Source organism: Pagrus major, chromosome 7, assembly GCF_040436345.1.
Source record: "Pagrus major chromosome 7, Pma_NU_1.0".
NCBI lineage: Eukaryota > Metazoa > Chordata > Actinopteri > Spariformes > Sparidae > Pagrus > Pagrus major.
The window spans coordinates 21,091,510-21,162,653 of NC_133221.1; the positions used below are offsets into that span (position 1 = coordinate 21,091,510).

General features: G+C 40.6%; 6 protein-coding genes across 10 annotated transcripts in view; 4 read left to right on the forward strand and 2 right to left on the reverse strand.

The window, feature by feature from the left end:
- The window catches only part of LOC140999461 (kazrin-like), a 154,517-nt gene extending 152,627 nt beyond the window's left edge, over positions 1-1,890 (forward strand). For all 4 annotated transcript variants that reach the window (XM_073469853.1, XM_073469854.1, XM_073469852.1 and 1 more), the window contains one exon: positions 1-1,890. This exon is cut by the window's left edge and continues 682 nt beyond it. The gene's annotated coding sequence lies outside the window, so the exon portion shown is untranslated.
- A 3,249-nt stretch (positions 1,891-5,139) lies between these two features.
- LOC140999462 (kazrin-A-like) lies at positions 5,140-12,641 on the forward strand. Of its 2 annotated transcripts, none has more exons than XM_073469856.1 (7): positions 5,140-7,999; positions 8,085-8,203; positions 9,098-9,329; positions 9,440-9,541; positions 10,166-10,332; positions 10,870-11,050; positions 11,689-12,641. In XM_073469856.1, exons 1-7 carry the CDS (start codon positions 7,898-7,900, stop codon positions 11,845-11,847), a joined length of 1,062 nt encoding a protein of 353 aa, XP_073325957.1. In that variant the 5' UTR covers positions 5,140-7,897; the 3' UTR covers positions 11,848-12,641. The 2 variants fall into 2 exon arrangements, with proteins under 2 accessions (XP_073325957.1, XP_073325958.1); XM_073469857.1 differs by having other exon boundaries at positions 10,909-11,050.
- A 3,369-nt stretch (positions 12,642-16,010) lies between these two features.
- On the forward strand, positions 16,011-21,474 carry tmem51a (transmembrane protein 51a). Its single transcript, XM_073469482.1, has 3 exons — positions 16,011-16,243; positions 18,529-18,978; positions 19,914-21,474. The coding sequence occupies exons 2-3, from the start codon at positions 18,578-18,580 to the stop codon at positions 20,311-20,313; spliced, it is 801 nt and encodes a 266-aa protein (XP_073325583.1). The 5' UTR covers positions 16,011-16,243; positions 18,529-18,577; the 3' UTR covers positions 20,314-21,474.
- Positions 21,475-26,638: 5,164 nt separating this feature from the next.
- Positions 26,639-31,044, reverse strand: LOC141000287 (chymotrypsin-like elastase family member 2A). The gene is made up of 8 exons (XM_073470971.1): positions 30,972-31,044; positions 30,306-30,394; positions 29,962-30,059; positions 29,113-29,235; positions 28,856-28,992; positions 27,266-27,411; positions 26,862-27,014; positions 26,639-26,755 (listed from the first exon to the last, which is right to left on the reverse strand). The coding sequence occupies exons 1-8, from the start codon at positions 31,009-31,011 to the stop codon at positions 26,738-26,740; spliced, it is 804 nt and encodes a 267-aa protein (XP_073327072.1). The 5' UTR covers positions 31,012-31,044; the 3' UTR covers positions 26,639-26,737.
- Positions 31,045-31,345: 301 nt separating this feature from the next.
- Positions 31,346-34,944, reverse strand: LOC140999161 (chymotrypsin-C-like). The gene is made up of 8 exons (XM_073469438.1): positions 34,873-34,944; positions 34,673-34,764; positions 33,980-34,077; positions 33,552-33,674; positions 33,295-33,431; positions 32,583-32,728; positions 31,662-31,814; positions 31,346-31,469 (listed from the first exon to the last, which is right to left on the reverse strand). Exons 1-8 carry the CDS (start codon positions 34,910-34,912, stop codon positions 31,452-31,454), a joined length of 807 nt encoding a protein of 268 aa, XP_073325539.1. The 5' UTR covers positions 34,913-34,944; the 3' UTR covers positions 31,346-31,451.
- Positions 34,945-36,109: 1,165 nt separating this feature from the next.
- LOC141000026 (chymotrypsin-like elastase family member 2A) lies at positions 36,110-38,884 on the forward strand. The gene is made up of 8 exons (XM_073470640.1): positions 36,110-36,231; positions 36,436-36,524; positions 36,609-36,706; positions 37,541-37,663; positions 37,771-37,907; positions 38,147-38,292; positions 38,399-38,551; positions 38,805-38,884. Exons 1-8 carry the CDS (start codon positions 36,195-36,197, stop codon positions 38,820-38,822), a joined length of 801 nt encoding a protein of 266 aa, XP_073326741.1. The 5' UTR covers positions 36,110-36,194; the 3' UTR covers positions 38,823-38,884.
- The last annotated feature ends 32,260 nt before the right edge of the window (positions 38,885-71,144 follow it).

Genomic DNA, 71,144 nt, shown 5'->3' on the forward strand with positions numbered 1-71,144 from the left:
CTCTCACAACCTTTTAACTTAACTCCTCCCTGTTTATTGTCTTGCCTGGTCCATCCCCCTCCTTCCTTCCACACTGCCATGACGAGAACAGTTTCCTGTGGGCGACATGCAGACTCCTCAAATCCACCTCTAATTCGGTTACACAACACATCCCTCAACCCGCCAAGAAAACCGTGCCCTCCTTGATGTTTGCTCAAATGAGACTTCAAAGACACCGCCAAGCAAGGAATGAACTTTCTATGCAGAACAGTTTGTTCCACGGCAACATGAAGCCAAACAGGAAATGTAAGAAATGTGTTTTCTATCTGTTAAGATAGAAGGTACATGCCTAAAGTACATGTGTGACATGCATGCACGTAGTCCCAGTCCCCAAATGCATGTTGAACAAAACCCTACCAAACAGAAAATGTCTTTCTCTGGGTATGTTGTCGAGGAGGTGATAAAAAAAAAGAGAGGTCAGTTGCTGATTTCATGATGTTTATTCATGATTTCCTCCATTTGTTATTCAGAGAATGTTCTGATTAATGTTCAAGAGCTCAACATAGTCGCAAACTAAACATAGAACGTTTTAATCTGCACCTACAAGGCTCTTTATGTAAATTGTGTTTGAAATCTTAAAGGTCAGCAAAGTCAACAGTCACAAAGAAAACCCAGCACTACACTTAAAGTGATGATATCATTATTCCACTTATTCATGAGGCTTTGTGCCATTTTTCTTCCTGTAGGATCTTACACTAGCTTGTAGCTATCGTTTTATTAGTACTTACAAAGGATGTTGGGAGTAGAATTATTCTGGGAAAAGTCTAAAAAAAGAAAGCTATTATCACAAAATAAGTGATAGCTTAAACATCAATTATACTTACATAGTAGAAATAGACTGATGGTTATTTCACCGTGAAATCAGAGCTTTAATTTAGAGGCCCGAGCACGGAGCAGACACTAAATGAGGCGTTGTAACAATAACGAGTGCCAACTCGGGAGGTCGAAAATCAGATTTAAGCAGGCTAATCAAACTGAAGTAAATGTATACCTTCTTCCATGACCCAGTGAACTCACCAAAAATTCAGATGCAAGGTTCAGGCCACTGCTGAAAAAAGCAATTAACTTGGTACCAAAGGTTAATAGCATTTCTTCAAGCAAAAGAATGACTAGAGACGTTGGATTATTTTCATCCTTTCATTGGACTGAGCCGGAGTCTGCACCGCCACCCCCAGGAAATCTTTTCCCTCCCTGATTTTAAACTAACACTGGGTATTTGTCAGTCTCATCTGAAACACTGTGGAGTCACAGATTACATTGGGAGCTGTATTTAAGCACAGTGCTTGTCAAAAGAGAGCGACTGTGTAAGCAGTGAGGGGGATTATCATTTAACCCTTGGCTCAACCTACATTTGAGCTTGCAGATATTGGATTTAGAGGTGAATCATTAACGATAAGTCATCATGTATTAAATTGTATGTATAAGAACAACAGCTCAAACAGTTTTATTTCATTAAACATTTAATGAAATGTATGAAAATCTAGGCTATTTTTATTTTTTTTTCATTCAACCAACCGTTATGATCCTCCGCTGATGGGAGGAAAAACATATCAATTGTATGAGTTTTATGTTTTGAGCCACGGTCTCTTATTTTTTTTATTGTCCACAAATATTTTACTTTTTGTAAATGAGATAACATTACAGAAATAAAATTAATATTATTATTAAAGAGTTTTATTTAAAGTCAAAGATGTAGGCCTCAGTGGGGGACTTCTGTTGTGAGGTCCTGAGATGTTTAGAAGAAGTGGATAGTAGCGAACTTTTAAAGGCATGGCAACAAAATTACGCTCAAAAGAAGTTAATGAGAAAAAATAAGATTATTTTAAAATAAAATAAATGACGTTGAATTTCCATGTGGCTGTCCTCTCTTTCCCTGTGACAATGTTTGTGTGTGTGTGTGTTCATTTGTTGTGGTATGGCTCTAATCCTGATTCGTCCCTTTATGCTGGGGGGGCTGCCATTTTTAACATATGCGTTAGCCTCCCTCAGCCCTGCAAGTCCATCTGTGAGAGGACTGCATCCCAAAAGCTTCCACATGGCTTGCTTTCCTCTCTTTCCCAATTTAATTCCTTATCCACACCGAAGAGCATTTTCCTCCTCTTCCTCCTGCGATATTGACTACAACAATCAGAAAAAATGGAGGCGAGGGGAAAGGAAGCCATGTCAGATTGTTTGAACTGAACTCATATGTGTCAGCACATGGTGTCAATAATGTTCTGCTATGATATGACCCCTCACCTCTAACACTGACCCCCTCCTGTCTGACCTCCACCGGACTCTCAACACAGTGAAGTGACCCAAGAAGTAATCAATCAGACTCAGTGAGAACAAAGGTACACCAGTCCAATTGCTTTAACAGTGAGCTCTGCTGCTGGGTTGCAAGCTGTGTTTGCAGATGCCTTCTAACTCTCACACACTATCACAAAAAAACCTTGGAATAGACCATATTCACACGGCAGCCATTTTCCTCTGACATGACACTCAGGGTGTGAAGCTCAAATGTTGTACTGCCGTGTGCTGGGTTGCAAGTCATATAACCGCAGGTAATCAGACATGGTTATAATTTCACTGTTTTCCGATTGATTAGAAGCTGTAAAGACAACAGATAGTTTGATCCGGAGGGACATGAGACCATATTTCAAGGTAAAACCACAGGTTTGATTAGCTTCCATGAGACAACAGCATTAGCCAGTCCCTCCAGAAAAATGTGATTATGCAATCGCATAATTCAACGCATAATCAGTCTGCACATTTATGCGGGGGCCGCATTTTTCAAAGACGCCACACTTTGGCTGCATAAATCGCCGATTTCCAGCGCAAAATGCACAAAATATGCAGGGCTTGAATGATTTCATAATCCCCGCATTTTCGTTGCAAAAAAGTCACATATATCTTCGCAGAAAGTTTAAAAATGTTGCGTTTACTTCACACAAGAGCAGAAGAGAACTTAATTATTCCCAGCACTTTCTGTGATGTAGTATGTTTGCTTAGCATAGGAAGTCATTAGAAATGACTCTTTACATTAAGGTAGTAGCCTAGTGAGCCTAGTAACAGTGTTGGGGAATCACTTTTTTTTTCTTATTCATCAAACCGCAGTTTTTGCAAGTTCCCGCAATTTTTGCAAGTTCCTGCAATTTTTGCAAGTTCCCGCAATTTTTGCAAGTTCCCGCAATTTTTGCAAGTTCCCGCAATTTTTGCAAATTCCCGCAATTTCATTGCATAAAATTGCATAAATATCCCACATATTCCATCGCATTTTTTAAGAAAACGTGCCGCATAATCAAGGATTTTTGCCCGCAACAATCACAAAAAAACTCTGGAAGGACTGATTAGCATTCAACCACATTCTAGCTAACATTACTGTGTGATACAATATTGTTTAAATTTGATACAATTTGGAAAGGTGTAATCATTCAGATATATCAACACACATCTTGGAGACATTTATTTAAACACACAGGATGAAATTAAAACATAATGTTAGCTAGGAAGTTGTTGAATCAGCTAACAAGTTATCAAATATGTTGTTTTACCTTGAAATATGGCCGAATGTGCCTCCAGATTTTCACTATCCATCATCTTTTCAGTTCCTGATCAATTGGGACCCTTTAAAATGACAACAATTTGTCAGATTACTTTCATTTAACTTGCAACCTCAAACACAGCAGCATTAGATCATCCCAGCATTCATTCCCACCCTGAGTGTGACGTTGGGGTGAGATGGCTGCAGTGTGAATGAGGTCTGTGATGCACTTCTTCAAGTTCAATCTAATTCTGATGAAAACCATCCAAAAACAATTGAGTGCTACCATGTATTTAATTACAGAAATACATATTTGGGGGCAAGTGTTTTTTTCTTGTGTCTTTATATGACTTTAACAACAACCTCCTGAACTGAAGTCTCTTCATGGAACTTTATATGAATCACTACTATTAGTTCAACCCTTCAGATAGACTTTACCAACAACAGTGATTGTGTGAATTTAGCCGTGATAGGAGTTGTTTTATATTTCGGTAAACAGTACAGACTTATTTCACACTGGACAAAAAAACCCATTAACTCCCACAAACATCTGGCTTTTGTTTTCAGTGAGAAAGTGCACGGTCAGTATTCAGTCCCGGGTCAAACAACTCTGCAGTAGTCAGTTATAATTCAGGGTCATAAATGATCTGGCTTGTAGTTCAAGGTGTCCTGTCAACAATTTTAAAGAAATCTATAATAATATGATGATGCTCTATGGGGAAAATGCTTTTTAGGACACAGGATTTTTTTTTTGCTGCAATACCGCAAGTGGCCACTGGGCAAAATTGGAAGCAAATGGCACACTAGTATCCAGGTCTACAGCCAAAGCTTAGCTTAGCTTAGCAATGACTGGAAACAGGCTGGCTGCAGTATATTTACCATACATGCATCTGAATGGTATCAGTCCTCTCATCCAACTCTTGGTAAGAAAGTGAGTAAGCACAATTCCCAATATTTCAAACTTTTCTTCAAACCTCCTTTACCTATAACTCAAGCCTCAGCCAGCAGCCAGTTAGCATTGACTTAGCATAGACTTGCTGTAGCGTCATATTAACTGTACAGACATGAGAGTGGTGTCAGTTCACACATCCAACTCTTGGCAAGCAAGTGCAGGAGCACATTTCCCAAGATGTCAGACTTTTCTTTTAACTTCCTTGCGCAAAAAATTCAAGCTACAGCCAGCAGTAGATTAGCTTAGCACAACAGCTAGTTGGCTGTAGCTTCATATTTATTATATAGACATGAGAGCAGTAACTATCTTCTAATCTCCCTGCGATGAGCGTGTATCCCAACATATGGAATGGATCTGTTCTTTTAAGCTACTTTACTCTCTAGCTAAACAGCTAGCAGGTGCAGTGTACTCGATACAGCACTGGCTCTCCACCTTGGGTTTAATAATGTACCTTAAATTGTGAATTAATGTCCATCTGGACTCTTGATCATTGAATAGAACATTTTTATTGCAAAATCTGGAAAGTGTCCAATTTCTAACGAATGTGCATCTTGTTACACGACACTACTTCCACCATCAGAAATGCGGCTGTATTGTAGCAATAACATCCATTACACCAGCTATTGAAGGGCACGTCTAACGATTGATTGCTTCAACAAAACAGTCTCTTGTGTCTTATGTGAAGTGTACATACTGCTCTTGTCTCCGTACAAAAGGATTAACGATCCATTGCAGTGTTTACAAAACACTCATGGCCTCAGATGAAGGACACAAAACTCTCGACAGTAATCACAGCCACATAGCTTCTGGATGTTCCTCTGACTCACTCCTCTTGCAGTGGGTTTTTAAAAAAGACATAAGAGGGTCAGCCCCACAGGAGGACCTAACTCTCAGGTCACAGAGAGAGCAGACTCCAACAGTTCGGCCTTCAACTGGATGTCAGACAGTCAATTCTGCAGTTCTTAATGTAACACGTCTTTGTTAGGGGTCTCTCGGGAATGAACAGACCTTGTGTCTGGACAAGAGTGCATTTCTGTCCAAAGAGCAGATTTATTCAGCTAAATATGAATTGCTCTCAGAGGAGCACTTACAGCAGAAGTGCACCTTCAGTTTATACATTGCTCATAGAAGGGCACATAAAAGCATTCAGTGGGAGATGAATCGCTGGAGTTGAGTTTAATAAGAATCTGTTTATTTGGTCCCGACAGTCATTCGTGAATCTCTTTTTGAGTAAACACACAGCGGTACAGTAAAGCCTGACAGAGTAGGGTTTCCATGTGCTGTCTTTGCTGGGAACACACAAAGAGACAGAAGCATGGAGGAAGCAAAGAACCTGTTGACTTATTCGCTGGTCTGTTTCAAAATGAAATTAATCTTTATATTTCCACTAAAAGAATAATAATAAGAAAATGGATGTTTTGGCAAGTAAAGGATGCAACAGGTCATTTTTGTCATTTGACAAAAACGTGAAGTACTGAGGAGACTTTTACATTCCTGATGTTTGATGTGTACGGTTCAGAATTTAAATGTGTCAAAACAAATTTTTATTTTTTTTCCTCCATTTTGTTAATTAGTTTTCAGGATTGAAAAAGAAACATTATTTAGGCAAAAGTTCAGGAAAAAATCTTAATCTTGGAAGCAGGGGTGGTGTGATATGCTGTAATTGACGATAACTGATGTTAAAAAAAGAAATATCACACATATGATAACATCAGGTGACTAATTCAGCACAGATTTAAGGCCTTGTGTTTGCCTTTTCAGCATTCAGTCAGTGTAATTCTACTTGTCGACTTGTTTTTTACAGTTATGGTTACAGACTCACTCTCTGCCTCCCCACACTCACATTTTGAGTGTAATTGTTTTTGCCAAAAATCAGAGACAAAACACACAGTAAACAGAGTTAAAGATAAATTTGACTGATAGCATTTTTTTTCCTAATTTTCTATAGTTACCGTGATGATATTGTTAGCCCTACGTGGAAGTATGCTCTTAGTTTGATTCTCCTAAATTCCCTCTGCCGTAACAGCCATGGTAAACAACTTTTTGATGAAATAAGTGTCTGTGCTTAAGAACGTACAGAACTAATGAAAGAGCTAATTAGCCTACTTACAAAATGATCAAATGGCCGGAGTGAGGTTGTTAAAGGGCCGCGTTCTGCTCACGGGCCGCAGGTTGAACAGGTCTGACGTACTGTAGGGCGAAGATTCTGTCTGACTGAACTCTCAGGTGGATGCTTTTGGTCATGGCTCATTAACCTCCCAGGAGTCCTCAGTTTTAGCACTGATATACAGTCAGTGGGTGAGTGGGGAGTACAGCTATACTCTGGGGACTGAATGAGGAGCTGTCCAGTATTTGTGCTGATGTGGAGGTTTTCAGTGAATATTAGAGGAGACAGGTGACTTTGAGGTCTGTCATTTTTGGTGTCAAATAGAATAAAAAAAAGTTGCTGCATCGGCTGTCAATGAAAAGATGACACAAACCGCACAACACCAGCGGCTGAACGTATTCCACACATGCTTATATTGTGAGCAAGCAGAACAATGATGATATGTTCAATCTTGTAAGCGATTCATGATGCTTTACCAACTGCTGAGCACAAAGCTGGTGCTAGGTTGCCACCCGCTGGTGAAGACACAGTAATGGTGAAACAAAGTGAACTGGCCAATATTTTCTAGGCTTCATTCATCCAGACTTTGAAATCTTCAGAAAAATGTAAACAGGAAACATTTTACCCAACTTAGTAACATCACAGGTAAGCAACATAAGACTATAGGGAATCACTGAAGGAGCATTTATGGGACATATTTCAATCTCAAGGCAGAATTTAGCCGCAGTAAATAATGATAATGAGAGGCAGATTTAATGTGATCATGATGCATCAAAATATCAGGGTTTTTTTTTTCTTTTCACTGAGCTGTAGCTGGAGGCTGATTTTGACAGATGAGTCATGTTCATTCGATAGCTCTAACAGCTGTCCGTTTAATGGACTCCTGAAGTGTGGAGCCTGTTTATAAAAGCTGCAACTTTGTTTACAGCATCACTGGCAAACGCTCGGCTTGTTGTCAGGCAGCCAACGGCTTAGGATGTTGTGAGGAGATGGGTGTTTATTTTGAAGAAATTACTCACCATCTACTTTTGATTTCCCCCCACTAGACTGAATTAACATTTTGTTTTCTCATCGCTCACTATACCCACGACCACCTCTGCCTTCACTCACACCCTCAACCACATCACCCACATGTCACCCCTCCCCCCTCTGCCCCCCACCCGCCCACTCAGACTCGGACAGCCTCTCCAGTCCCACCCGCCACAGCCTCAGCCTGTCAGACGGGGAGGACCAACTGGACCGCCTCCAGCAGGTGGAGCTGGCCAGGACCACACCCATGTCCCTGTGGAGGGCGGGCACCGTGCAGGCCTGGCTTGAGGTTGTCATGGCGATGCCCATGTACATCCGCACCTGCTCAGAAAATGTCAAGAGTGGAAAGGTAGGATAAAATCAGTGGCATGATGCCTGTGGACTCACTTTGCATTTTAGTTGCATTCATAGTTTGCTTCTTCGACATCTTGCAGGTTTTGCTCGGGCTGACAGATGAAGACCTGGAGCTCGGTTTAGGTGTCAGCAGCTTAATGCATCGCCGAAAACTCCGGCTGGCCATTGAGGATTACAGAGATGCTGAGAATGGTAGAGGGTGAGGATGGGAAACAGCGTTCTTGTTTAAACTGCACATAATGCAGTAGTGCAATAGGGCCATCTGTTGGTGATTTATAGTAGCAACATTTACAAAGTGTAGCGTGGGGTCATCTTCCAGAAGTCATAATATTGACTTTAACTAGAGAGATAAATGTTTTGGCATAAAGTTTCAATACATGCAACAGTCTCATTGTCTAAACAACGGGTTTGAAAACTTCCTCTTACAGATTAATGACACGCAGGTCAGTTCAACTAGAAACTCCACCAGTCCAGAAATAATCTGGTGATCTGTCAACACTATCAAATAGAATAGGTTGAACGGTCAATTCACCCAAATCACAAGTAAAACAATCATATTTCCCCACTGACCCTGTGGTATTTAGACATGCAGCTGCTGTAGTTTGGGATTTATGTGCCCACGATTTGAAATATTCAGTTATGCAATGTCGAAGCGTTGGGAAATTTTATTTGAAAAATATCCACAAACGTTACAGTAAACAGTTGTCTTTGGAACTACTTTATAGCAAAGATATAGTCAGCTAGGGACTAGCAATAATTATCTTCTTGACTAGCCATAAAATTGTGAGGCATTCTCATCATAATTTTCATAAATAAATAAATTTTCACAAATGTCAACCTCATGGTGGTGTTCGAGAAAAAGTCAGGGGATCGCCGAAATCTGTGAAATACTCTAGGGACCATCAATATATGTACAAAATCCCATGGCGATCCATCCGATAGATATTGAGATTTTTAAGTCGAAACAGACCAACAGACATTGCCCTCCATAAGGCTGGTCTATGCTCATGGGTGGAGCAAGTAAGAAATAGTGATTCTTCTGTGATTTAAGTGAAGTGACCCTTTAAGAAACGGTTGCTCTGTTTGTCTGCAGGTTGTCCAAAGCTGCAGACATGGACCACCACTGGGTGGCCAAGGCCTGGTTAAGTGATGTGGGCTTGCCTCAGTACTCCCAGGCCTTTCACAACCACTTGGTAGACGGGCGCATGCTGAATTCACTGACACGTCGTGACCTTGAACGTCACCTCAACATCACCAAGAAGTTCCACCAGGTCAGCTTGCTGCTGGGCATCGAACTGCTGCACTTACTCAGTTTCGACAAGGAGGTGAGTGAGAGTCCGCACAGGACAGCAGTGAATATACTTGTGTATCCTCTAGTGGGAGGTGAAAATAGAAGCTATCAGTCTAATAATAGGTTTGTTAAAATGGTTTCCAGGCACTGCAGGCTCGCCGGATACAGTGCGAGCACCAGAACGTGGATCCATTGGTATGGACCTCTCATCGGGTCATCAAATGGATCAAAGATATAGACATGAAGGTGGGAACAGAGAGAAAACACTCACTATGCTAACAATTTATTATCTTCTTAAAACTCACATCTTCTTGAAACAAAAACCGCAGCTGACAAATTGTCAAGCAGAAGTTGTCAGCAAACACTTTGATTAAATATTAATAACCAAGGCACACTGATGTATTGAGCATTATAAGAATGCTATCACGTGGCACTGTGGGTAATCGAGGCTCTTGTGTTTGCTCAGTGCTCCCTATCTCCACAGAGTGATACAAGGCCTTTGTTGTTGTATCTCTAAGCTGCTACTAGTTGATTACAAAGCCTTTCAGATTATGTTGCAATATGAATATCCCCAGTCAACATTGTCTACTGTGTTGGCACAGGAGGAACACATGTTTCCATTATGAGGCATGACCCGATCAGGGTGAGGAGAGATAAGGCCGTCTGGACTGACATCCTGTTAATATCCTCAGGGAGCGTGAATACATGCTGACATTAATAAATCAATATGTTCTTTGTCTCGGAGCTAATTCAACATATTTTTTGGAGACTGTTGATATCAGAGACTCATTTAGTCAGTAATAGCCACAGTGTCACATCAGAGAATTTCAAAATTTCACTCTTTGACCTTCTTCCCACCCACCTGTCCAGGAGTTTGCAGAAAATCTTCTAAACAGTGGAGTTCACGGTGCTGTCATGGTGCTTGACCCCTCGTTTAACACTGACTCCATGGCAACAGCGATGGGGATCCCCAACGGCAAGCACATGGTTCGACGACACCTTGTTGAGGAGATGAAAGCCCTGATTGGCTCGGCCAGGTGAGAGGAGACGATCACATACAGAAACACAGGACAGACCCTACAGTATAAAGAGCAGATTCCATAAAGGGACAGTTCACCCAAAAATCAAAAATACATTTTTCCCTCTTACCTGTGATGCTGTTTATCCATTCAGATTGTTTTTGTGCGGGCTGCTTGGTTTTGGGGATATCGGCTGTAAAGATGTCTGCCCTTAACTCTTATTTAATGTAGATGGCACAGATGTTTGGTGCCATCCAGTGTCAAAATTATACATTTGAAAAACTCAACAGCAAAGTCTCTTTTCAAAAAATCATGATGGTGGCTACTCAAGATTGTTTTGGAAAAGTTTTCTTTCTACCAACACGCCAACCTCCGCTTATATAGTAAATCTGGTTGGGCAGTGAGATAGCTAGCTTATTTCTCCAAAACCAAACAATCCATTTTTTTATATTTTGGGGTGAACTGTCCCTTTAACTTCAGAGGGACAATCTCTAATAATATAGGCTGTATTTTTCTGTAAATGTTGTACGAAGGTATAATCTAGTGTCTTTGCAGCTGTCGTCAACTCTCTGCCCCTTCACATGTGCCCTGCAGGGCGGATACCAAGCAAGACAACGAGCATCTCGGCCAGGGAACACCACCGACCCTCCTCCGCCAGAACTCTGTGGGCAGACCGCCCAGCTCTACGGGACGACACACTGATGACGAAGGCTCGCTGAGAAGGAGGGCTGTCAAGGTGGGGAAAAAGTTACTGTACTGGAAACTGACATGAGTCATTTCTTTGGACTTCAGAGTCAAAATCAGGCTCCGTCACTTTTACTCTGCAATAGGACTTTAACCAATGATGATTTTCAGTATCAATTAATCTGCAGATTATTTTCCAGATTAAGTGATGTAACATTCGATCTAGAAAATTTGAAAAAGTCCAAAGTGATATCTTTAAATGTCTTGTTTTGTCAGTATAAAACCCAAAGATAGTCAGTTTAATGTGATATAGAACAGCAGAAAGCAGGAAATATCCATATTTGAGTGGCTGAAAACAGAATATTCTACCATTTTTTACATTAAAATTTTTTTTAACGATAGATTGGTTATCAAATAGTTCTCAATTTCTGTCCATCGGCTAATCATTGTAGCTCTCGTAGCTTTGTGCGAACGTATTTCAAGGCATTAGAATATTTCCACAACACAGATTTGACACAGCAGGTATACAATATAAACGCCGCAGACAATCTTGTTTGGCAGCAGTCTGAACACAAGAATCACAAAAACTCAAATTATGCTCATAAATAGAAAAAGATGCCTAAATAACACAGCAAAGAAAATATTTCCCCCGTGGAAATAAACAGAAACAAGCTGTGTTTTCTGTTCCAGCCTCCAACAGGGTTCAGCCCCAAAGGCCGCAACGGGCGGGACCTGAGCTGCCACAGCAGCTACGGCTCCCTGCCTCGGGAAGTTCGAGACCAGACTCCTCCCAGAACCGAGGGGAGCCCGATCCGCGGTTACACCAGCATCGAGGTCACCAACGTGTGAGGTCATCAGAGTTGTGACAAACACCAGACATCAGCTTCATCACACCTAAATCGACATGATGGACATTTGTCTTCCATGTGCACCTAAACATGGGATGGTTATTTTTTTTTCTAAAGATGAGCCTTTACAGGACAGATTGCACTTTTTAAACGTGACAGGATTCTTTTTTACAAGTATCCTGGTTTAAGAAAAACCTTGTTGGACTCATTGTGGGCGGGTGCTATTTTGATGTTTCTGAGGGCAGTAATTTGGCCAGAATCAAGAGCTGAAGGATTCAAGCTAAATGATTATTTTTATATTTTTATGTGTGTAAATGGTTCTTTGTGAACCAGGATGTGACATGTTTTTGTTGACTAGTTGCTATTGACAGACAGTCTGTTTCTCTGAGCGAAGTGAGATTTAAAAAAAAAAAAGGCTGTAAAATACAGGGTACTTTATGACAAAAGGAAAAAGTTTCATATCAGTGTAAAATGTTCATGTTTCATTCAGTTCTGCTGTTTGTGATGCCTTGTCAGTGTAGCTGAGGACAATGGACAAAAAAAAAACAACTGAATTTTAAATTCTAGAGTTTATGTTTGATGTCATTTTTCATCTTGCACATCTACACAGTTGTGTCAAAACAAATGTAGCACCCTCTTCTGATGTTTTATACTGTGCGGTAAACATGAAAAAAAAAAATATTTGAACAAAGCCAGAAAAAGATGACTGCAGAGCTGTATGTCCATGGAAGCCTGGAGGCTGGAAAGTGTGAGGATGCATATATATATGAAAATGAAAGAGTTCCTTTTAATGAAATAAAGATGATATCTCATATTTGGTGGTGTTGTGGTTTTGGGATTAGATTCCATTAAAACAAAAACAGAATGTACCAGGACAACCAGATAAACATGACAACAGCGATGATGAGGAGGAGTAATAGGATTGAATGGAGAGCTCCACTTCTCAACAACATCAACAGTAACAGTAAATAAAATTATTACCTGTAATGTTGAAGGGATTGCTCACAATTACAAACTTGCAGAGAATTGTTGTCCAACTCTACGCAGCCCTTTAGCCTATTTTAACTCATTGTTTTGGTTTTACTGATGCATATTTACTGAACTGTTGTGTGCCTCAGCTCAGCCCTGTTTTCAACACCAAAACCTATTGTAGGCTATCTGTTCAGCACCAAACAACAAGGTTAGTACACCAGCCTGCAAACCAGCCTGCGAACTATTGTGAACTGTATGAATAAAGGATGACAACAGGGTGCGGGAATTAGATTGCAGAAATTCACTGAATTAACTGAAGCATTAAATGTTGGAGAAACAATCTTTCTCACTGAGCTCATTTGCAAGGGGTAATGTGTCACTGCTCCCACTGTTATGCAAAAGGGAGTCTAAAACACTAAACACAGATTACATCTGTGTGCTAATACTGACTCTATACACTTGAGTGATTTCTCAACAGTATTTTGGTGAGTCACTCCAGTTCCTCCGATCTTTGCTCGGTGCTGGACATGTTACCTCAAGCGTCTGTTCAAACCTCTACGCAATACGACATGGTGCAACTTCCTCCTCTTACGCACTGTGACACGATAAGGATGACACAGCGCCAGATGAGACAGCTGATCTACCCTCTGGCTACTAGCAACGCTACCTGACTCGAATCCCGTCTGTTACAGTAATCCACCCACGGCTGGTTGAAATAAAGCAGGCGATTCATTGTGTGATGCCCCTTTGTACTCCTGGTTATCAGAGGTATAAGCTGGGAAGGTGTGTCAAGTGAACTGAACTACTCATTAAGGAAGCATTCAATGGAGAAATGTAATTATAAGCTCACGTAGCAGCCATAAAACCAAAATCAATAATTACACTTCAGTGGATGTGACTTAGTTTGCAACAACAAAACCAAGACAGTGGTTATTCAGTTTGAGTTATGTAGGGAAACACACACTGCACAGAATATCCACCAAACAGGTTAATGCCACATATCATATCAAGTTAATATGCTACACTTAGAGGCTATAAGGCCACATACATCAAGTTTATCTAGTGCTACATTTTTGCTTTGTAGCTGCGGACACGTCACGTAATTTGATTACAGGCTGACAGTGATAGGAGATCAAGCCAGACTTCCAGATGTAATCAGGGCTTGTTAACTGTGCCTTTTGTCTATCTTTCCAAATGTATGTGTTGTATATGTGTGTGTGTGTGTGTGTGTGTGTGTGTGTGTGTGTGTGTGTGTGTGTGTTGGTGTTACAACAGAGGAACCAGACAAAAGCTAAGGAGGAAGAAAACCTCCCCAGCGCCCAGAACAGCAGGGCTGTCTCACTCAAACAAAACAATGCAGCGAGTGGCCAGGTTGGGACTGGTTTTGTCATTATTGTAAAACAGCCTAGTACTCGTTCTAGCAGGCCGATACAGAGGAGAACAACAACTGGAGCCCATTCTTACTGTCTTGGGTTACTTCCAACACGTATACAACATGCATACAACAAGCACAAACACACAGACGTCTGTTTTCTGTCGTCTAAATGCATTATGGGAGACTATTTGTGTATTTGAATGCTGATAGGGTGAGTTCTCTGTCCAAAGGGCTTGAAAGGTGGTAAATTTACAAAGAGGAAGTAAAAATCCGATCACATTAAAGTGACACAAAACTGACTGACTTTTTTATAGTATACTGCATGGGGAAGTACTGAGTCAAGAGTGAGTCATTCATTCTGATTAATTGATAACAGTTAACGGTGATCCGTGGGGAAAGACAGAGGGTCACGTCTTTTCTCATCGACATCAAAAACTGAGGCACAAAAAGTGAGATTTATGCAACTTGCACACAGAGTGAAAGTTACTGTTGACCACCCTGTGAAGCCTGTAAATAAATAGAAGGATCGGTCTGATCGTATATGTGTCACACACAATAAACACATCTTACATATTTGAACTGTTCTTTCTATAGCTTAACCCACAATAAAAACACTCCTCTCATATTTACATTCAGTTCATGTCATACCTCTGTTCATAACCAAAAGGTTGCCCTGTATAGGTAAAGCCTCCCTAAAGATGATTGCTACAATCTTTGATGACTACATCATGTGTCACCATAGGAAAAGTTGGGATTGCAGATATTACAAAAAGTGTATGAAGCCCATGACCAACATGGTCATATGGGGATTTTCCACTGGTACTTTTGGCTGTGCCAGTCAAACTGTGCTGTGCTGGTTTGCTTTTCCATTAGTAGTTTCAGTAGTGCAGAGCTGTGACTGAGATGTACCATCTCCAGAGTGGTGCCAGAGCAACCCGCCCCACCTCCGGAGGGCTACAATGACGTCTTGTGACAGCGGCAAACCCCTTTCTCGCCCTGACAGGCGCGTGTTGCGATACTCCACTCGTGTTTGTGCAGGGAGATGTCTGTGTGTTTTCAGTTCTCAGTCATTTTGCACCTTTTACAAGAATCTCTTTAGTTTCCCTCCTGTGTCCCCGTCCTTACTCTCAGTTACTGCTGGCAAAAAAAACAGTATTTCCTGATTTTGCTGCTTCATAATAAAAGCTTTTAAATAACTCAATAAGGGGGGATTTTATTGTGAAGATTTTATTGGAAATGTCCATCACCAAATTAGCAGACCTTTCTCTGACCACCTCTAAAGACAAGTGTGTTGTCAGTTCGAAACGCACCTTCAAGCTGAGCCCCGACACATTCTGTCATTGTATTATAGATTATACATAGATTTATTGTGCAAATAATGACTTCTGCCTCTTGCTTGGGACCCCAAAGAGCCCCTTCAAGGACCACACTTTGAGAACCACTGCTCTACGGTGCCATTCAGTGGAGAAAATGTGATAAACTGCACCCTAGGGTGCCCTTTATCTTTTTCGCCCCTGCCCTTTAGACAAACTGAGTCCGCCACTGAGCTTTACCCACAGTCTTTATGGTCACGAAACATTATAAATCTTGACGCGACTTAAGTGTATTTTCACACAGCAGAACAAGTAAAGGGGCAGCAAGAAGAAAGTTAAACTCATTGCAAATCATCTAGGGTGTCTGAAGACTGAAGAGAAATGGGTTGCCACTAAATGAGGTGAAATACCAAAAATATTTCCCCACATGCTCTCTCTCTCTCGCTCTCTCTCTGCAGCCCGAGCGAGAAAGGGTTAATGAAACTGGAAGTGAAGCACTGAGCCCACTCCCTCCTGCCTGCTGCCTCTCCCTCCCTCTCTTCTCCTGGGCCCATCCGTCTCAGAGGAAAGTCCCTGACCCTTAATCGATATTTGTCACCAAATTATGCCACATAAACTCCTGTCAGCGTCGGCGGGGGTTGTAAAATAAACAGCACGCCTCGCAGCTTCGAGAGGAGGAAGAAGAAGAAGAAGAAGAAGAAGAGCGGGACTACTTGTTGTAGCAGAGCGATGCAGAGGTGAGTGGAGCGCCGACGTGCTGGCTCGCTCAAGTCTTCGCTTGTATCCTTGAATGTTACTTTAAAGTTACACGGTGGCTGAAGTTCGCGGCGCTTTCGGTCCTGTTTGCACGACGTTTTGTAATCCAGCGGTGTGCGACTTTAAAACAAAAACCAAAAACCCGCCTGGTGTGAGAGTGAAGCGGACACTGCAGGGTGTTGGCGAAACAACAATGGAAGTGTAGTTTTGCTTTGAGAGCTGAGTAAAAGCCTCTAATATCACTACTAATATTACCTTCCCACAGTGTGTTAGCTGTGACATTTGAGCCGAGCTGTCTGTATTTCCTGTAGAGAGTCTTTTTGTCAACAGCTGGCTGCAGAGGCACAACTAGTTCCTAACTCCACCTCACACACATGATCACACACACTGCAGTAATTGCATGCTGTACAGGGCTTTGTGGTATGAAGGTTTTTTTTTATGAGCAGGAATGTTAATGTCTTACTTTAGTTTAGAAACTGACCTGTGGTGAAATAACCTATAACCTTTAGGGCTGGACTGCATAACAAAGCCCTCACATGTCCATAATATGTCAGCTCCTCACATAAAAATGTCCCTTTGCACCTCTGGATTGGCCAACTACAACAGGCTTATGAGTGACTTTATGTGTGCACAGGCTAACAGGCCAGTGTGTGTGTGTGTGTGTGTCCAGCTGTCATCATGATCACAATTCAGTCTCATGCCACACATTCCTCAGTGAGAGGTGGTATTCCTACATTGGAGCTGGGTCCTATCAACTTTAGCCTGCCTGTTCCTCTCACTCTCAGCAGGCCTGGGCGTGTTTGCAGACCGCACACTAATGATACTTTGTTGGTGTATGGAAGGAAAAAAAATCTGTGGTATTCATGAAGACGTTCTTGAGCCGTCACAGATGTTATTTATGGATAGTTTGTTGGACGTTTGATTGAGATTATTTATAGCTCCCAGCAGCACTCCTCTACTGTCTGATTTATCAAAGATAGAAAAGGGCTGGTCTTGTGATCAATCAGTTCTAAGTATGCAGTAGACATGCAGTTCATGCTCAGTGCATTTCAGAGAATGATTTTACTGTGTACGACAGTTAAAGGACACATATTATGCTCAGTTTTATTTTAGGTTACTTCCAGAATAGGTTTACATGCTTTAATGCTCGAAAACACATCAGTTTTCTCATTCTGTCCATTGCTGCAGCTCTGTATTCACCCTCTGCCTGAAACACTCCTGTCTCTTTAAGAGACTCCCCCCTCCTGAATACCCAGTCTGCTCTTATTGGTCAGCTCACACACGCCTGTGCCAGCACAGCTAACAACAACAGAGCAGCTGTGCTAAATCAATTATTTCATGCCAAACTAGCTGCGAGGCATAAATTATGCAACTGTGTGACGTCACAAAGTCGCAGAAATAAAGGCGGGACTACTGATGAGGGGTTTCAGGAGCAGTGTTTTCTGTGGGAGAGAGGAGCTTCTGTCTGTTTTGAACTTTTGAAGAACTTTTACATGCACAAGAACCTTTATAGCACACAGAAGGAAAGGACGAAAAACGTAAAAGTATAATATGTCTCCTTTAATTGAATGCTAAACTAACAATGTTTCACTTAGTGCTATGTTTTTTAACACATCAATACAGAAGATAGGCGAAGAAGTAGGAAAGTAATCTAACAGACCTGTTCATTCTACAGCCAAGGTATTGTATTATTTCCTAAGGGCCTTGTTTTACAGTGGCCATAGCTGTGCTTATCTTCCCTCGTAATGTGTTGACATTAGGTAACTAGTGACTTTGCAAGGTGAGTCTGCTGTAACTTTTTACCATGCAACACACCCATTCAGAGAAGCCTCTCCTACCACTAAAAATGGGCATGGACTCTTATAAAAAACAAATCTCTGTGCAGTGGCGGTGACATATTCAGCAGTAGCTTTATTTCTTAACAGGAGAACTGACAGGTGAGAGCCAGAGAAAGAAGGGATATTTGGTGTTTTCTTTTTTGCTTTGTTTTTTTTTTTTTCACCCCTTTCTTTTTAACAGAAAGGCCAGGAGTGACTATTTTGAACATTTTAAGTTCTCTGGATATACATTTTTTATTTTGGTTTGGTTCGGTTTGTTGGTTCTGAAGGTCTTGTGTGTAGGATTTAGGAGGATAATTGCAGGAATGAAATATGATTTTCGCAGTTATGATTTCAATAATGTTTAATCCCCTGAAACTGAAAACAGTTATTTTTTTTTTACCTTTCCCAGTTTGTGTCCAGCCTCACATGTCTCTCTCTCTCCACAGACTTTGACCTCACTGGAGCTGGTGGAACTGACGTTTTTGGACTAACAATATGCATTCCAGTGTGGACAGACCAGCAAACAGAGGACCACCCCTTGGCAGCAACAACAATAACAACAACAGCAGTGAAAACAGCGGAAACTCAGGTTCCCAGTATGCACTATGTGCTCTGGGGGTTGGGCTCGTTGCCCTCGGCATTGTGATGATTGTGTGGAGCGTGGTACCTGCGGACGCATCCGTGAATAGCAGCAGCAGTTCAGGAGGACACGGGGATACAACTAGCAGGAAAAATAAAGCGTCGTCCGTGGCGTTTGTGTTGGTGGGATCAGGTGTCGTCATGCTGCTGCTGTCCGTGTGTCTGGGAATGAGGAACAAACAGCGGGAGCAGATGAGGCTTCAGGAGGCCCAGAACAACGCAGGAGTGGCAGCTAGTGCGCATGATGAAAGAGAAACGTGAGTTCAATCACAGCTTTCTAGTTAAACAACACCTGGGAATAAATAACCAGAGGAGACCATCAGAATGATTACATTTATTTAAGATGACTGCTTTTTGTTGTTGTTATGTGTGTAGGCAGAAAATTGATTTGACCATGCAAATTACCAATCTTGTGGATGTGATAAAAAATTGCTGATGGATTAGTTTATTTATTTATTTATTTATTTATTTTGATGAAAAATGACTAAAAAGATTTGAGCATTATGAAAATCAATGGTGAGATAGATAGTCCATAAACTGTGTCTGACAGTCTTTTTGTCAAAGTTGCATCACTGATGATCAAATCTGAGATTTGTGATTTGACACTTGGTTGACAAACGTTTTAATTCAAGAAGCTAATAAATTATTCAGATGATTTTAGTAAGATTTTATTCAGACCATTTAGTAACTTCCATGCTGGCGGAAGTTTATTTTGATACACTGACATCATAGCTACTCAGGTCCGTGCTGTTTCATGGCAGGCACTCGGGTCTAGATTGGTTCCCAATATAGCCTGCGCATAATTGACAGTAATCACAGAAAGTTATTTGTGGTAAAACATGAAATACACTCATATACGTTTAACATTCATATACGTTTAACAACATTCTATGTCGTTTTGAGGAAGAAACTTTAATCAGAAGAGAAGGATCTTAATTGACTGATTTTTATATGGACAACACAATTACTGTTTTACTGCCACCTCTCTAGCTTCAAACAGTGGGGACCTTATTTTCCTCTGAGAACAGCTTGTTTATTCAGTTTTTACTATTACTTCATTAATATTGTAAATATAAAATTTCTGAAGCAAAGTGCTTAAGTAAAAATACTTTGTTACTTTCCATCACTGAGTGTGCACATAATGCTTCATCTGTCATTCATATCTGTTATCTGTTTCTGTGAATGTCTGCAGTGCTGAGGAACAAGCCCAGCGTTACGCTGTACCCACGTATGAGGAGGCAGTAGGCAGTGGCCAGTACCCTGTCCGTCAGAGCAACCTGCGCCCAAGCACCTCCCAGCTACCTTCCTACGATGACCTGGTCCAAGTCGATGGCGTACAGTATGAATTTGAGGGGTCAGAGGTCACGACTCCTGGATCGCAGCTGGCGCCAGCTTCCACCGCTGCTGCTGCTTCCACATCAAATCGAAGACCTGGGAAAACCAGCCGCAAGCTCCTCCCCATCAAGATCCGCAGGATTAAATCAGAAAAGCTGCACATGAAAAACTTGGATAACTCTCAGCCAGCAGCTGGAATCAGTATAGAACCACTTACCCCACCACCGCAATATGAGGATAAAGTGCCACCGATTTAAAATCCAGCTGATCGTGTTTGAGACATTCTACTGAAACTCGTGAAATAGTCTCTGGCGGGTCACACATCACCTTTTGTGGACCCGGATCTACCTTGTTAAACCAAGACTTGAAGGTGGCTGTTTCTCCAGAACATTCTCAGTGGCACTTTGTTTGAAAATAACAGTATCTGTTTAAATTCATCATTCATGCAACATCGCTCCAAAGCACTGAACAGAGAAACCTTTATGTTTTTTCTAATTTTGGATCTCACTGGATCTCTGAAACAGAATGAAAGTGACGGACATAGTTGCTGGATCCTTCCTTACTGTGACAGATTCTGTCGCACTGTGACACTTTGGGTTAAAAGCACACGCCAAATACAGTTTTCCTTCTTGTCAAAGTATTTTTCTGTTTATGCATTAACTTCATGTAACCCACTACCCAGTGGACTGACTGTACACGTGAGCTGACAGTGGAAAAGATCACAGGACATCAACGAGGATTTGTGTTGAGGGCGCTTGTGCTGTGAAGTAGAGGCTGTTTAGACAGTTCTTTTTTATCTGGGAGGCTCTGGATTGTGACTGCCAGTGATTTACCAAATGTAGGCTCCATTTTGAGTGACTGAGCATTGTGTAAACTCAACTGGACTGACCTGATGTGGTTTTCTACACAGAAACTCTCCTTCATTGTCAACAAAATTGTCTCTCCTGGTCCTCAAGAGCTTTGCAGCAAATTGAAGACAATGTTTATTGGTGTTTGAAAGAGTCTACTGTTTCTGCACAGAGCCCAGCCCCCTCCCCACTTCTATGTTAGCTTCTATTTAGCTTTTGGTTAAAATTGTTTATCTGTCTCCTTGAAAAGCTAAAACATAGGTTTACGTTACATATTGTAAGATGAGGTCTTTGGACCAAACAATTTAAGAATCTCTTATTTTTAACCAAGATAAAACACAGCTTTGTTAGCATTTATCAGCTACAGCTCCCATGACTCTCGGCCATAGGCACTCTGCCAAAAGCTAATAGGGATTGTATTGTTTAATGCTAACAAAATATCACTTGTTTTGTCTTAGTTATAATATCAAGACACTTGAATGTTATGGTTGAGTACAGCAGTATATTTATTTAACAGAAGAGAGAATCCTGGTTTTATGCTTCACATAACAATGAGAAATAAAAGAAACTCGGAAATATTTATCTTCAACTGAGTAAACAAGCTGTTCTCAGAAGATAATATGGTCCTCAGAACAGTTTGTTGCTTAGTCAGTGTATTATTCAGTCATGAAAATGAAGTAGTTTGTTTATTTCGTTTGTTTAGATCTTTCTCTTCTAAATAAAATGTATTCCCCAAAACTACATAGTGCACCTTTAAAGCTGGTGGAACACGAGCTGGCTTGAAAATGGAGTGTGACTTCAGCTGTTCATGATGTGAAGGACGGTGGTATTTCTTTACTGAACAGGTCCAACATTGGTAAACTGCAGCTTTTAGAAAATCAGCCCTATATGCCATCAGCTTATCATTTTGTCACGGCTAACAAGTTAGCAAACAGCTGCCTAGCTACAACCAGCAGTTACAGCATAAAATCAGCATGACATTGGTGTCTTGTTTCGTGCTAACCGATAAATGTAGGTCCAAATTTCATTTGTTTTTAGCTCTGCTTTGGATTCTGCAACCTTCTGAGAAAATAGCTGGTTCTTTAGCCTGCTAAATGCTTCATTCTCCTCACTATTTAGCTTGCTAAATGCTAAATGGTCCTTACAATGAACTTGTTTACTTTGGCTAGGGAGGTAGCATGTAGGCTGAAATGTATATTTAAACCAGTGGTCATCATGAAGGTCATCATTAGGTTACTTTTTATGAGCAACTTATTTCATGTTGCCTTTAAGGAGTGCTAATGCTAACTGACTGCAGCTCTGAGTTTGCCCTCCAGCTGCACACACTGAAGTTAAGTGTGTTTGTGTTCAGAACAACACTGCTGCTCCTCATGAAACATTTCAAAAGACGTACGACTGAACCTGAGCTCTAATGTGTCCCCTCGGTGCAGTGTCGCCATTCCTCTGTGTGAGAGCGTGGATAGCTGGAAGTGTCTGCCCTGTAGCCATGGTGAGTGCTGTGGAGCTGTGAAGGCAGCAGTGTAGTCTCCGCTTCTCTCTGGGCTTGTTTTTGTTCTTGCTCACGATGACCAACAGAAAGACTCTTTGACTGTGCAGCTGCGCCATAATAACCCCAACTGTTGCTCACTCGCTTACTCATCACCATTCCTCCAACCACAGCTCGTCTTGCAACCCAATTCTCACACTGACGTATGCAGACGGCTCTAAGGTCTTTTTAGGGGGATTTCTGATACTTTCTGATACTTTTTGATACTACTACTCTGATACTTTTTTTTATCAATACCTGTCAACAAACTTTTTGCAGAAGACAAGTGGAAGATTTTCTCTCACTTTTCATAACTGACTTCATCACCCAGTTCTACACTGTATACTTGAAGTAAAACTCAGTGTAGTTAATGCAACTCAATCATTGTCAGCTGGTTTTGGTGTATATTGAAAGGTTTTCTGTCAGGCCTGAAGACACAAAGTCATTGAGTGACTTCAGGTTTGTGATTGGTTCACAACAGCTGCAGAATGCCAGCGTGTCTCTGACTCATTTTTGAAGTTGAAACTTTCCACAAAATGTATTAAATCTTTATTTTTTGTCATGTTCAGTGCTGCAGACAGAGTCATTGTACCTCACTTACAATGAACCAGTGACTACATGATTGATTTCATTATTATGTAGTCAAAACGTTTTACTTTGATGAAACTGAGTATTTTGATGCAGCAGTCACTTTCTGTCTGAATTGGATGAGTGCCAGAAACATGCTGTTTGTTTTCAGTTTCATTTATCATTGCCTTTTTTATGACTTAAATCTATATTTCTTTTATATGTACTGTGAAAACATGCTTTTCTATGATAACTCTTATTTTCTATTTCTATTTTTCTGAAGAGTGAAAAAGTATATCTCATGAATATTTAATGAGAAATAAAAGGAAGTATTTGTTAATTAACCCAGTGTTTAAGAAGTGCTTTTTTGTGTGATGACAGTACAGCTGTATGTTGACTCAAAAGTCATAATCCATCCAGTTTTCTAACTTTATTACCGTTTATCATTTCTTAGTTAATATGTAGCTACAGTATTAAAAGCTGAAGGTGATTGATACTATCTAGTTGATAAGGGTTTTTGTTTGTAAGTGTGAAGGACATTGACAGTACTTTAACAGCCTCTCCAGTAGTTGTTCATAACCTGCAAAGGAAACAACAGAGGACACAGTTATAACACACTTCCTGTTTTTGGAAGCCAGGGTTTTGGTTTCTTGAGGTAACATTGTTTTTGCTGGCATGTTAACTGCAAAATGAAAATGTTCCTCACTGTGTTCGTCCAGTCGGTGTATGAGCTGACTTGTGTAAAGACAGTGGGCTTCTGGAGGACGTTGAAGCCGTGACCAGAACCGAAGCTCACCACATCGTGGACGTCCCTGGAGCCATCAGGGTTCTGACAATTCAGGGGGCCACCAGAGTCTCCCTGTAGGTAAGCACACACACTATTGGCTAGCTGCTTATGTACAGACAGTATGGAGGTATGACTACCAGTGATCACTTAGTCATGCTGAATTTTCCTTTTACACCATTTGAAAGTGAATCTATTGCTTGTATCATCCCTGAGTCTTTGATAAACGGAAATGATACAGCCAGACGACCACCAACTGTGGGAAAGAAGTAACTCGGTTAAGAAACAAGATTTTACTTTGAGGGAGGTTCACTTGGGGAGACAGGCGAGGTGCTGGATGGAGATAATGTTTCAGTTACAGATAGGGTTCAGGTTAGATGGTTAGAGATTGGCATTTAATACCAAACCTAATGACTACATGGGATGTCTCTTGAGCCATTTAACTGCAAGAGAGCTACATTGTTTAAACCAGATTATTTTTTTATTATTATTATTATTTTTTTTTTTTACTGTTTTTCAACCCAAACCCTATTGAAATGTGATATCCTATCATTTATAGCTATGTGTAGCACAACTTCACAGACCGCTTTAGTACTGGCACAGTCTCCCTTATGTTGCAACTTCTAAATGAGCTTAAACACAGTTCAATTGTGCAAAAGTGTGTCCCTGAAATTCCTGTAAAAGACAGGAAGCTCACAGGAAAGTCACATGTCTCATATCAATAAAAGTGTTGCAATACATGCTTTCTATCAGATTCTGCTACATCTGTGCCAAAGGCAGTAAGCTGAGCAAAAAAAGTTATTCTCAAAGTATTTTTTGTTATATTTGTTGAAATGATCTCTTACCGTCCCGCAGCAATCAGTGAATCAAATGTTATGACAAAAACGGGGAAAAAATCCAGAATCTGTGCCTGTAGGCTTGTGATGATCGCATTGAAATGATTGGACAGCCAACTTGCATGCCTGCCTACATGCCTGCCTGCCTGCCTGCCCGCGCTCACTCTACCCGAGCACTCATTGCACATGACCATCTTGAGTCTTCCACAAGATTAGGCGGCTACATTGCTAAAGCTATTAGCCCGCTAGGCGTCGCACGAGAATGGCAGAGAAAGCGCAGCCGAGATACTAACATCCTCCTTCCAGCAGGCCAATACACAGGAGGACACTGTCTCTGGTTACTTCTAACAAGCAGACGACATGTGAACAAGCACTGTGTTGTCTCAATGCATTATGGAAGATCATCTGTGTAAGTGCGAGTGCCCACAGGGTGAGCGTACTGCCGGGAAATACTGAGTACAGAGTGAGTCATCGGGCTTATTCGTTGATAACAGTTGTGATTTGTGGTGTAAGGCAGAGGGTCACGTATATTCTCATGGACATCAAGAACTTTGTCAACGTTTTGTAGTGAAATGTAACTCCGAGGAGATTTAAGAAAATCTGTTCAACTGTTGTGAAGACAAATAATAGCAAGCAGAGTTAAATGTACTGTTTGTTTTCTTCTCAAGCTCTCTTTGAACGCTTTCAGTGACCCCGGCTGGTTCCCATGCTGGCCATTTTCCTCTGACGTCATGCTCAGGCAGGGAAGCTTGAATGCTGGCATAATGTCATGCTGCTGTGTTGCAGCTCGTATACATGTAAGGAATCAAGTTGTTATCATTTCATCACTTATTGGTTGAGTAGCAACTGAAAACGTATTGGACAATGAAAATCTGGAAGGACGTTGGGGCCATATTTTGAGGAAAGACTCCATTTGAAAACCCATTAGCTGACGTTAGCATTCAACCACTCCATAGCTTGCATTACCTTCCAGGCTTAAAGAAATGTGTCCAACATGTGTTGATATTTCAGAACTAACACACATTAGAAAGAAAAAAAATTGTATTGCTGATATATGAGTTGCTTCTACACTGACCTGATGAGCAACCAAACGTGATAAAATACCCTCTAGGGTGCCCTTTAGTGGCAAAAACAAAATAAGGTGTCCCTTTTGCCCAGACTGAGTCTGCCACTGAGCGTTTGCCACAGGTTTTATGGTCATCAGACATTATAAATCTTTACTGTTAAAGCGCATTTTCCAGGCATACACAGCAGATTAAATAGCTTGAAGAGACCAGAAAAAGAAAAACTCACTGCAAAACTGGACTATCACCATACAAACAGAGGTTACATACCAAAGTTATTTCCCCACATACTTTCTCTCCATCTAACAACAAGGCCGAGAGAGAAAGTGCTTCCTCTGGGCTCATCCGTCTCAGAGGACAATTCCCGCCCCTTACTGTAAATAATATTTTTCACCAAATTATGCCACATAAACTGCTGTCAGCGTCGCTAGGGCTAGAAAATAAGCTGAACACCTCCCAGCTTTGAGAGGAAGAAGAAAAAGAAGAAGAGCGAGGCTACTTGTTGTGAACGATGCAGAGGTGAGTGTAGCAGTGATGTGCTGGTTCACTGAAGTGGTCATTTGTATCACTGAATGTTACTGAAAGTTACACGATGGCTATTTGACGTCACCAAATTCATCTATTCCTAATAAAACATTTATTTTATTAATTATAATTATAGATTCTCTTCTCATCATTTCCTTTTTATCTCATACTCTAGACTTTTTATCTCATAAATATGACTTACCATGGGATTTTTTTTTTTTTTATCAAGGCTACGTTTTCATCAATATGCATGGGCTTGGCTTCCATATATTGTTTCCATATATATCTTACTTTACTATAAAAACCTGCCCTGTGGCGAACTACAGGACAACCCTAAACCAAGACTTGAATGTGGCTCTTTGTTATAAAATACAGTGACTTTTCAAATTCACCATTGATGCCACATCACTCCAAATCACTGAAGAGAGAAACCTTTGTTTTTTTTGTTTTATTTTGGATCTCACTGGATCTCTGAAACAGATACAGATGGATAGTGACAGACACAGACATAGAAAGCACTTTAACAGCCTCTTCAGTAGTTGGTCATAACCTACAGAGAAAACAACAGAAGACACAGATATAACTGGTATGACTGGTTTCTTGAGGTAACAATGTTTTTGCTGGCATGTTAATCACAAAATGAAAATGTTCCTCACTGTGTTCATCCAGTCGGTGTATGAGCTGACTTGTGTAAAGACAGTGGGCTTCTGGAGGACGTTGCAACCCTGACCAGAACCGAAGCTCACCACACCGTGGACGTCCCAGGAGCCATCAGGGTTCTGACAATTCAGGGGGCCACCAGAGTCTCCCTGTAGGTAAGCACACACACTATTGGCTAGCTGCTAATGTACAGACAGTAAGGAGGTATGACTACCAGTGATCACTTAGTCATGCTAAATTTTCCTTTTACACCATTTGAAAGTGAATCTCTATTCCTTGTATCGTCCCTGAGTCTTTTACACTATGATGGATGGAAATGTTACAGATAACATTACTAATCGCTGTAATTGTTTTTAATTACAGCTGCACCATAAGATGACCCTTCCTTGTATTAACTCACATTACACCCGGCAGTGACGCCGTCACCTCCGGCACAGACCATCTTGTCCGTTGCCAGGACGCTCCACCAGTCAGGCTGTGAGCAGATATCGTGGCCGACCACTGGCAGGAGAGCCTGCTGCAGGACGTCAGCCAGAGGACCACCAGCTGTGGGGAAGGTATAACAGTGGTAAGAAACAAGATTTTGCTTTGAGGGAGGTTCACTTGAGGGACAGGCGAGGTGCTGGATGAAGATAATGTTTGCTTAAGCCCCATTGAGGACACTGAGGTCATGTCCTAAGTATTTTTCCAAGGTCTTTTTAAAATTTTTAAATATATACTATTTTTTTCCCGAAAACTTTAAATTAAAGTTTGTCGTGTGTTTTGAACAACCACCAGTTACACCACAGGAACAGAAGCAGCAACTGCGCTCGAGATTTGAGCAAACACAGACTATCAACTAATATTAATTTAAAATGTGACACATCCAAACGCAGAATCAATTAGGAGTTTCTGCTCCAGTATCTGTGGCTGTAGGCCTGTAACAACGCTGTCCAGTCATCTCATTATATATCATAATTGAACATAGGGGGCTATATTGCTAAAGCCATTGGCCAACTAGCATCACAAGAATCGCAGACAGAGTGCAGCCAAAATATTAAAATGCTAGCTGGACACGGTGAGTACTCACCCCTGAGCCAAAGAACGAGTAGCTGCAGCAGTGACAGACTGTCTTTCAGCATTTAACCCAGAAGCACAAAGCACACAGCCCCTGAACTACAGATCGAGTGAGCCGCTGCATCAGCTACAGACTTGTTCAGTGTCTAACCCAGTAATGTTAGTGCAAAGCACACACCCATGGCAGTGAGCATGAACTGCTGGACCGATTAGCCTTTTTGGACTGAGGTTGTGACGGCTATTTTGTTATATTGTTTATCTGATTGTGGGATTTAACAGTTGAGAGAGTTGTTTATTCATATATTTATAAGACTAAAACATCTCCGAGAGCTTGCTGAATGTAGCGACCTAGCCACTGAGACATATCTCCCAGTTTGCCGGCGAGACCTACAGCACAGTCTGTAGTCAGGCAGCACTTGTTCATGTGTTTTGGAGGAGTGGAGGCCTGAAGGGAGGCGCTGAGATACTTTTGGTTGAATACTTTCAAAATCTAGCTTGCTCTTGCTGGTTTCTCCAATGTTGCCAACTCCAGCTTTAATGCGCAAATTAAAGGAGCTGGCAGGATTACACTTCACTGTGATTGTACCTTATAGTATGATAACATGACAACTAAACTTGATTGACTCATTAATAATTAAAAGCATGGTTTGTGTTTCTTCTGTACTGATAGAACACATTAAGCCTAAGTGCAGTGAGAAACAAAACTCTACTCCAGATATGGCAAGGTCTACTGCTTATTTAACAGGATGATGGTTACATGCCACATTTTTCTAACCTATATGGTTGTAAAATATTTGCAGCTTTGACCTCAATGTTTGCCCTGAATATGACTGACAGGTGCAAGAGAAACTGCCATCACGCACACTAAATCCACGTTGAAAAATGTGTAATGCACATTGACGATGATTCATTCTGCTAAGGTGTATTCACTCACTGGAGAGTCGACCCCAGCCGGTGACATAGCAGGGAGCCCTGTGGGGCAGGACGACGCCTCCGTCTGGGAGGCAGGCGGGCATGATTGTGTCCGAGAAGGTGACGGAGGAAGACAGTTTGATCAGGGCAATGTCGTTACTGCAAAGCAATACAACCACATTTAGGAAGTAGAATAAAAACATGGTTTATGCTGTATTAATGTTTTGCTACATCAACATGAGGTTATACTGAGCTGTGTGGGGCGGCTGTAGCTGTTACCGGCTGAGCAGGATGTTGTAGTCCTCATGAGAGATGATTGCAGCTGCCCCCAGGGCGATCGAGCCCTCCTCACTCGTCTTCAGGCTGTGTTTACCCAGCTCCACTCTGTAGTTGTAGCGGTCACTGTGGGGTGGCAGATGACATGGTGTTAGGGGGATTGGACAGTAGCACTGACTTTTCTGCCTGTGTGTACAACACTGTTATTAAGGTGATGGTGGCTTGCAGATGCTTAGCAGTCCCGTAAAGGTAATGCATGGTTGTTTAGGTGAGCAAACACTGCGCTGGCTGGTTTCTCTACATGCCACTCTTCTCTTCTTCTGGTCAGACATGGTGGCCATTGCTGCTGATTCTAGAAGAACCAGCCTGTTCTTTTGTTCATTCTCAAAATGAACATCTCTTGTGAGGTGCCTCCTCAGGCACAGAAAAAGCTAAATGCATCATCATTTCCTGTTGGACGGAGCAGTATTTCTTGCCAGAGACAGTTTGTTTGGATAGTGCATAGTAAATATGAGTGCTCTCGTGAACTTGAATCACTACTGAGTCTAAATGAAAAGCAAAAGCAAAAAGCAAGAGCAAGAGCAAAAGCAAAAGCAAAAGCAAAAGCAAAATTAGTAATCAGGGTTCATGCAGTTGCTGGAAATCGGATTTAAAAGTGCTTAAATTTTGGATAAAGATGCTTGAAATTCCAACTGCATTACAGTACCTTTATAATAGATTGTTTTATATTTCCCCAGCCAGTTTATATAGGACTCCAGATCTATTTACAGTCAGGTGACACATTTTGATTTTTTGAAAAGATAAAGAACCCTGTGTAATTGTGATTATATTGGCAGCCTGAGTTAAACATACTTGATGCAGTGTGCAGCAGTGAGGACCCATTCAGAAGAGATGAGGGTGCCTCCACAGACGTGCTGCCAGCGCCCACTGCTGTCTGACTGGAGCGAGATCTGAGCAGAGCAAAGCAGTAGACAAGAGCGCATTACTACACAATGAAACGCCCTACAAATCCATTTCATCTCTCATCCCTCTATATACCTGCTCCTGGATCAGAATCAGAAGTTATCACAAGATTCAGAGTGTAAAGATAGTTGACACTTTTTCTCTCTGTAGTGGTAAAATGAAAATGTAGTGTTCATGCAGTTCTGTGGTTGTCATAGTGAATATATTTTTTGCACATTAAGAGCACACCTCACCTGCCAGGGCCAGCTGTGAGGCCTGACGTCCTCTCCTGCCACCACCCTGCTCAGCACAGGAGGGAAGGTGGGAAGGCCACATCCACAGGCTGGGACAAAATGATAATGTATGTTGTAAATAGAGATGTTCCAATACCATTTGCTCCCTACAGATTCCAATACTTGGATGTGACAGGACTGCTATCATTGTTATATGGCCTGGCTCAGGTGAAACCCTTTGTTAAACATGAACAAATACGTACAGAGAATGAATGCAATTTCAATTCATATCTAAACCTTTCCATCTGCTTTTTTACAGCCAATAAGGCTATCCTCTGCAGCAGGCGCAGGAGAAGTGACCACTGAGCAGAACTGAGCAGAAGTTGGGAGCAATTTGACAATGATTATGCATTAAACATCAACGTTACTAGGTAACTAAAGTAACTATTACTCCACTGAGTAATGTTTGAGTAGAATACTTTGTACTTTTACTTAAGTATTATTTTAATACCAGTAGTTTTACTATTTTTAATACTCTCTCCACCACTGATTATTGTTGCCTTTCAAATAAAATGTGATTATTAGCACTCTAATCTCTCTGAGAGACTAATTTGGAACTATTTATCTGGATTGCATTACAGCAAATACATTTTAAGTTACTCGATGAGAAGAGGGAAACTGTCTTACCGCTAGCTACCAGAAAAGTCAGAACCAGCAGGCTCCTCATGACTGTAGAGTTTGTGGTGGAAGATGAAATTTTGTGTTAAGAATAGGCTTGTATTTATACTGTTTGTTAGTAACTTCCAAACAGTGTATAGACTTTCCTGAGAAACCTGGGTAACGTGCAGAAAAACAAACAAGTCGTTTGAGACTGAGGACACAGCATGTGGTTGGTGATAGGGTTTTCCCATCGCTGCTCCCATCTGCGAACATTGGACCCATCTCTGCTATTTAAGAATCACTTATAAAACTTAAGGCTCAGGATTCTGTTGTGCTTTATTGCTTTACATATTTTCGAGAGGCTGCTAACCTGATGACTAAGACAAAACATGAACAAAACATTGAATAACACAAAATCTTGACATTTTATTTCATTTCATTAACAGCTCCACATTTTATTTATTTGATATGTGCACATAGTGGTGTTGATCCTGAAAGCCCGTCCTTTCAGTAGGCCACCATTTTCTGTAGAGGAGAAGATAAGACATGTTAGATTAAGTGCATCATGTTTTAAGCAATAAGACATTGATCATTTGTTTTAATCAGTTCATATTCTTTCTATTGCTATCATTGAAATAACGCAAATAAAAATTTGACAGTTGTAGTTTTTCAGACTTCAATCTCTGAAGTGTTTCACTGAGAGGTTCAGGGGCTTACAGAGTTGATCCAGTCGACGTAGGAGCTGACTTTGGTGAAGACGGTGGGCTTCTGCTTCAAATTGCATTTGAGCCCGGAGCCAAAGCTAACGATGCCGTGAACCTCCCAGGAACCAGCAGCGTTCTTGCAGTTCAAAGGGCCGCCAGAGTCTCCCTGATTCATGTGACAGAAAACATGTGATCAGTGTGCAAATTCAACAACTAACAAGTACTTCTTGTCCTTTAAAGACACTCAGTTAGTGTTCTCAGTGTTTACTTCTAACAGTCCTCTAAAATACTAAATGTCACTCACAAAAAAAGGCATTTTAGGGGAGATAGTTTCTGACTTTTTTGGGAAGTAGCGTGTAGGAACATAAGAAGAATTTCAGGACTAAAATATACAAGAACAGAGCACTATCGATGACTCTGTAGATTATTTCTCCATTAGCCGATTAATCGTTTGGTCTATAATATTTTGGGAAAAGTGAAGAAAAATGCCAATAACAATTCCTCAAAGCTGAAGTTGACAGATTCAAATTGCTTGTTTTGTCTGAACAAGAGTTTAAAACTGAAAGATATTTAATTGAAATTGTAGACGACTATAAATCAGCCAATATTCACATTTGAGAAGCTGGAACCAGTGAATATTCAGCAGTTTTTCTTTAAAACTGATTTAGATAATTTGTCAGTTATCAAAATAATATTTTTCTGGTGATTAACTTATAATTCTACTTTGTTACATCTATTACATTTTATGGATATGTTGTTTTATAAGTGTGCATGGAAGTGAAAAATGTGCCATTTTGGGTACAGAAATAAACATCTTCTGTATAATATATGACAGATGTACCGGTTAAGGTAGCACAAGTGTCACTTGTTGTCAGAAAGCATTGTTGCTACTGTATGATGTCTCAATATGTGTCATTAATTATTTCAGACTCACATTACAACCGGACACGACTCCATCTCCACCTGCGCAGACCATGGTGTCCTTCACCTGGAAACCCCACCAGCCAGATTTGGTGCAGGTGGCGTGGTCCACCACGGGCAGGAGAGCCTGCTGCAGGATGTCAGCAATGGGACCTCCAGCTGTGAGAAGGCGAGATGAAAACAAGCTCAAGTTCAGTTCAGGTTAAAGACAAGTGAGAGGTAATTATATATATTTATATAAAAATATTTATACTGTGATGGTTACAATGTTAAAGTATCTGATGTTAAATTTACTAAAGTATCAAAAGTACAAGTAAAAGTAAAAGTCTACGTTGTCCTTTATTCAATCATTTAGTCTATAATAGAAATTGATCACCGGTTAACCTTCCTTTTCCAGGGTAACACATGCCTGGCGGCAGAAAAAATTGTGTACTGATAGGGAGTTTTTGTAGGGAGCCAATGTAAACACTGATGGTTTCATTATTCTATATACATTACATTCTGCAATAAACATTTACTTCATAATAATACATCGAAGCAAAGAACTTGTCTATTGTGGTCAAATACTACAATAAGACTGTGTACCAACCCAAATACTAAGAAACTGTTAATTCAAATTGCAGTAAAGAGCTCAGCTCAGCTACAATTGTCAAAATTTCTTACTGTTGTAACACACATAGTAAACCGGTTTTGTCTCAAGCTGAGGGAGGAGACTGTGCACTCACTGTACAGGCGGCCCCATCCAGTGACGTAGCAGGGGAAGTCATGGGTGAGAGTTGCGCCGGCAGGAGGGACACAGGCGGCCATTATGGTGTCAGAGAAGGTGACGGGGGACTCCAGCTTGATCAGGGCAATGTCATTACTGCAGAGGAAACACACACACACACACACACACACACACACACACACGTTGAGAGTCATCATAGACCGAAATGATCGTATCCTGGTATTCTTGCAGTTCATATCCATGTGATTTTTTTACCGGATGAACAAGGGGTTCCACTTCTCGTGCACAATAATGTTGGCGGGGCCCATGAACACAGCGCTCTCCTCCGTCTGCACCAGGTTCTGTTTTCCCATGGCCACTCTGTACTCCCTGCCACTGCTGCATGTTGACATAGAGGAGAATTTAAAGCAGTGATGTATGACCTCAGAGAGCACTTTCAAACATTGCATTTCTAGATATTAAAAAACAACCACTAGTCAATGACCAACCATGTTTTGAGGGGTCTATATCAAAATATGATCCTCCTAGCAAGAACAAATCTACTGTCCATGAATCATATAATTAAGTGATTATTCCATACAGCATGATCCCTGATTGTCACTGATTACTATTATAGATATTTGTGTCAGTGTTTCATTATGACACCCTGTCATGAATTGCTGTTGGGCTCCACTGTTTCTTACCTGATGCAGTGAGCAGCAGTGAGGACCCACTGGTTGGAGATCAGAGTGCCTCCACAGGTGTGTCTCCACTCGCCCTCTCTGTTGTACTGAAGGGAAATCTACAACATACACGTGAACACAATTCAACTTTTTACCTTATTAGCCTAATTGGTCAAGGCTCAAACACATTATTTCCTCAGTTTTCCCGTGATAACCAGACAACCAATCATGAGAAAATGACTTCATGAGATTCATAAGAATGGACCATTCCATACACACTGCTCTGTGCGAGTTTGGTTTATTAAAGGGTACTCCTTGATCTGACATTTTCAGCTTTAATCAGCTGCTATGCTTGTTAACGTTGTAACGTATGCATCTTATAGACATTAAGCTATAAGGAATAAGAGGGAACAATCTTTGGTTTCTCTCATTATAACTAACTGGTTTACAAAGCTCAAGATCTCGAGAAAATGATCTCGTTATGTCAGGAAAACAACACTTATTATTCCGTGATTTTGAATTGATTATGATCTGACTTGACATTGCTTAATGAGAATTTTAGTCTGCAGTCTACTTCTCGCATACTGCACTGTATATTTCAGTTATTTGCCTACAATTTACTGAACTCTCTTGAAGTCTGCAGTCTGAAAACGTGTCTTTCAGACAGCTGATATCTCGTTTTCTGAGTGAAACTCCTCACTCAGCATGTTTTACCTGCCAGGGCCAGCTGTGAGGGTTGACATCCACTCCTCCAACCACCCTGCTGGTCCCCAGAGGGGCGAAGGCGGGCTGGCCGCACCCATAGGCTGAGGGGACAAACAGAGATGGACTCTTTTAATACGGCGAAAGGGTGTGCACAACTGTTAATCTGCATTCAGCTGGTAGAGAAAATACTGTGTATCAAAGATCCTTACCACCGGCAACAAAGAGAGCGAGAACCACAAACTTCATCATGTCTGAATCTCCACAGTTTGCAGCAAAACATCTGATATATTTATACCTCCCATGATGTTATGCAACCCACAGAAACTGGATCGAATACTTGGAAATGTACCTTTGATAAATCTAAACGATGAGGTGGAGCTAAGTGGACATCAAAATGACCACAGATGACCAGGAAAATTAGGTCAAGGCCAGTGTGTCCTGGAGTTATGTATCATTTTGAATGTGTTTGTTGACCAAGTCTGTTCGTTCTTAACATCAAGAGCTGGAGTTGACACAGAGAGGCTTGCTCCATATCAAATGTAGCCCTCCCTCCTCTGATTTCCTTTACAGAGAAATCTATCTGAAGTTTCCATTTCTCAAGAAAACACTGAATGTTAACCTGTGCAAAGTTATTAGTAGAGTTTGCTGTGCCACCCGTTGCTGTCAAATAACAAATAAATGAACCTTAAAATACTGAATTCTAGTTACCTCGCATATATCTACCAAAAAGCCAGTCTGTTCATAAGGTTTGATTGCATTATTTGCTCTTACAACGATCACACAATGATTCCTCTGCAGTGATCCACTAACAAAATATTGCAACAGTTGACTAAATATGTGATTTTAGTGTCGGCAGCAGTTCAAAAAATCTATAAATTATATTTATTCCTCAAAATTACTGCTACAAAACAACCATGTTTTATTGCAGTATTTGCGGTGTTGTGTGTGTCTAAACCATGCATTCAAACACAGATGTGGGATTCATATATATTCTAATTTGCTCACATATCAATATACAATATACAAAAGCACATACTAACATATTTTGCAGGTCTTTAAGATTGTAATTATTCATATGCAAAATGAACAGTGCATGTAACACACAATTCCTGTTGACCCGAGCAGAAACTGACTTCTGTTGTAAAAACCTGGCAAGTTTTAAGTGAAATGTGTGTGTGTTCTCAATAGGATTGCACTTTTATTTTCTTTAACAGAGAAATACAGATGAGCTGACCATTTTCAGACCACAGGAGTGCGAACGTCATCTCTAATGTAAAGTTGAAAGACCTGACTGACTCAGGTCCCTGCGAGACACCTGTGAGGTTCACACAGAGGTTGACTCGGGACGATAAGGTGTATTTGGGGATATCTGTGGTTGCTTATCTCCAAGGTTGATTTATTTTTCCCACCTACTTTTCCTGGCCAGTCTGAGGCAAATGTTGAGCAACACATGTGAAGCCTTTCAACAGGTCGGTAAAAGCAGTATATAAGGAGGAGCAGGTGCCCTAAACTTCTGCTGAAGACAGACACAATGAAGTTCGTGATCTTGGCTTTGTGTATCGCTGGTGGTGAGTTCGGATACTTTTCTGAACAGATAATTAAATGTGTTTCTACATACAACTGTCTGATATCTGACTGAGTATATTGAGTTAGACAGAGTCGCATTTAGTGCTAAAGAACATTACTTTAAAACATTTTTGATAGAAAAAGAATACACTTTTAAATTACTGCTGATGTTAAGGCACCATTGTAAATCACCTGTTGTTTCTTAGCCTACGGTTGTGGGCTGCCCACCTACCCTCCCGTCCTCACCAGGGTGGTTGGTGGAGATGATGTCCGTGAGAGCAGCTGGCCCTGGCAGGTATGCCCCTTTAATATATTTCTCCTTTAGATTCTGTGTCTTCTCTCTTTTTCCTGAATTCATACAACATCTATTCCTCCTCAGGCGTCTCTGCAGTACCAGAGTGGAAGCAACTTCTACCACACTTGCGGTGGCACCCTGATCGGCGACCGTTGGGTCCTCACTGCTGCTCACTGCATTGGGTAAGACTGAAAAGAAATGTAAAATCAAGAAGGTGTATAAGGCACAGGGGACAAAGTGACTCAGTCGATGCTAAAACTGATGTTTTTTGTTGTTGATGTTTTTATTCCCCTTTTGTGCAAGGAAACAAAGATATTGTCATTTGAAAACATCACTGCACCTTTCAGCCCTTTACTACACTTTCTTTGAATGGGTAAAGAAGACTAGAATTTAAATTCTTTAGTGCTAAAAAAACCCACATTAGTATACTCATACAGTGCAGTGCAGTAGTACGGTATTCCCCCTCTGTCTCAAACATGCTGTTTTAGCTCCTGTCTCTTTAAGGCCCCCCCTCGAATATCTGCTCTGATTGGTCAGCTCACACACGCCTGACCCAGTGCCACTGACAACACCAGAGCAGCTGTGCCAAACTAACTGCTAGGCATTCACTATGCAAATGTGTGACTCCGTGAAGTAGTGTGATGTCACAATGTCACAGAATTAAAGGCGGGACTACTGATGAGGCGTTTCAGGAGCAGTGTTCTCTGTGGGAGAGAGGAGCTTCTCTTGGTGGGAACTCTGACCTTTTTAACTTTCAAGATCTTTTACATGCAAGAACCTATAACACACTATAGGAAAGGAAAAAACAAAAAAAGCACAATGCAGCTTCAGAATTTCAGAGTTAAATGAACACTGTGTGTTAGCAGAAGTAGTCCTCTAGTAATGTAATGGTAACATAAGTAACTGTATTGGTGCTTGTTATAACTAAGTTCGGTGTTTTTAAAAAGACTCCTCGAATAGATTCCAGATCAAAGCAACTCTGATCCGTGTTTCTGTGTTTTATTGTGGCCAAGCAGCAGTCGCACCTACAGAGTGTACCTGGGAAAACACAGCCTGAACTCCAACAATGAGCAAGGTTCCATCGCCATCAGCCCCTCCAAGATCATCGTCCACGAGAACTGGGACTCTTACAGAATCCGGTGGGCTCAGTCATTTCCCTTCATCCTGTATAGTAGACTGCTGATATAGGTGTACCCCTGCTTATTGCATTCTGTTTCTAACTGTGTTGTTTGCATTCACGCTCTAGTAACGACATTGCCCTGATCAAGCTGTCGACTCCCGTCACCTTCTCTGATTCCATCAAGGCTGCCTGTCTTCCCGCCTCTGGAGATGTCCTGCCCAACAATGCTCCCTGCTACGTGACTGGCTGGGGCCGTCTCTGGAGTAAGTGGTCTACCCACCAAAGTAAAAAGGAAACTGGCTGGTGACATTATTATCCTGCTGTATTTTTGATGTTGTATTATCTGTTAATCCTGACAAAACTTTTTGAGCATTAAGAAACTTGAATTCAAAACGTTTTCAGCTGCTCTTCAATGGAAACTGACCAAGTTTCAGAATGGACTCCTTGAATAAGGTGGTCCTGCCTCCAGCCCTGAATCTGACTGCTCACTTTTCTTCTAAAGCTGGAGGTCCTCTTGCCGACATCCTGCAGCAGGCCCTCCTCCCCGTGGTCGACCACGCCACCTGCAGCAGATATGACTGGTGGGGCAGCCTGGTCACCACCAACATGGTCTGTGCTGGAGGAGACGGACAGCTGGCTAGCTGCAACGTGAGTCTGATTCATTTTATTTTACGAACTTTGGTACAGTTTTATCTAAGTTCCTGTAAAACTAAATCCCAGCCGTACACTCACATCTGTCTCTGATCCACTTTAGGGAGACTCCGGTGGTCCCCTGAACTGCCAGAGCCACGATGGCTCCTGGGAGGTCCATGGTGTGGTGAGCTTCGGCTCCAGCATGGGCTGCAACTACCCCAAGAAGCCCTCCGTCTTCACCAGGGTCAGCGCCTACATGAGCTGGATCAACAACGTGAGTTTTAAAAGGAGGAGTACACATTTTTTCCACATTTTCAATTAAATCTTCCGGAAATTATTAAATGAAATCATACAAATAATTAAACACCACAGTACTCTTCATCTCCACCTAAATTTCAACTTGAACTACTCAGTATCTCAGAGGAGTAAAGTGAAGATGTTGTGATAAAGAGGTGCTGACACTCTGGTGCCCTCTAGTGGAACATTTTAAAACATTCTCTTCTCTCTTTTTGTTTCTTTTTCTCCAGGTGATGGCCTCCAACTAAACTGGATTAGTTTGTGTCATTGTTGTTGCACTTGAGCATCAAGTAAAGCATGTAGTGGATAATCCAGTGTCTTCTGTGTTTTCTTAATCATACATCAAACCTACATGTTGGTTCGACAGCAATCACAAAATAGTCTTGACTTAACTCTACAGGCTTTGTTTTAACTATAGTTGTATGTTTAGTGATGGATCATCTCTGTCATTACAAGCCTGCTTGTAAAGGAAAATTATGAGGTTCCTTCAGTGTTTGTACAGCTTTTAAAGAGTAAAATTAAAACACTTTTCAAGCGCTTCCAAGGTACTAACAACATTTTCTAAACTCTCAAAACCTTTATCATCACGTCTAAATTGTTCCTATTAAAAAAATCAATCAAAAAATAGTCCACAAGATTCCTTTATATCCACAGCAATAAATGTATATTGTCACTTGGTTTATTTTACCAGCTGTTCATATGATTGATTGTATGATTTCATCAAGACTTTTCAACACCAGGAGACAAACAAATATGACAACAGGATTGTTTCTTTTCAACTATCAAAAGATTTCTGGTTTGTATGAGCGATTGCATAGATGAAACACCAGATTATGTTGAAAGTCAAGCATTTTTAAACATTCATGTATATTCCTACCCTTGAAAAAACAGTTAAAATTGAGCATTTACTAAACTTTCAAGACGTTGAACAACACTGTGCTGGAAATGTTACATGCGTTTCTGGATTCCACAGACAATAGAAATATGGATATGAGTGAAAGCAAAGCCTGATGCCAGTGGAAAAAAACACAAGCTAGTATGATTTGGTTTTGAGGTACAGCAAAAACACAGTATGTATTGAACAAATTACATTAAGCCTGCATTTGAAAAGACAATAAAAAGACAATGCACACAAACATACAGCTCTGCATGCAGAGACTTCTCTTTCTTCTCGAATCTTGTCACTATATTATATGAATAAACAATGACCATAAACTAAAAAATTTGTCGTCTTCTTGATTTTAAAGATACAGTTTGCTCGCTTTATCCTAAACCTGTTGTCATTTGAAGCTCCATTCTCCCTGCAGCTACTCTACGAAGGAGTGGGCTTTCCTTTTTTGTATGTATGTGATTTTTTTCCTGTATATTGACATAGTCACCGCATTGCATGTCATTGATAATGCATTTATGGGATTGCTTTGACCGCAGACAGCCACTAGATGTCCCTGTAGACAGCAAACAATTTAATATCAAAGAGTTTTGATATAACAAGAGGTTATCCCCTCACTCACTTCCAATGTTAACAAATTCCCATGATGCCAAAATAGCTAGGGCTATATTTGTCTGACATTTTGCCTCTGATTTTATACAGATGACCTCAAATGCTCAAATGGTCCAACTTCTGTTTGATTAGAACAACTATTCTTGTATAAATACATGACATGAACAAGGCATTGGCACCATGTTGACATAAGTAGATATCAACTGCTTTCTGCTGAAGAACTTGCCTTGTGTTTGACTGTTATTTCCGGAATACTGAGGGCATGAGTCCGATTCACCCAGTGCAAATCAGCCCCCCAATGACAATGTGAACTAATCACTATTTGTTTTCTTGTATATGTTTTTATTTTATTTCACATTTTGTATATTTGCTTATTTGTCAATGAGTAAGATTTTCTGTAAATTGATGGTATTTGTTGAGACCCTTCTTTGCAAAGCCATAATATAAATCCGTTTTGGTTGTAGCCAACTCTAGAATTATCATTGTTCTCTAAGGTATTGTATAAAGCAACAGGGTAAAAATACTTATTAGCTGTAGTTAAACTCTTTATTTTAGAAGAGTGAAGTCGCCTAAAGCAGATAAAAAAAGATTTAACGGCTATTGTGAATGGGAAAGTGCACATTGTAGGTGTGTGAAGAGAAGTACAGTAGAGATTTAATTATACTATGACACCCAGTCCATTTTCTGTTGTATCAGTATCAAATAGTGTTAACACAAAGATCGGTTTCTGAATGTGTGGGACGTTTTAAATTGTCTTTTTTTGTTGTTGTTTTCTGTTTCTCTTGCACTTTGTGTGTTGATGGAGCTAAACGACTTGCATTTCCAACTATGTCCGCTTCGCGGCGTGTCGCTGTTCCAGGTAGAGCTCTTCTGTCGGACGGTGAGTGAGGAAGAAGTTAGTCGCCATCATGGATCACTGGCAAGTATCATTATTGATTGTACTGAGTTTGTGACATACTTGGCTGCGCTCCAATAGTGTCATCGTGCTTTACACGCACCTTTCCTTTAGGTTTCATGTCCAAGACTATCACTGAAAAGTTTATCTGCCCTCTGGTAGGTTCATTTATTTAAATTTCCTTCCTTTAAGCAACTTTAAATGCTGATAGCTGTTAGTTAGAAAACCATGGCATTTTTTATCAGGTTTTCTGTAACACCTATAATACAACACTCCGTAAAAAAAACAAATAAATAAATACATTGTTGGCAATTGCAACACAAGTTAAACTAGCTTGGGAAGTGTGTGACTTCAACTGTCTGTTTAGCTAACGTTAAGATGATATTGTCCATGGTTAGGTTTAATACAAGTGCATTTTCTGGATATTATGTTTATTTTCTTTTACTTTTGACTTGCTTAAGCCACTGACACACTGTTAAAACAACAATTCGCTGTCAATTAGATGCCTAAAAATGCATAATTTCTGCCAAATTTGGTGCAGTTTAATAGACATATAGAGTGAAGAGTACACTAATTTTAATTTGTCACAATAGCTCTGACTGATTATAGCGTTATATGGCTTTGGTCCATTTACCTTGGACACAGAGAAGCAGTAAAAGCTCACAAGCTGTAAGCATATAACCTGCTCATCACAACAGGTTTGGCTACAGTACCAAATGTACAGATACCAAGTTTTTTTTTTGTTTTTTTTATTCTGCTTAAGGAATAAAAAAAAATAGTTTGGCGACCTCATCTTGTCTGAATGCTGTAGTGGGAACACACAGGCAGAACCCGGTTATATGCTTACAGCTTGTGAGCTTTTACTGCTCCTCTGTGTCCTTTATGAAATTGAACTTCTGTAACATGCTCATCATCAGGTGAATGATTTCGAACAGTTCCTTTCACTCTGTGACTTCTTTTCACAGAATGAAAACAATATTTGTTGATCTAAATATTTCGCTTTGAAGACTCATAACATTTGGTTTTATTTCCCCTTTGCTACTTTTTACCAAGTGTTACAGTCCACTAATTACTCCAGAGCAAACATTTTTCAAACATTTATAAGATCATAAGTTTCATTACTATTTATAGGTATGATACAAAATACCAGAGCTCTATTTAAGCAAGTCTTTTCCTTGAGGGCTTTTTATAATGGCGCCATCATACTCATCAATTTTAGCTCTAAACATTCTTAAATCCATTTGTCTAGGTAATTAATTTAGTACTTTTACACTACATTGTGCTGCTGTAACACTCTGAATTTGAGATCAATAAAGTATTGTCTCATCTCTGATTACTTCATTGTTAATCTGCTAAATTGTAAGTGCAAAAAGCTGTTTTCTTTGTTTCCTGTATACTTTCCAATATCTAACTTGTATATTGATTGTGAATATTACATTATTATTGTACAAGATGAGATAAACTCTGTTGATCCAGAACAGGGGAATTCATGTGTCACAGCAGCTTAAAACAGATGCATAAATACAACTTTTAAACACGAGACATGCCCACAACAAAACAACTAGAAGACTATAAATATTATGTCTATTTCAGTTGTAGCACTTGCAATGTAGCTTCGGTGAAAAGAAAGCCCAAAGTTAAATACACCTCCAAGGTTTAATTATTTTTCCTTCATCATTGGTAACAAAGAAGAGCAGACAGTGAATACGAGTGACTAAAAAGTCAAGTAGAACAAGGGATTTTTAAATGCAGAACATGGATGAGTAAAAGACTACAACAACCAAACACAACCATAAAATATTTTTTATTAGGATCATATACCCACTATGGACCACCATCCCCTGGCAACACACAACACACACAAAATGAAGAGAAAACCATTTTTACACCACCTTTCCAATACTATTTTTCTATGTTGCAGGCTCTTTAGTCACAACCCTAATTACTGTCCTGTCCTGCACCTGGAAACATCTCATTCATAACCATGATGTTCCACAGTAATTATTAACAGAGAACCACTGTGCCCCCGTTTTGCTCCCAGGGCTCATTTGCATGTTAATTATCATTAGCAACACAAGAAAACAAGTCACGTCAGCAGCCTTATCTCTCATTCGTCCTCTGCCATTGCTCTGATATGCTCAGATGACTTCCATTGTTTTTGTACTCCAGACGTTCACCTTGGTTCTCACAACCTCTATTTTGATTAAATAGATATTGCAATTTATCAAGTGGCTTGATGCTTTTAGGCGAGATCAACAAATCAAATCAAATCAAATCAACTTTATTTATATGGCACTTTTCATACAGTTTTTTGTAGCACAAAGTGCCTCACAGAAGGTAAAAACAAACAAACAGAACAAGACAAAACATCATAAAAAACCCCAACAACAGTAAAAGGAACGTGTCAGTCACATTATGAATCCATTTGCTTGCAGAGCTATGATGAACCTACTGAACTGTTGGTAAGACAAGTGACTGTCTGGCAATGAGAAAATTGTGTAAATTTAAGATTAGGTTAAGGTTTTATATGTATGTGGTTGTAATATTTGCTTTTGGCAGTGATTAAGGTCTGGATATTAGCATATTATTTATCATAAAACTGTGACAGATAATATGCACTTCACTAGTTGGTTTTATGCATTTGCAGGTTTCACTGAGTGGAATTTTGTCAAGGAGCACTTCTCTCTGCTGGAAAGATGCCAGTGAAGTTTCGCAAGACAGGTAAAACTTTGATTTGCTTGTGTTGAAATTTAACAGGATAAGCTGCATATAATTTATTCTACATATTCTTCAGTAAATATTTGTATGTCTCTTTCCAAAAAAATGATGAAAATCAATATTGACACCTTGGCACCTGAAATGATTCCTTTTACTGAAAAACGGCAGGGTTCCAGTGATATATTTTTACCGTGTCTGAGAGTTGTTTTCTTTTGCCACAAGATGGCAACAGATAGCTGTCACAGTGAAAAGGCTGCTTTACCTTTGTACTGTTGAAATAAAAGGTACTACTAATAGCTACTATAAATTTGAACTGTGTTTTCGATTAAGCAGAAATTTGACATCAATGACACACAGCACAGCAATTAATCATTTATACTGTATGTTGTCAACTGTTATGTATTATTTAAAATGATAATACCAATGTTTAGAATGACACCTTTTTAAAATGCATACATTTTTACCACGACAATCATTTCATTCAAGAAATCCTGAGGCCGCTCTGTGATTAAGATTACATAATATTTTTAAAAAAATACTATAACTCAAACACAGACAATTTAACCACACACATCATTATGCAGCTGCTGGATGGTTGAGCATATTTATTTTACAACCAAAATGGCTCTCTTTAGTTGATTTATTAGAGATTTTTTAGAGTTAGAGTTCCAGTTCCCTCTTTTTTTTTTAGCTAAAATCTGTCAATCAGCGCTGATGTAATTTGTAAACAGTTTAGTAGGTGCAGATTTACAAACTCCTCATTTAATCCTTTGCACTTGTTGGACTGCTAAAATACCTTAACAATTTTTTCAAGGGATTTTTCCCATCACTGTGGTATATTTTAGGTATATCTATATTGTTGCATAACCATATAGGGTCACCAAAACAATTACAGAACTGCTATTTATTTTACATTTATTTGTGATTTACACCAATCAGATGCATTGTGTGTGGGCATGTGATGCTCTCATTTACAGAAACACCAAAATCTGCATTGTTGTTGAACAGATTTTCTTTGCCGTGCAACAGCCTGCGTCACAACAATGGCTTACTGAGCCTCGGACACCAGCAGGTGTGAGGCTTCCATACCATTCAATGAACCCAAGAAGCAGTAATGTTGAACAAATGTAACCTTTCAATCTCTCGTGTGCTGCGATGAGATGTTTTTGGCACTCTGTAGAATTCCAGGATGGATCTCTCTGACTCTGCTTCGACCCTCGCCCATCTGTTACCATGTCCAGGGTTAGAAGTCTACCGAAATGCTACACATGTTGTTGGCCTCAGGGTGTGGGCCAAATGTTTTGGGTGTGAGATGGATACTGCAATGAACTGCTAGGTAGACATTTGGCCTATGCGTGGACCTTTCAAGTTCAAGCACAGTTGAAACAACTGTAAATGCGGTGTATCTGATGAAGTCATTTTATTTTGCATATACTGTAGGCCTACGTGATACGGAGAAAATACGCGATGTACAATAACTATGTTCAATATTGCAAAGACAATAGGAATTGTGATAAATAAACAAATATTAAAGTGTCAATATTAGCTTATCTGTCCTTGATCAGCCATTGCACCAGACAACAAGGTTGCCACCAAATTGACACCGATATTGCAATGTCTTAATATCCCGATACACTAGAAATATCGTGCATTCTGAAATCTCCTCAATCTCCTCTTCATAAATGCTTGGACTGGATGACAGAACCAAATTCCACAATATTTTTGACCAAATACCTCAATATTGACTATTGGTCAAAAAATATGAACACAATCAGATTATTGTATTATCAGAACAAGTAGAATAGTCTGGTAAGGTCAGAAAATGACATCACTTTACTGTAATGCAGCCTTTAAAGCCAGGAAAAGACAACATAACGTATCACGATATCTGAAATTTAAGATGATAGTCTCATATCATGATAACGATATAATATCAATATATTTCCCAGCCTTAATCTGAGAGTTATTGACGTCTAACTGGTGCTTAATCTGATCATTAAAAGATGTAAATGCATGGTCCATGTATTCAGGACTCCATCTAATAACTGAAATGTTTCATATCGTGATCATGAAAATATCAATTGTCTCGTTCAGCACTTATAAGCTGCACTCTTTACAACCATATTTTTTCAAAATTGTCTGTATGTTTGAAGTAATCTATCAGTTCCTGGTTTAATATCATTTTCTAAATAAAGTGACAGCTGACATCTCAGTTCAGCAACGTAAAAATGAAAATAAAGAAAAACAGTTTCATTTATTAAGTGCTACTCCATGCCACCCCAGTATAAGTCAGGACTTGTTGGCCAGGGTAGGTTTGCTGCTGGGAAATGGAGTTTAAACATAGCACAGGGTCGAAGCTGTTAAGTGGCCCCTCTGCACCAACTCTGTCCATGCATATGACCAGTGTTTAGCACCACTTCGCCTCTGAAGAACATGATTTTAAGTGTGCCAAGTGACAGCCGCAGTGACTTCATGCCAGACATCCTCCAACTCGCCCGCAGCCTTTCACTTTACACCCCTGGGTGTGCTAATCACCTTCTTCAAATAGAGCCATGAGATCACAATCACATTTTCTTGTTGTAAAAGACCACTGTGAATGAAAAGAGCTGCAGGTGTGATGTCACGTTAGTGACATTAAATGCGCTCGCTTGTCGCTCCCTTGACTTTGTACACTTTTCCAAACAGGATTATTGGCTGATGAGATCCCATCGTTACAATCCAGTAATTTACAGTTCGATATTGAAGTTTTTCATTTGGGTTCATATGTGTAATTCAACTTCTTCTGAGCTCTTGTTTCATTGTTATTTTTAATTATATGCACTACTCAGTACGTCTGATCTTTTATTAGTTTCAACACTACGCACATGGCGTGATGGCACGTCTGTTTTAGCTTTTGTTCAATGATGCATCTGTCGTAGGTCTGGGCTTTGATACCATGTGCTATTTTAGCATACACTGGTGCTGCAGTGAATACAGACGGACGGGCTTTAACACCAGCACAGTGGAAATGGACAGTATTAAGAATATTAGTTTTGACTTTTAGTTGAGCTGTTTAAGGAGGGGTACAGTGGGGCAAAGCACTATTAAAGTGTTAGGGGGGAAAATAGTACCTTTATCGACATGGGCTCAGTGGCCTTGCTGATGTCATCATCACCTGGGTGCGTGTGTGTGTACAATGAGGCAGACTCTTCCCGTGTGGGCATCAGGGGACAAAGTAGTCTTTATGCAGTGTGCCGAGCTCCAAGGCAGAAACATTGTTGAGCAGTAAAACATTCTGTAACTAAAACCACATGTTCCAGAGTGGAGGACAGACAAACACAGGCAGCCTCTGCAGCTCCACATCAGGAGTTGGTGCCCTATCATCAGGGGCTCAGGGGCTCCTTTTTGACTCCAATGCAACACTCTCGTTCAACATGGTGCATTTTATATTTATCAGAAAACTCAAATCAAGAACAGATTGTCCCTGACAAAAATGCTGCTGGATGATGCGGATGGGTGTTACATGTAAAGGGAAGAGAAAAAAGGAACACATTTGGTTTGACACATTTTGATTAAAACTTCAATATTATTTGCAGCTAACAGAATACTAACTTTCTTCAACAGATGTTTAAAGAAATGTACAGTATAGTATTGCAAAAGTAAGATAAGATATAACTTTATTTATCACGATGGTAATTCTTGTGCCAGACATTGCTCAAAATTTCAGGAAACATGAGAATACAAACAATATAGTAACAAATATAAAGTGTAAAAGCTGTAAATTATAACATCAACACCTCATATAATCACAATAAAGCAAGATGAATTCAGCAAAATATTTGAGCTAAAATAAAACTATAATAGAAAAAGTAGTGTTGGCAGTGTTATTGAAAAGTAATATTGGCAGTGATATTAAACATAATAAAAAGTAATATTACACATGATAAACGGCCAATAGCCTGTGGCTCACAGTCAACTCGCACAACATGCCAAACATAATTGCCAATCAGCCATGGAATAACTGCATCAAGTACACCATTATTGAGCCACCCATGAGACAAAATATTATACAATTTTATCAGTTTGTGGGCAAAAACACTTCACAGTTTAGGTCAATGCCAGATTGTCCGAGGCCAGAAGTATTGACTCTAAATCAAATTAACATTGTATTATATAGCTCTTTTCATTTAATATTGCCTTCTTGTATAGCAAATGTAGATTGTGGTAGTAAATCCCAAGTGGCTGGAACAAGATCAAGTGTTCGGATAGAAAGTTAGATAGCATTACATGAGTTCTGAACAGTTCTCTGTCAACTGCAATAAAGTTGTTGATGGTAGCAAAATAAAGCAAAGGAGACTTGATCCAAAGAATCCTTCCAAAATTCCCAAAACATTTTTCCATAGCCTTTTAGCACCTTTAGGTGGACAACTGTTACCAGAGCTACTGTGTCTGCTGATTGGTGGCTGTCTAGATTATTGGAAAACTTCTTAGTTTTAATGTTTTCCTTCATAAAACTGATGTGCATGCTGGAGTGTTGTGTTTCCATTCTTCTTCCAGTCCAATAAAGTTTTACAATTCCCTCAGAGCTTTTAGCAAATGTGTACTGTGGTAATAATTTAGTTGGTAGGAATTAATTTTCAATTGTTTCCCTACTCTTCCCAGATCATTAGGTGATCTATCCTGAAATGTTTTCAAGTGGTGCTGCCTCCCTAGGAGGTCAGTCCTAATTAAAGGGACAGTGTGGCACACTAGCCATGCGTGGAGTTAAGTCTGTAACAGAATTTAGATCAGCCAGCCAGCCCCTAAGGTTAAGGCTGAACCCTTGACCCAGACCCAGTGCCCCCATTTACCTCTTTCTTGCTGGTGCTTGCTCATACCTTGCCTGCCCACTAATACCTGAACAGGGACCAAAACACTGTCTCACTTGGTTTCTTTCCATCCCTCTTTCAAACCTCCAATACTTATTGTAGCTCAGGTTTGTGAACTCCTTGCCTGTTATCAGTATAGTAGAAGTTATTACATGATTTTTCTAAGTGTAGGTTTTTTTTTGTATTGGTTTGGGTTGCTGTTTCAGTTTTTAGAGGCTGTGTAATAAAACTGTAATTGAAAGACAGATAAGTAACCAATGATTATGAATTCAGTCCCTATCTGTCAGACAAGCTGTTTAATAGACTCTGAATAATTTCTGGAGTCAAACAGCCTTGAACTTTTGCAGTCAGGGGGCCAGTGTAGTTAATTTGTGATTGTTAATATGTGTCTTTAACTGCTTCAGCTAAGACCCATAATGGTTTCTTTTGAAGTGCTGGAGCTGTGTGTCAGGGGCCATGTTTGTGTTTTTGAAGATCCTCTGAGAGCCCATTGTTTGGAGACCTCACAGGTTCCTCCTAATCTAATTGGCCACGGATGTCCTGGCTCAGGACCTTTCTCCATGCTCTGGGGATTGACAGAACTGGTGAGGGCTCGAACAGTCACTTGTCCAAATACAGCCTTGTTTAATTACAGGAGGGGGATGCATGCGTATCACCGCACACAACCACCCCCCACCCCCCCAAGCCCAATAAATGCCCAGTCTAACTCTTTTCAGACTACATATTCAACTCCACCTCAGAAAGAATCTCTATCCAAATAGGAACTGGATTTGCGTCTCCTCTCCTCCTTATCCCAGAGCCCTTAAGCACCCTCCACTTCTCTTCTGTTCACCTTCACTTTGCCAGTGACATACCTCCCTGTGGTTCTCCATCCAGTGTAAACACAAGGAGATCCTCCTATGCTATTACTTACACCGTGCTTCCCTGATCCTCCTCACCCCCGCCGCTGCCCCCACACCCTCCCATCCACAGCCAATCCCTGACCACCTCAGCCTCCACCTCTATATTCTGAATTGCCAATCCCAATCTAATTTATGGAATATTTTGGAGGTAACTGTATACGGCGGCAGGGGAGATAACATCTCCAGGCCCCTGTGAAGGACAGGAACTCGGCAGTGTGTGCTTAATAACATAAACTGCTGAAAAAAGGGCCCGGGCCGGTGCATTGGCAGAGGAGCAGGCCGGTGAGACGGATAGAGAGAGAGCACAGAGAGGGGACCCAGTGTTCTGGGGTGGGGTGGGGGTAATTGAGACCATGTGAGCCTCCCCCAGTGGAGGGATTAGAGAAGAAACGGAACTCTCTCAGCCCCGAGATCGCTTTCAATTAGATGCGCCCAGAGCAAGGGTACTGGGGAGACAGGGAGGGTGAGAGACCAGCATGGCCCAAAATGTCTGGGCCAAGGAGGGAGGAAAGGTGAAAGAGAAGTTAGGGCTGCTTTCCCACCTCCTCCTCTTCCTGCATGTCAGTGCCAAAGTCTGGGCTGTCAGGGTCATGTCAGTGTGTCGCAGTACAGCAGATCCGTGACATGAGATGCCCATACGTAATGACAGCATTGCTACAAGCTTATTTATTTACTTATCCATCCATCCATCAAGGAAAAGTAGATATACTCGCTTTCCAGTGGTGCCCTCCAATCCAGATTCTGACCTCACTTCACTGTATGTCTTCCTTTGCTGTGGCCACTGAGCATAGCTCCACTGGATTATTTGTAGCTCAGGTGCCTCATTAAAGTGCACATAAACAGCCTTTTTGGTCACTTACCCCCTTACTTACTTTTGCCATAGGGATCAAAGAAGTGAAACATGCATTTGTTTCAGTGCATCATCACAATAGCTGCAACGTCTAGTCAATTAGTCGATTTAGCGATCAAAGAAAACTCATTGCCAACCATATTGATAGTCACTTAATTGTTTCAATACCTTCTTCTTATATGTAAGGGTTTCTTCTTTTCTATGACAAAAAAAGCAATTTGAAGATGTCCCTTTTTACATTTTAGAGACAATTAATCAATTCATTGTGAAACTAATCAGCAGATTAATCAACAATGAAAATAACTGTTAGTTGCAGCTGTAGTACACACACAAAAACTATTGGGATTTTTGAGTTTTAATATTTTCAGTTAATTTTGTTTGCTTCACTTTGTAAAACTTGGCAACTAAAAAATGGCTACTAACAAAATATGCTGCAATTTGAATAAATTAGACGAGACTACTGTAAAGCATTATGAACTAGCAGGCTATGTTGTAGCAGCTTTTAATGTCCTTCGTATGTCCTTAGAAGGATGTAATGGCTGGTGTCATCAACCATAATTAGAAATGTCACATTCACACTGGACCAGGTTGTACATGCTAGTGAATACCTGCAACAGCACAGATGTAACTCATCTAGGTGGATGGAACTTTTCAGTCATGACACTCATGTACTCATGACAACCACTGGGCATGCTGCCCACTGCACACACACAAGATTTAACCCCAGTGTGTTCTACAGCCATGATGTGTCTGCTTGATGACCTGGAGCTGGCCCTGTTAACATCATACAGTAGTTGTCACACATCAGTATTGACAGAAGAAATGTTACATGCTTTGTCTGTCTGCGGTTTGCCCAGTTCCCCTACTGACTGTCATACGAACAGAACACATGCCATTTTCTTTATTTAGGTAGTTTCACAACGAATTACCTGAGACAGTCAAATTAAAAAGGTCATACATGGAAAATGTTAAAGAAATGAGTCATGATAAACACCTGAAACATTAAATATTTAAGGCAGTTGGAACAATTCAGCTGCTCGCAGCACAAGATGATCCAGGTAGAGTACAGGAAAGCTAAAAATGTGACTATGTGCTGTGATGCATTGATGAAAAACCCCTCAGAGTACAAATTAAGTTACGTCTCTGAGTGGTGAGTGACTTGCAGTAATACACCAGGTGTTTTTCTGATGAAGTTTTTTTTTTATTTGACATATCTGATTTTATTTAACTAGGTACCACTGCTGAAATTTTCAAGAGACTTGCTTGATAATTGACATAGCTAATATTGCAAAATGTTAACAATTATGACACACATACACAGAAATGCATTTGCATTCACATAATATGAGCACTCTACTAAATTTAGCTGATGAGTCTGAAACCCCCCCACAGATGTTGTAAATGGAGTCTTACAAGGCATCACTTCATTTCCCCGTCCTGCCGATCCAGAGTGCTGGCCTTTTGTATGAAATGCCACATCAGCCCCTCCTGTGTTTAGGTTTCTGTTGGCACGGCCATGCAAAAGCCCTGATTGTTTAGAATTTGCTGTTTATTTTCACAGTCTCTAAATGTTTTAGAGAGAACCCCTCACCGTAAAAGACTGACAGTCTGAAATCTCTATGTTATGCTTTCAGCATCATTTAACTCAAACTGAAGGGTTTATATGCGTGCAGTTTCATTCCTGCAGTCTGCTCCTGTCTACTTTAAAAGCTGACTCCTATGGGCATTTGTTTATAATTTTCCAAAGGTCATAAACTCTCACTATGCCTGACCAAGAGTAGTTACACTAAGAGGCTTGGATATTTAACCACCAATATTAAATGGAGTTGCTTTAAAAGACATGACAGCTGGATTTCTGCAGTGCCGACTATTTCTCTTCTTTAACAGATACTTAGATGATTTTTAAAACTTGAATCTAAGGCTACTGCCTTAAATGTTATCATACAAATCTGTCTAAGCACCCTAACTTGAATTGCTAGTTTACTGTTGAATCATGAAAAGGCTGTCATTAAAATTCCTTCTGTATCAGTTTTCACAAAATAATACACGATAAAATATATCTAGCTTGCGGAACACAGAAGTCCTCAATATGCTACTTAGTTAACTAATTAGTCATCACACAGCTAATCACAAAGCAAAGATGAAAGGAATTTATGAAGTAACTGGAGATTCTGCCAGTCAGTACACCAAGATGACCAAGTATGCGACTACCGACATGCAATATGTATTTCAAGTATTGGTGGGCTCTATGCATGTGTGTGAATGTGCAGATTTCATTCAATAACACAACAACATATGTAGTTGAACATTACATTTCAAGAAGCTCATTGTTTTTCATTACCATGTCATATAACTTTTCCAATGCAATGGTTCATTTGGCATTTTATTTTCACCATAAAAAATGCAGATCTCCACACTCAATCCCTTTTATGTTCATAATTTACAAAAAACTCAGCAACTTATCGTAAGTAATACTGGTAATGTTCATTGTTTTATCTCATGGCTGACTGCTGCAGGCTTCTACTTAACAGGTTTGTCCATAGTTGCGGCCATTCACAGTGTATAGCTGGCATGGCAGTCACCAGATCTGATTGGTTTACAGTAGCCTATTTTTCCTTCAAAGGATGACAGGATTGGTTCTACTGTTGGGAGTGAAATAGAGTTGTACAAGAGTAGCCCAGAGAGGCTCTGGTTTCAAAATACAACTACCGCTCAAAAAAGTCATTTTATTAAAATATCCATTAGAGTTTTACAAATAGGTGTGCCCTGGCGTCCACTGACCTGTGGGGGAAAAATTCTTCTGGCTGAATCCAAATATTACAGACTCTTTGCGGGCACATTCCCAGAAAGTCTGCAAGTGCTGGCGGCTGTCGAGAACAAACAATTCATCCAGTCCACTAGGTGACTTAAGTGGACTTTCTGCAGACCCCACAAAAAGAACTTATGAATGTGTAAAACGTAAAAAATTATATCCAACTAGATCATGACACAGAAACATGTTGAAGTACATGCTAGAGGTAAAATTATAATAACATGAAATATAATAATAACATTTCTATAAAAAAATGGTATTATTGTAATGTTTAGGCTTGTCTATCAGTGGCTCATATAGCCTCACAGTCTGGTGTCCTCAAAGACTTGCGTGATGATGAATAACACGTCACAGTACGTACCACTGAAGTCTGTAAGGGCTCAGTCCTCAAGTCCAGAGTGTGGACTTTTGGATTTAGCCTCTATGACTAAGTGGGTCCAGACTTGTTGTCAAAGGGTCTCTGGCTCCAGCTGGACCCACCCAGGAACCGTCACTAAAAACTAACCAATGTTAATATTAAGATTTATAGTTCAATTAAGATTTTCCGTCAATTTCCAGTCCTTTCAGGCCAGCATTTCTTTTCAGAAAAATCTAAATGAAACAGACTTGAGACTTGCTTCTGATATTGTAGGTAATTCAGTACACTAAACTGCATGTTTTCTTTTATTTGGTCAATTTTGTCATTATTGTGTGACAATGTAGGTAAGAAAAGGGTTTCGAATGATTCTCCTTGGGTCCAGCCGCACCTTAATCTCTTTGTCTTGTTGTTTTGTAAATCTTAAACTTCCAATAGAGATAATTATAAAAACACAAAACCAAATTCATAAAGAACAAAATTTTCACATTTTCCAAACATATGTGGTCTGTTTTTATTGTTTATACATTATGTGCATGAGTACAGATTACACTGAGTTTACATTTCTCTTCCATAGCTAAAAGGACAGACTGGAGAGCTCTGAGTGTACTGGGTTAAAGGCCAGAGTCATTGTCAGCCCGTATGAGGTAATTATGTGTTTGTGTTTATAGCATGTTGACTTCCTACTCTGTCTCTCCTCTGCACTCCATCTTTCTGCCTAACTCCCCCACCTCCTCCTCCCTTTCTCCCTCTCTGGTCTTTGCACAAGTCGTCTCCCTCTGGGAAGAGGTGCCTGAGATGTTGGTTCGGCCATACATCTCTGTCAAAATCTCTATGAATAAATTAACCTTTTAAAGATTAGTCCACCCTAATACCTCAGGGTTTTTTAAACAGAAGAGCGGAGTCCCTCCAGCCCCCACCCATTCCACGCCAAGCCTCACCAACTTGGTGTTAATAGTGGAACGAGAACTTTTAAAGGGACAGGGGTAATTTTTTCACTGACTCTACACAATGATAGGCTTGGATTATCATTATTTTTTATAATTATTTAAAACTATTTTCACATTCATTTAGATTTTTTTATTTCAGTGATTTCAGCTTGTGGTGCCTATCAACCCAGGGCCCAGTTCATGGCAGATTAATGTTTTTGATAAACATACACATATGTTCACATGTTATGATAACATTTTAATCACCACTTTAATGACATTGGGGCATAGAGCCAGATGGCTAGTCACACCTTATTGAAGAGTCAGGCTACAAATGCAAATTGTAAACAAATTGTTCGTTTAATATAGTTAATATAATGTAAATTACGTTTAAATGAAAACAAAAGTTAACGAACCAAATAAACGCAGCTCAACAACAACTAATAGATGTTCACAGAAGACAGCTTGGCTAATCTTTTTAATATTGATTAAGATAGATGCACAGTATGCTCCCTCGTACCTGTGAGCCTGAACTAGAGTCTCCTGCACATTACACTGAATGACATCAAAATGTATAGAATTACACAAATGGCATAATAGTTTGCTGTTATTTCCTGTCTTGTTGTCATATATGTATTAATTGTAATTACACCCTGCTTATGTATGGTACATTTTAAACAGAAAAAAACATGAAGCACACTGACACACACAGTGGAAGTAAACTTTGACGGTACTATCTTGTACGGTTCTATACTTCTATACTTACATTTCATTTACACCACAGGAAGTCAGTAATTAGTATCACAAAGCATTAGGCATACACTGGCAGAAAAAGATACTTGTGTTTGTTATTGAAAACGAGAAGAAACTGATTTTATAGACAATTTAAACCCTTCAGACGCACAAGTTTAAATATGTTTCCTACAATCTGTTTCAACACAGCTCTGGGAGGATTTCCAGTAATTCTTGTTGTTCCTTTACATAAAAACGTCTCGTTGAGACCTGTAGTGAGATTCTGCCAAAAGCAGGGAGCAGTTGGAGAGGCTCTCCCTCGACTTTTTCAATGACTTGGGTTATTTAGATGGAGAACAGCACCTGGAGTTGCTCCAAACACCCGTAGGCACTCAGACTGAATGTATGTGACTCTGGCTGCCTTTACAACATGCATGTTGATGCCCTGATATGCTGTCTTTTTTAGCAGATTTGTTGAATTTTTGACTCTGTAACCACAACTGCAGAGAAGAGATGTACTGCTTCCATTGCAGATGAAGACATTTTGTCATTGTTTTGGAAATGTGAAAAATTGTGTCCTGCTGAAAAGCCTATATTTTTTTAACAACCAAACATAACAGTGGTCTCTTGTTGGCAATTGGGCCAAACCTATCCACCTTGGTTTTTCAAACAAATCAGGATAATTATGAAGAACAGGTTTTAGGTTGAAATTCCTTGAAAAATAAACCATTCTTGACTGAAAGAATATGACATGTATTGGCTATGTCACTGGTTTTAGGTTTCACTCTCAGGGCAGGCAGAGGCGTCTCCTGGACTTCCTGAGCTCTAACTTGTGCCAACTCATGTACTGGGGAACTGGAGGTCCCCTCCTCCTTTATTTTGGGTGAGGAGGGGGGGGCGATCAGCAAGGGAGGGGTGAAGGACAAGAGTTTCTCCATTCCTCCAGTCCTCCTGGTCCTTAGTCTCCCCTGTTCGACCTCATCACTCAATCTTCGTTTAGCCCCTGACATGTTGTAGCCAAGCACTCCTGGCCTAATTTATGTCTGTAAAGACGAGCTTGGCAAAGGGGAGCTTCCAGTAAAAGGCCACTGCCTGAGCCACTGACCCACACTGCGGCAAAGTGGCTAATTTAATTTCTTTAAGATGGGAGGAGGAAGCAGTAATGTCTCTATTACCACGAAAAAAAATAAAAAATCTGCCATCTTGGAAACTTTGGGGCTCCACAGATGTTCCCCTGGATGTGTTTTTTTTCCCTGCCCCATCCAGACAACTTGTGATGAGAGTAAAGAGGGTCATGCTGACCTTTGCTGCGAATCTGCAACGGTTGACAACATGTGGCTCTCTAATACACCAAACACATCCTCTTATAGCAGAAAGGCCAACACTGCAGAACACCGTCCAATTATCTTCGCTGGCCTCCAGACAAGTCTAGAGTGCCCTTGAGATTTATGGCCCGAATTCCCATGTCTAATGGTAAAGCAGAAGTTATTAACTTTTCAAAGTAAGTCTGTCTCTCATACCCATGCACCCATGTCCCCCTTCATTTTTGTGTCTGCACAGGCTTAGTTTAACCGCCTGATTAACAATGGGTACAGCTGCTACAGGGCTGGGGATTTCGGCAAAAAAGTTTTTTATTTTTTATATTTTCATATGGCTGATAATTTTTTATCCAATAGTGTTTCAGTATTTGTCATAATAAGTCTTAAGTGTGTAGACTAGAGAACCAGAGATAGATTGTTGCCTTCTATCTGACAGACACTACTGTCGCCCAGTATTGGATGAGAGACAGAGACAGTTCCTGTTTTCTTTCAGTAGGAGGCTCCAGAGATCACAGAATGCCTGTGCCTCTCACCAAGCCGAGGAGCACAGCCCATCTTTTGGTCTGTTTCCCTGCCCCCTGTACGCTGCCAGACCCACAACAGCAGCAACAGTCCACATATGGAAATGCTTGATTTGATATAGTGTCATTTTACTTTGCAGAAATGAGTATATGCATGTTCTCCTCCTCTCTGCAACCCGCCACCACCACCACTGTAACCCATGGAGTGTGAAATGCGATCCTCGGTTACTACCAGTGCTGTTAAAAAAGAACACTGTTCTTATTAAATGATTATCTACCAACACAAGAAGATTATGGGTTGGAGCTAGAAGATATCTGATAAGAAGACAATGTGCAGTATGTCCTGTAAAACCTGCATAAAGGAGATATGTAAAAGATGTTGCCCACTGGATTTTTCCCTGGGCCCAGTTCTCCATAAGCGTCGAACAATACTGGAAAATTTCTACATTTACCAAGATTGTCCCAAATCTTTTCACAAGGGAATATCTTGCTCCCCACTACAATACTGTGTAAGTTTTTGATATTTCACAGAATTTAAGGCATTTGAGGTTTAAATATTTACTTTTATTTTTCCTTCTGAGCAGAAATCCTCCATGCATAAATCATGCTGTATTTTTTGTAGTGGTAGACAATGACATCATTAAGACCTTGGACTCGGGTTCAGTTCTTTTGTCTATTTTTTTTTTTTTTTAACTCCAACAATTCAAATTATATTTACAATACTATGTATTCACAGCACACAGGCAGTGTAGCTATAGTTCACTATTGCCAAGCCTTTATGTTTCAGCAACTTGAATTTTTTCAGCCTTTTCCAATGAAACGGAATGTCGAATCCTTGCAAACGTACAAGGCAGTGACAGACTGTGAAAGGACTGATATGCATTAGTGTTCTCAGCCTGTAAGCAGAAGGCTGTAAGTAAAATGTGTGTTTGGGAGGAATCCAGGACCCATAGAGTACAGTACAGCCTAACTGCCAGCCAACTTTTCGTAGGAACAGAGAATGCAAGACGTACAATGTTATGATGTAAGCCATCAAACCTTGAAAATAACAGTGCCAGTTGTGATTTCCTGAGATTTCCCAGAATTTTTTTGTGTCGAGCTGCTGGTAGTAAACGGCAGTGCATCGTCAGGAAAATTTTGTTTTCCCCCTTTTTGGTGCTGTTAGCTGTTGTGAGTGGAAAAAAGGTCCCTGCTCCAAGTGGTCAAATAACTGCAGCTCTTTCAGCTTCTGTGTACAGCCCGCCTGCTGAGATGTAAGCAAGGGGCCAGACAAAACCAAACAAAACAACATTAAGCAGGCTCAACAGACTGCATCGCCATTGCAAAGGGTTGGGAAATCTTGGGTAGAGAGATGGCAGTCTGGATCCTTTTCCCCTTATATTTAAAATATACTAAAATAGAATGAAATGCATTCTCCCAAAATGTACAGTCTAAAATACTCTGGATATAAAGATGTGATGATTAAGATTTTTTGGTAATATCATAATATCACATGCACTATACTTTGATCCAGATTTGTTTTTCAGAGGAGCATTTTCTCCTGAAGAATGTGCCAGGATTAATCCCGTGTGACCACTGCAGAAAGGATTTTCACTCCTGAGATGTCATGGGGAAAGCGAACAGAACACCTATCTGTTACCTTTTACAAAGGGAACCAGAGTTCCTCCTAACTGAACAAATGGACCTGTCTTGTGCGAGAGGGGGACAAAGGCATTCTCACTTTCAACACCCACGCCACTGCAGCCCCCAGCCCCGACTGCTGCCTAAAGACCAGTAAAACTGTTCAAATGTTTCCTCCGCCCCAGAGTCTGGGCTAGTTCCCCTTAATCTCGCACTAGTTGAGACCTCAAGAGTCTGTCACCTTTCCTGTCACGCTCGGCTGCCTGCAGCCCATTGGCTGGCAGCAGATTTATTTCTCCCTGTCAGGGCCAATAGCGTGGCGATGTGGCTCAGCCCACTGTTTAGTTACAGTGACAAACATGCTGATTAGAGAGGCCCGGATGATGGATGGCTCCTCGCTGGAGAGCGGCCCGAGTTTTTAGCGGGTCATAATGGGCCTGACACTGCACAGCCCCTCTCTTTCTCTCTTTCTCCCTTTCTTTCTGTCCTCTCCTGGCGGATACACCCCTCCCCCACAGGTCACACTCAAAAGGTCAGGAGTTAACGGGCCAGCCTTTGCGTATTGCCGCCAAATCAAAATGACCCTGTTTGGAGTCATATTTGTAGACACTCCATCATCATCATGGCCACTGCGACACCTCTATTCCCTTCTTCCCCGTGGCCTTTTCTCCTGTGACCACAAGCTCCCACATGGGTAAATAGGAGGGTACACAACCCTGTTGGCTTATTTAAACCACCAAGCCTTCTTACTCACTTTTGTGCCTCTCATGTGCACAATACACACACAGACACACAAACACCAGCTCCTTTCTTTTAATGCAGGCTTTCTTATAGTGTGGTATTGAATTTATTTCTACCAATTGGATTGAGCATGTAGCTTGCAGAGTGTGTCGGAGAGTGTTTGGTATTGAGTCATGCTTGAGAGACTGTTCTATCTGGAAATATAGGTCTACCACTTAATCCACTCTGAGGTCTGCAGCACTCAGACCTCTGCTGGAAGCCTGTGCCACTAAAACCTCTGGGATGATTTCACCACAGACTACTTCAGCCGACCTTGACTTTGAGGCCAAGTTTCTTTCACTCTCTGCTACCTGGCTCACACTTGGTACATAGAACGGTTTATATATGTATACGATGGCAAAGTCTGAACCTGTGTCATTTTGCTGTTAAACAGTCAGTGCATAGCAGACCCTTTGTTCTTGAGCTGCAACTTCAGTAAGAGGTAATGCAAGCCAGCAAGTTGGTTTGTAACAGAGTTGCTGCATAGTTTTGAATCTGAAGGGCCAGATGTTTAACCTGACTAGTGATTTTAAATATGCGGCCAGTCAAATCCAAAGAGATGGCTCTGGCTTAGCACTGTGGAGTCCAGGTCCTAGGGGCCACTTTTTCCCTGAACATCAGGATGTTGTGCCCAGAGGCAACGTGTGCGTGTATGTGTGTGTGTCAGGGAAGCTGGGAAAGTGCAGTGCAAGACAGCACCTCATTTGTATTCTTTTCGAAACAGATGCTCGGCTGCATTAACGACTTCTAACTAAAACATTCATAAAGTGTTATTGGATTTTTAGCAGTGGGGTTAAGAAGTGTGACCTTGGAGGTCTGAAGGTTGCCAGCTCTTCTCTCTTTCTCCCTCCCTCCCGGCCTCCTCCCCTTTCCTCTTTCTCTCTGTTTGGACGCTCCGGTGACATCACAGCAGCTCCGCTTCAAATTGGATGCAGAGAGTGAGAAGTTCAGCAGTAGCCCAGGGCAGTGAATATTTTTCCATTTATTTAGGTAGTGGGTGGAGGAGGGGTGGTGGTGGGGGGGAAGCAGGACATGCAGACAAAAAAGGGGCAGAATACATTACAGGTTAAGTAATAAGTAATCAAAATAGCACCTTCTGTGTGTATGCATACTACACTCAATCTCATGGTTAAGTGAGCCATAGCTGTGCTCGGGTAGAATCCCCTTTGGACACCTGGTGGTTTTGATGAATAAATCAACGAAGACGTAGAGAGAATGTGAGAGGGGCAGACAAAACAAAGTGGCATCAGAGGTTGCTACTGTAGCTGTCTAGTTATATCATAGTGCGAGGTGTAGACGTTACGTTGTTTGCCCTACTGATCTTGTAACCGTTGCACAGCTTGGCACTGATATAACACCATACTAAAATACGTCTAACCTTCTCTCATCTTTCAATTTGAATTTTCAAAAATTTTTTGCAATATAAACTTGTGCACACTGCACTCATACGTTGTTGTTGAAACTATAAATATACAGCCTATTTGAAAATAAGTGCAGAAAAGGGTTGTTGAAGAATGAATACAGATTTTTTTTTTTTTTTTTACCAACAGAGCATTGTGCATAAATTAAAGTAAAGCTTTGATCGTTGTGTCTCACTGTTTTCTGCACAAAGATAAGAATAGGAGTGAACGTCACTCACTCACTTTTGTCTCTAATTTTGCGTGAAGGAAGATCCAGTTTCTTTTATGCCAGTTTGTGAAGTGCATGAGCTGAGATACTGTAATTATACACTAATGCAATCTGCTCATCAAATAGGACATTGTACATGATTATATGTCCTGTAGGCACTCTGGGAGTTTAAATCGATTCTTACAATTGTGGAAAATGTACAAAATGAGCTGGAAATGGTTGTACAAAGCTGAATTGATGGTCAGTGTTGCAGCTGCTGCATCTAGAAAAGAGACATTTGATCTGAGAAGAACTAATCTGGCTCAAAAACACATTGTGATGACAAAATGACACATCCATTGACTCATTCAGCTGTAGCCAAAATGGCTACAAGGCTTAATCCTTCTAGCATTTCAAAGACTCACTTGTCAGTATAAAGGAATAATGCTGGGCATAATGTGCAAATTCTCCTCTGTCCTCCTGTAGCATAATAACAGCAATAACATATTTTTGTTGCAAATTAATCGATTAGTCGACTAGTCAGTCCTTTTTTTTATATGTACTCATATAAATTACATATTGACATAATTTGAGTGTAAATGTTGTGTCTTCCTAATTAAATGTTGCTTTATAAAAAAAATGAGCATCTGTTGATAATTTTATAGCTGTTGTGTCTAGGATGTATTTACGTATTTGCTCTGTGATGTGTTCATCCAGGGAAAATGCTGTTGGAATAAGGCATGTTTCCTATGTTTTTGCTACGTTGAATATTGTTTTCAATAAATGTTTTTTATTAACTTTTATTTAGAGTTAATTTAGAGTTTGGAGTTGTCATGTTTTGTAGTGTGCTATAATAATGCATGGCGTGAAGTGTCACACATTTCGGTTTGATTTAAAATACGATTTGGTGATTGAAGAATGTGATTGATGGTGTCAAATGGCACTTACAGTATGTACTATATTTTTTTGGGACATCGTTCAACTTCATACATTACTGTTTTCTTACTTTAAGATAAGTTGACACATCGCCGTTTCACTTCGAGGTGGGACAAGGGCCGTCAATTGCTCGTTTCCAGCACTATTTTAACAAGACGACTAGTTGAAAATTCCATTTAAGCGTCAGGGAAATTCGTTTTTAGGAACATCCCCACTAAATTTAGTGTTGGTTGACATCTCAGAAGATACCGTGCCCTCAGGTATGGTGTTTAAAAATGCTAGTGATGTTTGTAAGTCTCATTTTACATCCTCCTGACCTCCACAGTTGGTTTGTGGTCAGTGTGTAGCTGAGCTGAGGCACCATCATATTTCTCCCACTACAGTTAATAGACCAGTATGAGTCACCTCATTCCTCGGCCTGTCCCTCTGCTGAATCCGTCCATGTGCGCGCATGTGTGCACATGTGGTTTGTGTGGGCGCTCATGCATGTGTATATGTGGTGGAGAAAGAGGCCCGCAGAGAAATCCAGGAAATCCTAGGCTCTGGTCCCATTTCTTGAAAAGATATGTGTTCTCTGTGTGTCTGGTGTGTACTATGCACTTTATGTGTTAGTGGCTTTCAGCCTTGGGCCTGGAGGAAAGGCCATGTAGAGAGAAGCTAATACTCAAACAGTCATTCGCACAATGCATATCACATTACGCAGCTCTTCGCTCTCTGAGTCGAGCTCACACTCATGTAGCAGTTATGGTTCTAATCAACAGATCATTCTTGACGTTAACGCCACACCTTCAAAATGAATTGCAGTGGCATCAAATAAAAGAAGTTGTGGATTTGGACTTGGACTGCGGCATCTATGATCAGCTCTTATTTAATCCCCCGTCACAAGCTCTCCACAATAATATCTTGCAAAATGGATCGGCCATTGGATTGGTAAATCAGTCTGAAGGGCTGGAACCTCGTAACACAGCAAGTGTAATCTAGTGAGAGAGAAAGTGCTAAGCCACCATGAAATAGAGGTCGGGATTTGATGCCAGGCCCAGTTTGTCTTGTCAGCCTGCCAAACCATCTGTATAGACGAGAGCGAAAGTCTGAACAGTATTTGCTCTACTTCCATCCATCTTTAACTAAACCGACCAACCAGCGGGAGCAACCTACCAGTGGGACCCCACAGGCTGAACTCAACTTTGAAATCCTTAACAATGAAACAGCCACTTTCAATGAACATCCATCCACTGCATATATGAATGCTGTTGGGTTACCATGGAGACAAAATATTTTTGACATTACGCAGTTGTTGTGCTGCATTCGCCTGGTGGATTCTTGCTGGAACGAATCTCTATTATAGAGATGCAGCCCAGAGACTGCTCATTAAACTGGCCACCCATGCAATAAACATATTAAATAAACCACAGATTAGAAAAGGCTGTCTTTTTGTTTTACCCGTCTCGCAGCAAAGAAATTGTGCTGCCCAGTTTGAGATGGATTTGATGGCTCTTAATAGTGTCTACAGCGCTAGACTTTGCTTTATTGGTCTGTTTGAGTCCGAGCACAGGGCCATTAGCAGGGGCCAAAATAGCCCATAAAAGTTGGGCCAAGTGTAATTATGTGCCAGTCTTATATTATTAAGTGTTTTGGAATGCGTCAACATTGCTCTATAGTTGATATCTACCCTACGCCTTTATGGTAATTAACATAAAACAGTCGATAACTGGTCAGTCGGACCTACACTGATGACTGGCCATACCCTAATTTTTATTTCTTAATGGTCTAAGTTTCAACATAGGGGGAGGAATTCTTCTCGGGGCGACTTTAAGGTGGTGAACTTTATTTCACTTTAAATGCTTGGATGTGGAATTATTAGCATAATTGTCCCATGTTCACATATGGCTCGTATCGACAGTGGAGCAGAAGTGCATATCAAAGAGGACTGCGTAATCACCATAATTACAATTGAGGATGCAATTACGGATATTATTGCCTTATTAGTGTTGATTCTGTTGCGCACACTTACCAAAGCTGAACAAAGAAAAAGAGAAAAGGAAGAGGTTGTGCTGGATGTCAGCGCTATTACACTTCTTTAACTGCGTGCCCCGGTGGCGTTAATTCTTAACCTCCACCGACACAGCTTCCTCGGCCTCTTCCTCAAGGTTAATATCTTTAATAAAAGTTAATACGTGGAAAAGCTAACACTCTCCGGGTCTGTCCCACCAGACTAAATTAGACTGCTCACTGGACCCGGCCTCTCTTGCTATCATTTTTTTGGATGACGTGTGAGGGGCAGTAAATTGCTTTCTTATGCTGAATGTTCGTTCTGCAGACGGCCTTGTGTTGTTTGTCTGACCTGCTTTAATTTAAACTTGTCGTAGCTGCAGCCTGGTGGAAACTACAGTCAGATAATGTGTGTGCAAACCCCTCTCATCACCTTACCTTATCCATCAGCTCCCTGCCTTTCTTCTTGTCAGCCTCTCATGTCGGCCAAATTTTTCTACGGGCTTCTTCAAGGACTGTTTTATGTCTTCTAAATGAGTTTTCATTACAGCTCATTTTGGCACTTCAGCAGAGATTTTGAGGTTTCTCAGGTCTGTTATACTGTGGGAATGTTAATGAAAATGGCATAAATTCACCAATATTCTCTTTTATTTGAGGACTTTGAGGTGAGTGCCATTTATTGCACCCCATTTCATTTCATTTGCTTAGATGCCCTGAGGACGATGATTCAGTCGAGTTTGTTGATGCATGCCTACGTGCAGAATGTGTAGATTATATGTAATGTGTTCTTTGTGTATGATAAAATGACACATAAATGTATGTATGGGTATACCAAGCCTATTGCCTTTTCTGTGGATCCGTGTGTGTGAGAGCGCGTGTGTACAGACAGATGTGCATGGAAGCGTAAAGCAGGCATACCTTGTGCGCAGCCACAGTCGAGGCCTCGGGCCGTGTTTGCACTGGGTGACAATAACCCCTTTTTATTCTGCTTCTGCCTTCACCAATGTTTTGATTTCTACTTAAAGTTTTATGTCAGTGCCCTCCCTCAAGGGTGCCATTACCTTGTATGCTAATAGAGCTATGCATATTCTATTACTGCTGTCAGGGCAAGATAAGGGACACATTCAGCAAAGGAGCACTTAGGGGCCAATGAACCCAGCGAGGGGTCCTGCTGCTCCTGCATTATCAGTCATCTTCACATCTGAATGGAGCTGGCTTATGGGCCCTCTCCTCTCTCTCTCTCTCTCTCTCTCTCTCTCTCTGTAGAAATAACTAAGGACTGTCTTCCGTAATAATCAGTCACTGGGAAACTGCCCGATCCCTATCTTACACACACCCAGACACAGGCGGCCGGCCACGTGCGCACACACATACGCACACATTTAAACCATGCGCAGCTGCAGGCTCAATCTAAAGAGACCACAAAGAATGCAAGAGCAGGGCAATAACACTAACACTGTCACACGGAGACAAACATGTCTCATTTGGGGTCAGTTTGGATGGGGCTAAGTAGGTCTTTATTTTCAGACTGACTGAAGTCTTCTCTCCCGCATAATGGTAATGAAGCCATATGGTATGTGGAATTGGATTACTAACAAATGTTCCATACCACCGTCTTTCCTCTGGCTTTCTTTTCCTTTTTCTTCACAACCCCCCCTCACTCTCTCTCTCTCTCTCTCTCTCTCTCTCTTGCTTCCCCCCTCTCTCTCCCCTGTGTCGCTGTCCCCCAATAAAGCAGCCATTTAAATTGGAACAGCATGTTGTCTAGAAGTGCGCACCTCATTTATAAGATTAAATTAAAAGCCAGCCATGCTCGGATGGCATTTTGTGATCATGATGTGGAGGATGGGGGTGGGGGGGTATGGGAGGAGGGAACCGTTTCAGCTGCACACAATCATCTTCCTGTCATGTGATTTGCTGGTTCCTGGTGGTGACACCTTCTTCCTGTCACCTGCTATGATGTGTCAAATGCCACACCTAAGACCCTAAAGCTAATGTATCCAGGGTTATGAGCTCTTGGATTTTTTTTCCCAAGTTTAACCATACTTTTGAAATGTTAAGGAAGCCTTTTTAACATGTGTTATAAAGTAGCCAAACATGGTTACAGGTTTGTGCCTTGTCACAGACACAATGAAATGATATATCACACTTTGAGCTAAAGGGCTCTTGCAAATTATGCTCTATAAATGGAGGAAAATCTCATTCTGTTCCCTACCTAAAAACAGATGAACTTTTATTGAAAACGTGGAAGCGATTAGTTTAAGGGGCGTCTTTTAGTGTAATTCCCAAATGAAACGAGCAGACCCTGTATTTATGAAGCCCGTAGCACAAAGAAGGGAGCTCTTAATGAGGCAATTAAGCTGAGGGGTCGAGAGACTTTGATCTAGAGCGCAGTGATTTTTACAAAAACATCGCACAGTGATAGATACTCATAACTCAGGGGCCTTAATTGTGCTTAATTTGTTTGGAATAGGAATGTGCTTTCAATTAGAGTGTGGATTTGGGCCCGTGTGTTTAAAGGAGGCTGTCAGGGAAAATTAAAAAGCAGTTTGGTTCCCCTCCCGTGTTACTGTTTTTTATCATGGCTAGAGAGAGAGAGTCAGTCAGCAGATAGACAGATGAAGAGACCAAACAGAAGGTAGAGAGGGGTAATTAGGCAACAAAAACAGACCCCTCAGAAGAAACCATGGATGAATGGATGGTTAAACAGGGCAGACGAGGGAACTATTGCATGTGTCCACCACATATAGAGGTGGTGTCTGCATCAGCAATAAACAAAAACTGTTTAAACCAATGCAAGAAATAGTATGGCCGGGATAACTGCTTTTAAAAAGGTATTTATTGGTTGTCAGGACATCCTGATGACAATCCCTCAGTCACATATAGGGGTATTATGTATTCCATTTTTAATCGTAAATTGATTGAAACAAGCTTTCAGTTTTGATAATCAAATTCAAAGCTAGCTTACTGGTAGCCTGCAGCTGCAATTTGAGATACTCAAACACTGTTACCTGCAAGCAGTCAGTTCTTTTTCTTCCTGTACAACTGACATTGTCGGAGATGTTTCAGAGACCCTTTCCTGATTTGATTGGGAAGACGGTTTACTCGGGACAGGTTTGATTGTCTGTAATAGCTGATGGGTGGTATGATCCTACCATAACCCTATTTCTCAACTCTGGAATCTTTATTTCTAGTGAATATTATTTGAACATGCCTAACCCTAACCCTAACCTACAAAGAAGAATTTGACAATGACAGTTAAAAAACAATAAAACACATTAAATCAATGATCTGTTGATCTTTTCAAATTCAGAGGTGAGTGTACCAATAGCATAACTGTCAGTGCTGAAAAAAACAAAAACAAAAGTGTGACCTTAAAGTTCAATTGTGAAAACCAAATTGTGGATATGAAGAATCATGACACCCATAGTCAAACACATCATCAGACAATAATTGTTGTACAATTGATTTTAATGTTGTTATTATGAACAGTAATTGGGGCTTTACTTGTTGGCTTGCCACTTTTTAATAATTTTAATCACATTATATCACTATGCAGCACCATAACAACATAGCAATGCACAGTAATGCAATAGTATTTGGCAAATGCATGGAAGAAATCAAAATCCCAGCAGATATATGAATGAATGAATGAATGTTCTTACTCAAACCTTGTGTATGTATACTGTGTTGCCATAGTTAAGGTCAGGCACTGAGTTTATTAAGTGCTGGTAAGGGTAAATGTTGGGATCTGCTGTCATGACATAAAATCACACACTTGAAGTCCTCACAAATATAGTAATATAAATACTGCATGTCTTCACCTGCTTGGGAGTGTCTTTTGTCACTTGATGAAGAATCACGGTGGAGAGGAGGTTGTGTGGATCAGGTCTGATCTGTTTGGCAGCACCAAAGTGGCAGTCTTACAATGTAATCTCAGACACATATTTTTCATAAATGCTAGCAATCTGTCCATAATTGTTATTTTCCATATTGTAATTTTGTTAGCATTGATAGTTAGCTTTAAATGACATCTATTGTATGTCTGTCTGTCTTGGAAGAGGGTTTTCTCCACTAGTGCTCTTCCCCACTTTCTTTTCGGGATTCTGGGGGTTAAGGGATAGAGGTTGTTGTATGCTGTACAGATCGCAAAACTCTTAGAGGCAATTTTGTGATTTTCAGTTTTGGCCTAGATGTTATAACCAGACTGATCTCACTTTCTCACCTGCTAATCTGAGTGCTTATTAAACAGCACCATTAAGTTAACTCTGGATCAAATGTTTAAGGCTGTACACATTTTTATTCCTGACATATATGAAATCCATTCCCTTATTTCTGAAACTATCATAGCAGAAAAGTTATAGAAAAATCGTTGAACAGCTGCCCACAGTGATATAGTAAACCATGCAGTAGGTTTTTCTATTTTTTTGTTTGTATATTATTATAGTGATAAAACAAATTTCATACTTGAAAGAAGAGCGGTTACACAAATGTCAGTGTTGACTGATGAAGTTGGAAAATTATGTGTCTGAGTTTAAACTAACTGATGGAAAAATGTATTTTAGTGTCAGCATGAAATCATTCAGGCTACATTACCATTGTTTACACATTTGTTTGGATGGATTACTTAGCTATTTATAGCATACAGTATACACTGTCAAGACAAAAAGACTAATTGTTTATCAGATACTAATTGTTGACTATTTTCCGTTTGTTAGAGCCGACTCTCAAGATTGGTGGAGTTAAAACTTTGACTCCTTTGCGGCCAAACCTCCACCGCATTACTGTTTGATGCTATAGACAATTTACAATTCACATGATGTCTTATAAGCCGAGTGCAGATGAGAGAAGACTGACCAGCTACTGACATACTGTAATGCTAGAAGTGGAGAAACAATTTCTCATCTTATAATTTCCTTAAAATATGTCAGATCCAAATTCTTGCAAGATTGTTTTCTAATTCCTCTCTCATAACTTCTACTACCCATCTTCCATAATGCTCTTAACCACAGTTCAGGCGTTGCAATTTAGTGTGACTAGCAGCCTATGATCAACAAGTGTCAACTAGTTAATTAGTACATTGTCTTATTAATTTATCTCTCTTGACCTGAGTGGTGTGTTTACTGTACATCTCTCTCTCTCTCTCTCTCTCTCTCCATCTTTTACTGCCTCATCCAGTCAGTCATTCACACACAGAGAGAGAGAGAGAGAGAGAGAGAGAGAGAGATGTGCTGACAGGCAGATGGTCTCTCTCGCTGTCTCCCGAGGTCTTCCACTTCACACCCCATTACACCCGCCTCTTCCTATCAGCTTGTTGTCTGTCATTCACGGAGCTCTAACATCCACTCCCTTGCTCTTTGCCGTCCTCCTTCCCCTCACGCTCTCTCTCATCCCTCCATGCTTGTCTGCTTTGTTGGCTGCATGTCAAGTGTCAGGTGCAATCCCAGCTGACTGATCCGCTGTGGCGTGTGCGTGGGTGTAAAACCAGGAAAGTGATGTCCCCCGCTTGCCCCCCTCCCTTTCTCCCACATCCCTCCCTCTGTCCCCGGAGCTGTCTGCATTGGTAAAGCTCCTGCTTGTTGAGAGGGCAGCAGGCCCTTGGCAGTCTCAAAGGAGCTGTTAGGGTGAAATCCCCCCAGCAGAGATACTTGGCAGCCATTTACAGCCACAAGGGACGGAACCTTTACTGATCCCACTGTTGTACTGCCACTGGTGGTAAGTAGCAGGCTGTGTCTCACAGGCCATTCATGGGTTGCATTCTTCGTTTATTTTTTTAAAAGATTGACAGGCGGAGTCTTTAGTGGTGCTTGAGTGACTGACCTGTTAATTCAGGGCTTGTGGTCACTAGTAATAATAAAAGTGATCAAATCACTTTTGTAAAGTTGGGAGACAAGTTTAAAAAAAGTTGAAAATTGTAGCAGTTGCTTGGGATATCATAAGTTCATGTCCTAGTATGAGTGCACTGCAGACCCCGGACACAACATTTACCATAATGCAACTGAGTCAAACTCCACGGCTGTAATTTGCAGGCTTTCTGTTATAAATCTCAAGCATGGACGGGGGCCTGTTTATTCCTATGAATGCTGTTCAGAGCCGCCTGAACTCAACAAAGTTCGATGTTTGGGTATAAAATTTTGCATGTTCTACTTAGCTTCCCCACTGTGCGGCCCATAGAGCATGCGCACCACAGACTCCTGCTGACCAGGCTGGCTAACTTCCTGTTTAGCCATTTGCTAACTTGAATTGTAATAAAATAACTTAATTGTGAAGCTCTTCTTGACTTTCCAAATGTTACTAGACTGAATGGATTAAGTTCTGATAGTGAAACTAATCATATTGTTGCCGTCTTGTCTCTCAAAAAATTTATCCACTGTTTAACAGCCACTTCTTTTAAAATGTAAGCTGATGGAAAAAATACTTTTTGGGCCCCAGTGCACACGTGATGTTGTAATTTCACAGTTTTGGGCACCATGTCAAACTGGCTTCAAAGCCTAGTGCTCTTTCTTGGAGCTTTGTTAGACTTGACAAAGCTCCTGCTGATCCTGAGAAGACATCACACAACTGTAGTAGCAGTACTTCTTATCAGAAGTAATTAAACATGTGAAATTGATGGAACGCCTCTTTAGTAATGCTTCTTTAACTAACATTACTCTACTATATATGGCCCTCTAAACAGAGTTTCACTTTAATAGAAAGTGAATCTAACTTTTCTTCTCATCCCACTCTTCATCTTTCACTCCCTCCACATTACACTTGGCTGCTGTCTGTTCATATTCCATCTATCTATCCTCAATTCTTTCATATCAGTTTAAAATGCAAGGGGCAAATCTTTCCTGGATCACACTATCCAATTAAGCCTAAATCCTAAGCCTAAAACAACTACTTCTTAACCACACAGAGTACAGTTATGCTCTTTATTAACTCAATTAGCTGCACCTGTAGCATGCTGCCTCCAGCTCTTAATGCTGATGCCAACAACCAGCCAACATCTATCCCACCTTTCTTCCAGAATAAGAATCATCATGACCAAGTGAGGGGTAAGGTGCGATTATTGAGTTTCAAGGGATACAGGCATGTAATAGGCTCTGCCCCATGACCCGTTCAGGTAGTGGTCTAGATTCATTGTAATGTAATGTCATCTCACTAATGTCTCATTCTAAAAACTAGAGCCTGACCAATGCAGAATTCTGAGGATGATAATGATATTCATACAACCATGATAACGCAGTCATTTACAGTTTTTTCCTTTTCAACCC

Bases quoted from the DNA above. Each gene is read 5' to 3' on its own strand.
- LOC140999462 (XM_073469856.1), top strand. From the start codon at position 7,898: ATGTCCCTGTGGAGGGCGGGCACCGTGCAGGCCTGGCTTGAGGTTGTC. The intron at 8,000-8,084 runs GTAGGATAAAAT...GACATCTTGCAG, and splicing joins AAAATGTCAAGAGTGGAAAG to GTTTTGCTCGGGCTGACAGA. The intron at 8,204-9,097 runs GTGAGGATGGGA...GTTTGTCTGCAG, and splicing joins GATGCTGAGAATGGTAGAGG to GTTGTCCAAAGCTGCAGACA.
- tmem51a (XM_073469482.1), top strand. From the start codon at position 18,578: ATGCATTCCAGTGTGGACAGACCAGCAAACAGAGGACCACCCCTTGGC. The intron at 18,979-19,913 runs GTGAGTTCAATC...GAATGTCTGCAG, and splicing joins GCGCATGATGAAAGAGAAAC to TGCTGAGGAACAAGCCCAGC.
- LOC141000287 (XM_073470971.1), bottom strand. From the start codon at position 31,011: ATGAGGAGCCTGCTGGTTCTGACTTTTCTGGTAGCTAGCG. The intron at 30,395-30,971 runs GTAAGACAGTTT...ATTTTGTCCCAG, and splicing joins GACTTTTCTGGTAGCTAGCG to CCTGTGGATGTGGCCTTCCC. The intron at 27,015-27,265 runs GTGAGTTAATAC...GCTTACCTACAG, and splicing joins GCGTCACTGCCGGGTGTAAT to GGAGACTCTGGTGGCCCCCT.
- LOC140999161 (XM_073469438.1), bottom strand. From the start codon at position 34,912: ATGATGAAGTTTGTGGTTCTCGCTCTCTTTGTTGCCGGTG. The intron at 34,765-34,872 runs GTAAGGATCTTT...TTGTCCCCTCAG, and splicing joins CGCTCTCTTTGTTGCCGGTG to CCTATGGGTGCGGCCAGCCC. The intron at 33,432-33,551 runs GTAAAAAAATCA...TTTCCTCTGCAG, and splicing joins TGGAACCCCTTGTTCATCCG to TAATGACATTGCCCTGATCA.
- LOC141000026 (XM_073470640.1), top strand. From the start codon at position 36,195: ATGAAGTTCGTGATCTTGGCTTTGTGTATCGCTGGTG. The intron at 36,232-36,435 runs GTGAGTTCGGAT...GTTGTTTCTTAG, and splicing joins GGCTTTGTGTATCGCTGGTG to CCTACGGTTGTGGGCTGCCC. The intron at 36,525-36,608 runs GTATGCCCCTTT...ATTCCTCCTCAG, and splicing joins AGAGCAGCTGGCCCTGGCAG to GCGTCTCTGCAGTACCAGAG.